Raw genomic sequence first — 58,988 nt, 5'->3', positions numbered from 1 at the left:
TGGAAATCAGCATAAACACAACTGCTAATTAATACATCTTTTGCGGATAATTAGTCAGCAAAAGTCAATTGGTCGGTGAATTGAGCAGCTGAGATTTGTGGCCATTTCCTCAGCATGTGCTATAAGACTATGCTTGGGAAAATAAAGTTATGAAAGAAAATAGATTAATTTGGGTCCCGCTAATCCCAGCACATAGTAGCATCTAAAATTGCCTTGCTCATAATCTGATATTGGAGCTGTGAATAAATATTCTCTGGAAATAAAATGTTTGAATGAATTACACCATTTAGAATAGTATTTGAAGTTAGGGAAGAGCTCATTTGCCAGATGGTATCATTATGCTCTCAAAGAGTTCATTTGCCTCAAATTGATTATTTCTTTAAAACTGGTTATTTCCATTTATTCTGATTAACAATAAAACTAAGACTTCTCTGCTTGGCTGAACTATGTGAAAAATAACCTTTGGTACTTACTTTACATTTTTCCTTTTTTTCCCCTCCCTCCCTCTCTCCCTTCCCCTCTCTCTCTCTCTCTCTCTCTCTCTCTCTCTCTCTCTCTCTCTCTCTCTCTCTCTCTTTCAGGGTTTCACTCTTGTTACCCAGGCTGGATTGCAATGGCATCATCTCAGCTCACTGCAACTTCTGCTTCCCGAGTTCAAGCGATTCTGCTGCCTAAGCCTCCAAAGTAGCTGGGATTACAGGTGCCTGCCACCATGCCTGGCTAATTTTTATATTTTTAGTGGAGACAGAGTTTCACCATGTTTGCCATGGCTAGTCTAGAACTACTGGCCTCAGGTCATCCACCCGCCTGGGCCTCCCAAAGTGCTGGGATTACAGGCGTGAACCACCGTGCCCAGCCCTCTGCAGACATATCTAATTCCTCAAGGACATTCTCCCATTGTGACCCGAGGTTATAATATATGTTCATAAATTGCTGTAGAAAAACATCTGTTTAAGACTGATAAAAATGACTGAACTGTACCTTATAAGTCAGTCTTCTAGTGAAGCTTCAATCAGTGTGTATTCAGCTCTGAAAGTATAGCTGCATTTAGAATAATTTGGCAATCTCAGGATAAATGATAAAATGCCTTTGCATCAAAGCCAAATACTTTCATCTTGATGTTCTTATTCATCATTTTACTGAGTCTTATGTACACTGCAATTCTTAAAATGTCTATAATTATTGGTTTACCTCCAAATAAGACACAATAAAGAATGATAAGAGAACGTGAAACATGCTAAGGAGAAGTACAATAAAAAAAGAAAAAAATATGGCAAGAAAGGATCAAAACAATAAATAGGTATAATAAAAATTATTATTCAGTCAGGAAATTTCCACAAAAATGAAAAATATTAAGAAAAAAATATTCAGCCTGCTTCAGATCTCTGGGTGCACAAAGTCAGGTGTGGAACACCTTCAAAATCCATTTTCTAATTCCAAGCCATCTTTTTTATTCATTCCCTTTACTTTGAAATGAAAATATTGGAAAGTAGAGGTCTGAAAACTTTACAATAGATAGGAACAAAAGTATGGTCAGAAAGATAAAGCCATTAAGATAATCTAAACTGTAAACTCATTTTGTCAGAAATTATGGTCTTACTCATCTCTGTGTTTCATAATCTAGTGCTTAACACACAGACAGTGTTCAGTAAATATCTGTCAATGAATACTGATAAGGAACAGAGAAAATAAAAGTAAGAATAACTGAAGCTTGAAGAATAGGGATGAGATAGCCAAAAGACAGAGAAGGCCAGGGGTAACTGATTGGATATTGATATAGATGCATAGATATAGATGATATAGCTATAGATTTGAAACAGAAGAGAGTAGCAAGTGAGACTATAGATAAATACTGAAATGAAGTTATATTGGTGTATATCGTAGCTAAAGATCCATTAGTATAACTGATGGCTTCCTAACTAATAGGAAAAAAGCCAAATGTGAAGCAAGGCACAATAGAATATCCTAACAGACACTAGAATAATGTATTTGCTTTCATTCATATTTGCTGAAGTCTATTATAAAAAATTTAAATTCCATGTAAGTTTAAGAAATCCAGCATTTAAACAAGTCTAAAGGTAAAATTTAGTCTTAAATACCTACAAAAAAATAAATGAGTTTCCAGGTTTAATGTCGTATTTACCAAACTTGACCAGAATCATCTACTTCCATTTTGTTAAATAGTTTCCTAGGCCCCGCCCCTTATATGTGTGATTACTGAGTAGGTAATTATATAATAATAATTGGTGTATCTAACTGGAACTTCAGGTGATTTGAAAAAAATACGATAAATTTTAACTTCACAGGCATGAAGGGGAAGATGAGTTCGGCTAGCAGGTGGTATTTATTGTAAAGAAACATTCTTCAGAACTGCTTTTGAAAACCATTAGTCACAGCTTGAAGATAATCTACATCAAGACAACTCTCCTTTAATTTTTCACAGTCAATATTATGTGAGTGAATTTCATATCTGTCATTAACTCAAGACAAATACAAAATTCTGAGAACATGCCCTCCTAGGTAATGACTTACTAAAAAAGGCAATACCAAGTATAGTATTCAAAAGGTCTTTGGTTCATGAATTGTAAATAATCTTTGTGTTTTATAAATTTCTCTCTTCATCATGTTGTTGTAGAAGAACCTTGACTCAGACTACATGTATGCATGAACATTATGAACTTTTATTTCAACCAGTTTCAATAGAAACTGTCCAATCTCCCTGGTGGATTCATTCACTTGAAAACACAAACTGGATGACCCAGCCAAATAATATGCTGTTGATTCTGCTGACTATTGGTTATTTTGGTTTAATGATGAAGTTATTTTCACTATAATTATATGCTTTGATATCACTGACTCAAGAACCTTTCAATATTAATAGAAAAATTCATTACCTACGTGAAACTATAAAAGTTTTTAGATTACCTAAAGGAAACTGGAATAGCATTTAATAATTATGTGGAATTTTTAAAAATTATTTGGCTCTACAGGTTAATTACCTATAAGCGGTCCAAAATTTAAATTAGAACCACTTCTACTCATCATGAAACACGTGACACTTTGAGGATTATTCACTGAATAATTACTTCTAATATTTCAAGAGATCATGTACTGTATTTTGATGGCTTGCTCCCTCAGTGTAGTGACCTTAAGTGTACAGTTATCAACTTTTATGTGGTCATGCCTTCAAGTTATATTCTTTATCACCACTGAGTATTTATATTGTGTAATTATGGGGATTATTAATGGTCTTCTTCAGTATGATGGATCCACATTCTTAGACTGTAAAACTTTGAACCTTTAATTTTACATTTTATTTCTATTATTTGACATCAATGAAAGAAAAATGAGGCTTTTGAAAGGAATTCATTATAAATATCTCTTCTTTTTACAGTTATTCCACTTAACTGTTTCTGCTATATCAAAGAACAAGCAAGACTTTTCATTTGTAGGATTTTGAAAGCCATAAAATATATTCTGGGAAACTTGATCATTTTTCAGTAACTGAACTAGAACTACCACAGACATTTAATATGTTCAATAAAAGTTCAGATAAAATGAAAGCACTACCATGGTAATATATAACTAGAAACTAACATTTCAACGACTTCTTGAAGTACTGAATATAACATCAATTGCAGAAAAATGATCTTAACAGCTCATCAGGCAGCTAGAAAAGGGAAATTTCCAAAATAATCTTGTACATCATTCTCAGGTATTAGGTTATTAATAAAATGACAAGCCCTTCTCAGAGTGTAAAAGATTTAGAGAATGACTTATAAAACTAGGGTTATTTAGGTTTCAATGACTTAGAATCACCTTTTACTCTCACTTTTCTGAGAACATTCTACAAATTCACTGCTTTAAAGGCTTGCTAAAACTACACATTTTAGAGTTTTAGAATACTTGTATATAAACTGAATTATATATTCAATTACATTTTAGAGAGATATTTCTTTTTTAAAAAGTAATTAATGATGAGGACTAATTTAACAAAAATTAAGGCATACTCCGGATTATGGTAAAATATATTTTTATAAACTATTAGATTTCAATATATAACTAAAATTTAGATATTATAATGTGTTTTGTAATCTATTATTACAACCTTTTATATTTTATACTAATAAACACACAAATTTTCAATCCATATGGTTTCCCAGTGATGTCTTATACAGAGTTTTGAAAATGCTCTGAATCCTTAAATACTGTACACGCACACACAAACACTTTCTGGAATTTACAGAAGTTGCCAAGGGAACCATTTAAAGCCAAGTACATACTCCTTTACTTGTATTGAGGACACACAAAACAAGTGAGGCTAACAAAAGAAATTTTCACAGTTTGTCACAAAACAATAAGCTCTATTTTTTTCGATGGTCTTTCCATCAAAAAATTCTAAAAAATAGGAGAATTCTCACCTTTAAGGGATTTAAATATTGTAGAGGAAAAAAGAGTTGGGTGTCATCTGTGTTTGTATAATTACTAAAATAATTTGTATTCTCCAAAATAAAATCATAAAATAGTTGTATTACAAAGAAATTACTAAAAAAGACAAAAGCAGTGACATTTTGTACATTCTAAATTTTTAGGAATGGTTACTATACAAAAATTTTCCATTTACCACATCTTGCTGTCAAAAGTTTTTCTAGTAGTCTGTAAAAATTTCTATTTAACTTTATTCCAACTGATACTCATTGGAAAAGCAGGCTTTATAAGTTAGCTTCTCCATCAAATGCTATTCTGACCGTGTCTTGGAATCATGGATGCATAACTTCAAGTTGGCCCATGGTCCCAGAGAACAAAAGTGACCTAGTTATCAGATAAGATAATAGGGCATTTTCATATAATTTTAGTGGGTTTAGAAATAGGTCCCACTTTTTTGAATGGTAACTTGCAACTTCTATCAAAATTAGATATACTCATACTCTTTGAACCAGCAATCCCATACTTAGGAATTCATCCAAGTATTCTCAACATTCGTGTCTGAGAATTTTTTGTTGCATTACATTATAACATCAAAAGGTCAATTAAAACAACTGAAATGTATTGATAGCAAGGGACTGGTTAAATATAATCATCCATACAATAAAATAACATAGATTTTTAAAAAGGAGAAAGTATATGTTGTGATATGGATAATGTTGGGCATAATCTATTAAGTGAAAAAGGAAGTTTTACCAATATGACACTGGTTAGGTTAAAAAATATATATTTACTTATATCATTATATTAAATTTCTGGAAAGATATATAGGGAAGGTTAGTCTGCCTGTCTTTGAGAAGGAGACTTCAGATAATGTGGGCAAGCTGTGAGAAGGGGAAATTTTACTTTTTACCATTTTACATTTTTCAAAGTGTATGTTTTACTTTGAAAATTTTTTATCTGAAAGGTAACTTAAATTCTTCAATCGACCTTTACCTGTTCAGCCCAGATGAGCACTTATCTTTCAAACAACTTACCTCAAAAGACATTAGTAGCTTTATACTTGGTACTGAAGTCTATAATGCTACTTTAATGACAATTTAATATTCTTCAATAGGCCGATTGTTTTCAACAGTATAGTAAAAAATCTTATATTCTGGCTACCACTTTATCTTCGTTTTTCTATTCCAAGTTTTCAGTGCTTCTATTCCTTACTAATTCAGGAAGAGATTTGCATATCCTTTTAAAAATTCTTCTTACGAATAGCCCCCTTAAAAAACAGAAAATGCATGCAAATTTATGACCAAACAGTAGTCTAAATCCCCAAATTCTCACTGCCTTTCTACATTTTTATCCATTCTTACCTTCTAATGAATTTTTTTTGTAAAAATAGATTATGTTCAGTGAATTCCTTGATCTAAGCAGGAATTAAAAATATCATTCACCTGATTTTCATTTTCAAGAAGAAAATTAGATAAAAATTTAGGACTGTGTTGACAATCTTTTGAAATTAGATGACTTGTTTTGGAGATACAGTGCCTAAAAATAATAATTTAAAATTTGCAAATGGCTTTGACACCCTGGAAAATATCTCACTTCTGAATCTTCGTCTTTATATTCTGTGTTAAAAAGACTAAGTTAGTTTTGTTTTGTACTTGTTCATGTTTATTTGTGACTCCTTAAGTATTATGTCATTCAATGTTCACAGCAAGTAGACAAGGTCAGTAATATCATTCCTAAATATCCAAGTAGAGAACTTTGCCTTAGAAAACATAAATGAATCACTCAATGTGTCTAGGTTTATGACCTGACTCACCTTCTATTTCAAAACCACTTTTACCTTTTTTTATTTCTCACATGAATATCGTTTATTTTATTTTTTTCTTATCTGGTTATTCCAGCTAAGACTTGAAGTACTATGTTGAACAGAAGTGGTGAAAGTGGGCACCTTTGTTTTGTTGCTGACCTTAAATGGGATATTTTTGACTTTTCACCATTGATTGTAATGTTAGCTATGGACTTGTTGTATATGGTTTTAACTATATTAAGGTATATCCCTTGTATTCATAATTTATTTTAATATGTTTTTAATCATAAGAGAATGTTGAATTTTGTTGAATCATATTTTTGCATCTATTGAGATAATTATATAATTTTTATTCTTAATTCTGTTACTCTGGTGTATTACGTTTATTGATTTACATATGTGAAATATCCTTGCATCTTAGGGAAGAAAAAATTTCTGTTGGCCATGGTATTTGATTGTTTTAATGTACTGCTGAATTGGGTTTGCTGGTGTTTTGTTGAGAAATTTTGCATCTATGTTCACCAGGAATATTGGCCTGTGTTTTATCGTCTTGTAGTGTCCTTTTCTGGCTTTGGTTTGAGGGTAATCCAGGTCTTATAAAATGGGTTTGGAAGTGTTCCCCTCTTCTTCAATTTCCTGAAAGAGTGTGAGAATTGCTAATTCTTTAAATGCTTGGTAGATGTCACCCATAGAGCCATCTGTTCTTGGGCTTTTCTTTGTTGGCAGCTTTTAGAAGTTAAATTGTCTCTGTTTTCAGAAGACATGCAGATGATGCTATACATAGAAGACACTGCAAAATCTGCAAAATAATGTTACAGCTAACTTTTCAGGAAAGTCGTAGAATACAAAATTAACACACAAAACTCCATTGAGTCTATATACACCAACGAAAGACTATCCAAAAAAGAAATTAAGAAAACCATTCCATTTACAATGGCATCAAAAATAATAAGGTACTTAGAAATAAATTTAGCCAAGGAAATTAAAGGTCAGTATAATGAAAACTATAATATATTAATAAAATAAATTGAGAAAAACATATGTAGAAAAGTATCCTGTGTTCATTAAGTGAAAGAATTAGTATTGTTAAATATCTATATTACCCAAAGTAATTTACAGATTCAGTACAATCCTGCTATGATTTTAATATTTGTCCTCTCCAAAACTCATGTTGAAACTTAGTCCCCACTGTAACAGTGTTTAAAGGATGGGAAATTTGACTATGCTATTTGAGAGGTGGGACCTTTGGGAGGTGACTAAGATTAGATGACAAAATGAGAGTGGAGCATTAGTGTCTTTATATGAGGATAAAGAGACAGCTGCATTAGCAAACTCAGCTCCTCTTGCCCTGTGATGTTTTCTGTCATTTGTGAAACAGCACAAAGCCCTCACCAGAAGCAACCAAATGCAGCCACTTGATCTTGGACATCCTAGCCTCCAGAACTGCAAGAAATAAACCTCTTTTATGTATAAATTTCCAGTCTCAGGTATTCTATTATAAGCACAGAAAATGGACCAAACAAATATCTATAAAAAATAACAATGATGCTTTTCTCAGAAGTAGAAAAAACAATTCTAAAATTTATATGGAACAACAGAAAACTCCAAATAGCCAAAGAAATTATATTAGTCCATTATCACACTGCTATAAAGAACTACCTGTGACTGGGTAATTTATGAAGAAAAGAGGTTTAATTGACTCACAGTTCCACATGAATGGCCGCACCTTAGGAACCTTACAATCATGGCAGAAGGTAAAGAGGAAGCAAGGTGTGTTTTACCATGGAAGAGCAGGAAAGAGACAGACAGAGAGAGAGATAGATATAGGAGAAGTGCAACACTTTAAAACCATCAGATTTCATGAGAACTCAGTATCATGAGAACAGCAAGAGGGAAATCCATCCTCATGATCCAATCACCTCCTACCAGGTCTCTACCCTGACACATGGGGAAGAGACAATTGACATGAGATTTGAGTGGGGACACAGAGACAAACCATATCAGCAATCTTTTTAGGTTTCCTTTTTTTGGTTTTTTTTTTTTTAGACAAGATCTCACTCTGTCATTGAGGCAGGAGTACTATGTTGTGATCACAGCTCACTGCAGCCTCAACCTCCAAGGTTCACATTGTCCTCCCACCTCAGCCACCTGAGTAGCTGGAAATACAGGTGTGTGCCACCATACTTGGGTATTTTTTTTTTTTGTAAATTTTGTAGAGACAAGCTTTCGGCATATTGCTCAGGCTGGTCTTGAACTGCTGGACTCAAACAAGTCTCCTGCCTCAGCATTCCAAAGTGCTGGATTGCAGATGTGAGCTACCAGTATTAGCCCCAAAGTGGCTTGAGAAAAGCAAAGTTGGCAGAACCATACTTCCTGATTTCAAGATACATTACAAAACTATAGTAATCAAAGCAGTACGGTACTAGTTAAAAAACAAAACAAAACATACATATAGACCATAATAGAGAACCCAGACAAAACACCTTGGCATATACAGTCAACCCTTCTTTGATAAGAATGTAAGAATATATAATAGTAGGAAAGATATAGCCTCCTTGAAAAATGATCTCAAGAAAACCACATATCCACATGAAAAATAATGACATTGTACCTTTATTTTACATCATATACAAAAATCAACTCAAAGTGGATTAAAAACTTATATGTAACACCTCAAATGTAAAACTCCTAGAAAAAATAATAGGGAAAAACCTCACTGATATTGGTCTTGGCATATTTTTTCAGATATGACACCAAAAACATTGGCAGCAAAACCAAAAATATATGAGTGGTGCTTCATCAAATTAAAAAATGTCTATTCAGTAAAGAAAACAATCAGTGAAATTAAAGGCAATCTATGGGATGAAAGTAAATATTTGCAAATTATATATATATTATAAGTCATTTATATCCAAAATGTATAAAAATCTTATGCAAAAATTATATAATGATAAATAAGTATCCCAATTTAAAAATAGGCAAAGAATCTGAATAGACATTTTTCTCAAAAAAGGCATACAAATGACTGACAGATACATAAAGACGTCTTCAACATCACTAATCATCAGGGAAATGCAAACCAAAACCTAAATGAGATATCAGCTCACACCTGTTACAATGGCTATTTTCAGAAAAATGAAGGATAACAAGTGTAAGTTAGTACAGCCATTATGAAAAGAGTATGGAGATGCCTCAAAAAGTTATACGTAGAACTGCCATACAATCCAGCAATTAAATCTTATGAGCATATATCCACAGGAAATGAAATCAGTATCTTGAAAAGAAATCTGTACTCCCATGTTGTTTATAACATTATTCACAATAAGAGAAAAACATATACTGTTTGGTTTTAACTAGTCTAAGTTGCAGTCACAATCTATTAGATATTCTACTATGTTAAACTTCATCAATATTACAAATACATGCATCCTTTCTCTTTAACTTAACACCCAAACATAATTTTTGGTGTGACATTGTCCTATTTCTAACCTTCCTAAAGTTTTCATGTATTAATGTGCATCAATCTGTAAATTAAACAATAACAATTGTTATTGCACAAAAGTAGTGTCCCAGCCTCATTGTTCTAAGTGTGTATATTGACCAAATATATTTTCGACCAGGACATGAAATAGGTTCATATTGAATGTCGTGGTGCAACAAACTGAAACCCGTAATTCACAAAGTGTTTTGTCCCTTAACATCTCCTGTGTTTAAGTTATATGACTGAGTTGCTAAAATTAGTTGGAGTATTTCACCTTGCCACCCAACTATTTGCCAATTTATTTTACTCCTTTACTGTATTTACCTTTCTTGGGTCATCTTAAGACATTTTAATATATTCTCAACTGCCACTAAGAGTAAGTTAATGACATTCTATGATATTCTTCTAAAAAGAAAGAAGTCTAATTTTGTCATTGAAGTTAAGCAGCAGCTTGATTGTTTTCTTTTCAAATTGTTTCCAGTCTGGTAGGGCCACAGTTCTTATAGACATAAAAACGAAATATAATTGAAGTGCAAATATTGGTATTTATTTGGTTCTAATATCACAACACTAAACTAATGAGTGACTAAACCATTTGGGATTTACTGACCTCTTTGGAAATATGGTGAAACATTGGATGGTGTCCCCATAACAATGTATATGCAGTTTATACAGTATTTTACATATTGTTTCAGAGATTCTGTGAAACTCTTATACACTTCATTACAGTGGTTCTCAAAGAATGGTGTTGGACCAGCAGCATCAGGACATCTTGTTAGAAATGCTGTCTTGGCACAAGAACAGAAAATCAAACACCACATGTTCTCACTCATAGGTGAGTGTTGAATGATGAGAACACATGGACACAGGGAGAGGAACATCACACACTGGCATCTATTGGGGGATGAGAGGCTAGGGGAGGAGTAGCAGGGGGTGGAGAGATTGGGGAAGGATAACATTGGGAGAAACAGGTAATGTAGGTGACGAGGGAATGGAGGCAGCAAACCACCACGGCATGCATATACCAATGTAACAATCCTGCAAGATCTGCACATGTACCTCAGAACTGAAAGTAGAGTAAAATATATATATATATATATATATATATATATATACACATACACATACACACACACACACACACACACATACACACACAAAAAGAAAGAAAGAAATGCTGTCTTGGGCCCTATTCCAGATCTACTGAAACAGAAACTCTTAGGGTAGAGACCACCAGGTTGTCATATAACAAACATTCGGAGTGCTTCTGACATATGTCAAGGTGTGAGAACTATTGTAGAGGGTCAAAGTCTAAGTCTTTTATCTCTGAATTAGATGCTAAAGTATTTTTATTCTTTTCTCTGTAGAAGATCCAATGATATCTGACAAAGAATGGTAAAGTAATGATTGTGGTTGTTTGATCCATTAAGAAGAGAACAATTACATCTACTATGAATTAAATTTTTGAAATTATTGATACCAAGACTATGTAAAACATTTTTCTGCTTTTATCTCTTCATTCAGATTTCTAAGTCATAATTCAATTACAAGAAAAGGAAAAAAGAAAGAATATCAGTAAAACAAATGGTTGTCTGGCCTGTATTCTATATCCAATAATTTGAGTTGATTTGATAAGTATACTTAGTTGGGAGAAGAGGGTAATTATAGGAGCTGAGGAGATAGGATATGTTACCTATATTACATGGAGGATAACTAAATTTATATTTCCAAAAATGTCTCATGAACTGATGTATGAAAAATAATATGCCACATTATTCATCAGCCTAGTAACCTCAAACAGAAAAGAAAAATTTCCATTTTTGTTTCCTCGTAATTGTCTGAATAGAAAAGTGACTATACAAAATCTGGTAGTTTCAAAAGATATACCTAACCAGAATATGTTGCTGGTTAATAAAGTATGCTGGAAAAGGAGGTGGAGGACAGAGAGGAGCGAAGAACGTCTATGAATTATCTTGAGGAATGACCTTACTTTATTCTCTTCCTTTTCCTAAATTACCTTCCACCCAGTTAAGGCTGGAGAGAGGCAGTTCCTGCATGCCTAACCCTCAAGTCAGGTAACCTGAGAATCAGGAGAATCTGGAATTTATGGTTTTGACTTTAGTTTGATGAGCAGCAGCAATCTCTTAATATTAAGAAGCCAGTGGAATCTGTCGTGACATATCCAAAGGGAAGACTGGAGAGAATATTCATACTATACTGTGTCTCACCCCAAGCACCCTGAGTTCCCTGTATGTCAAAGGATATGCTGCAAAAGTTAGCTGACAGTGCAAGTTGACTTGTGGGCACTGCCTCCAGTTCTATAAAGAGGTCAATTGTTGAAAACAGTGAGCTTCATCATCAGAGACTGGAAAGAACTTTCTATGTGAAGGAGAAGAAACAGTGCGAAGTTGTGAAGTCACTAAGCACGTGACTGTATAGAGCCTTTGGAGCACCTGATGTACCATCCCTAGAGGCAGCAAAGGAAAAACAACAACAACAGCAACAACAAAAAACACTGAGATGAAAGCAAGAGCAAGAATAAGAATAAGAATCTTCTTTCAGGGTACCTAACTACTTAGAATGAGCACCCGGCCAGAATAAGGATATATTCATGCTGGCCACCTTGACAGTGTAGCTGTAAGGATGAACTCAGAAAAAATGTTGAACAGAAACTGGAATAAAAAAAGATGTAAAGAAATCCCTATTTTCTAACTAACTTTTTTCCAACAAATATTAATGGAGCATTTACTACACATATCTTGTATTCATAGCACATAGCATTATATGCTCACTAGCTAACCAAGAAATGGAAATACAAAACCCTGTGAATTACTATTTTTAGAAATCACAGAGGAATTAATAGGCAATTTATCTCAGTGTCAGAGAGATCTCACCAAGTATAGCCGATTAAGAAGTAAAAAAAATGGGAAGGCAACGTTTGCTTCTATGGTTTCAACGCCTGTGCCTTCGAAACTCATGTTGAAGTGTATTTGCCATTGTAATGGTGTTGAAAGGTGGGAACTTTAAGAGGTTATTGAGCTGTGAGGGCTTCACCTTCATGGGTGGGATTACTGCATTCTAGAAGGGCTAGTTCAGTCCCTTTTTGTCTCTTGGTTCTTCTGCTCTTCTGTCTTGTGAGGAGCAGGAGCAGGGTGGCATTCAAGATGTCATCTTGGGAGCAGACACAGGCCCTCACCAGACAGGCATTAAACCTGCGGGCATCTTGATATTGGACTTCCCAGCTGCCAGTACTGTGAGCCAAGAAATTTTTATTCATTATCAACTACCAAGTCTATGATATTCTCTTACAACAGTAGAAGCGAGCTAAGATATTTATCTTTCCTGAGAGATGCTTTATGACTTACAGTGTTTATATGTTAAAAACAACCACCACCACCACCACCACACGTTAGAATATTCTTTTAAAAACTCAGATACTTAATTTTATACCATCCCTCTCATCATATTGAAGTTAAGCAGCGTGAATGTTTTCTTTTCAAATTGTTTCCAGTCTGGTAGGGCCGCACTTCTTACAGACATTGAAATGAAATACAATTGAAGTGTGACTATCCTTTACGGTATTTAATAGATTCTAATAACCCAACACTAAACTGAGTGATTAAACCATTTGGGATTTACTGACCTCTTTGGAAATGTGGTGAAACATTTAACTTAAAATTATAGTAATTTTAAGTTCATTTTGTATAAAATATTTAAAATGTCAAACATATTTATTGCTTATAATAACAGTTCAAGTACATAGAGATAAAAATATTTTGAAAGTTAAAATATACTATACTTGAAAAATTTTTTATTCTAGCTATAGACACAATATACACATACTTACATATATTTACATTTTTACATACTTAGGGAGCCACTTTTCCACTGGCCACTTCTTGAGCAAATGGCTCATCAATTTCTGCTTCCCTTCCATTACAAAAAAATGTCTCTTCCATGGATGTTTCCTTACATGTACCTGGGATATAACCATAAAACCTTTTAACTTTTCCACCCATTTCATGTTCTAGTTTCTCACATAATTAATTGACACAGTTGTCAGAGTAAATAACCTGTCTTTTTCAAAGTTCTACAACCTTAAATAATTGTTTTCCTCCTTAAGCCTTTTGTTGTTTCACCTCAACTGTATACAATTTATATCTTTGCTGTTTATGACAGTCACATTCAAACCAAGTTCCCGCTCTACAGGGTAAATACAGATTATGTATTTCCAGCCCTAGAAATGAAGATTATCTTCATTTAATATGCTTAACGCAGTTCTGGTCTAACTGGGGCTTTTCTTCCAGATGCTGTGGACATTTACTGTGCCCTCAACAACAGTATAGTCTAACCAGATTTGGTCCTCATTAGATTGGCACAATATTTCCCACATCTTTGACTGGATTGTTCAGCTTTCACTTTAAGCACAGTCTTTATTAATGAGTGTAACTTGAGGCTTTGCTTACTTTTGCAATTTGGTGGGCTGAAAAACAAGTTATCTAATAATTCCTCTCTTTCTCCTCTCTCTCTCTCTCTCTCTCTCTCTCTCTCTCTCTCTCTCTCTCATAAATTGCTCTTCCGCAAGACTCTTAGGGTCGACGATTTTATTGGAACAGTAAACTCACTGGGCCTCCAGGGCACCTTTCCCCATGCTTTGGTATTAGAGAGGCCAAGAACTTAGGAGCTCTGGGAGCTGGGTACACTCCCCCAGTTACAGTATTAAGCAGAGAGTGAGTGAGTGAGAGGCAAAGTGTTAAATGTGGACATATAAAGGCGTCAATAAAATAGAAAAGCTGAGTAAGTGGTTGGCATAAGGTAAAGTTACATTTAGATGGGCTCATTAGTCATGAGTATGAAAGAGAACAGAGAATTAGGTAAAATAGATGGATACTATTACAGGTATTGAGAGGAAAGGACAAAATACAGAGGTAGAATGGGGAAGTATAAATCTTAGATGATAAACATACAAGCAGAAGTACACTTAAGGCACATGTATATATGAATTATTTTGATCAAAGGAATCATGCCATCCAATTCTTCAGCTATGTGACACATTCAAAACTGTAATTTATTGAGATATTAGAGAACATTAATGAAAACAAGTGATTGAATTCAGTAAATCAATTTCTGTAAATGTTTTTGAAATGAACTTATAGGTGATGATGATGATAATGCTGATAAGTATTATGATATAAATGTAGTTACAGAGACCTTTAAATTTTACTAACTATTCAATGAGGACAATCACTGACATATAACAAGAGCCATTGTTAGAGAAGTTATTCTTACTAAGTATTATTCACTGTATTGAGTGAAAGTATAGGAACTTCTATTTTATTTTTTATTATATTATTACCTACTAGACTAATAAAGAATGCCTGCTTTTTGTGTATAGGAAGTATTCAAATATTTGATAATGCTATCTTTGACTCATAATGAATAAAGTAATTTCTAGGATAAACTTCTGGTAACTCCATCCATCTTGTTTCAGAACACATAGTATTCTGATTATTATAGTCTGTAATTTTGTTTTTCAAAATTTCCTTGAAAATATGTTAGGCTAAATGTATGCAATATTCCAGAAGTAGTATAATTAAGGAATTATATCCCTTAATTCTGAATATTATATTTTATATTGTTTGTTTGGCAAGAGGTAGCATGAGCAAAGCCCAGAGCTATTTCACATGAACTTTTTTTGTGTCAAATCTTCTATTCATATAGTTATATTGTTAAAATAAAATCAAAATTCTTCATCTCAAAAATTGTCATATTGCTTTTAGTCCAATATGATAGCTGTAATATACAATTCTACTAGCCAATATATTAGATTTTCATTCACTTTTATATTTGTAAATATCACAACAGCTAAGAGTGCTTACCAAAGTATAATAGGTAACTATAGGAAGTGTTCCTCAGTACAGAAATTAGGGGCACAAGAAAGTAGAACAAACACTCCAGGGAACTTTAAATTACTACCCTAGACAAGGACTGTTTGACTCAGGGAACAGCTCCTTGTCCAACAAAAATAAAACTCACAAACATTTCATTTACTTATTCCACTTACCCTTACTGAAAAGAGAGAGTTTATTCTCAGAATCTGTATTCATTGCCAAGGAGAGAAGAAATTTTTAAAAATAACTGAGGAAACATAGCAGATTTACAAATATTGATCAAGTCAGACATTCATTTATAAATATGTATGTACAGTTAATCTTTCCAAAAATTTGCAGAAGATTTCATACAGGGTAAATTTGCAATACACGAATATTCATTTATTTAGCAAATGTTTATTGACTACCTACTCTGCGTGGGCAGTCATTTTTCTAAACAATAGGGATGAAGTGTGAACTAGCTAATAAGACAGTAGTCATCAAGGTGAAAACAAAGAAACGAAATTCATGGAAATAAAAGATAAATTTAGTTACAATTCATACCAGCTGACATATTAAAGAGCATTTTTTACATAATAATAACAGATTGCTTTAGCATGTTAAAAACTGCGGTTGATAACATACATGTTAAAGAATGTGAATGATAACAAAAATGTGTTTAGTAAACAACACCTAAAGGGCTGAATAATTAAACAGATATCGCTCAGAACAAAAATAGAAAACCAAACACTAAGACAAGTAATTCTCACAGAATACCTGATAAAGATAAAAAGACGAATGCTATCATTATGATGTGTTATTTTTAGATGTACTTAATGGTAGCTTCTGTGCATAGGAAAGAAACGAAGAAGTAACTCTGGTTTAAAAAAAATTTGATTGCTACAATCACCAATTAAAAACATTGATTATTTCTAAAGTAAATTTATAAACGCTATTTTATATAAAAATACAACATTTCTAGAAGTGTTTTAGAATTTTATTAATCAAACTTTCACTTTTCCATTTTATGCTGTGTCTAAAATATTCTAGTGAGATGTGGGATACCATCTGTGGAAGTCTGATCTGCAGACTCTGACTCAAGGATGGATGAATGAATGCATTCTCACATTATTACAGTGTTTCCAGTGGGCTAGGGATGGCCGTTGGCTGCTTTCAGAGGGCAAAATGCAACCAGTAGACCCAGACTCTCTGTCTGTCCACACTTTTATTCTATCAAGATTTTACAACAGAGGTTCTAAGTTAACACTCTTGTGGGTGATTAACATGGTTAAGAGAATGGCTTTATGACTGACAAAAGCTTTAAGTTCCGGGGGCCCAGAGTAAATGCTGTTAACAGATAATTCCCCTTTGATATTCCCTGGGGAGAGGCCACCTAGCACAAAATAAACATGAGGAAACAGCTAGAGTGGAGACAAATGGGTATGAGGTAATGCCTTTGATTGTCTCTATCTCTTCCTAACTTAATGGACTGGCCAGCTGCCATTACCATCAGCCTGCCCCAGTAAAACCTTTCAGCCTTCCAAAAGACTTGAGACTAATCTTTCTCTAATATATCTCTAATAGTTTCTGTAATATTTTGCCAACTAATCCTGAGTGAATCTCAACATTGTAGGTTTCATTCCTTCCTTAGTGATTTTATTTTGCAAGTTTAATATTCCTAGTCACCACAATTGCAAATTTGCAAGCTGCACATTCCTAGATACAATTGCAAAATTCCAGACTTGACCTCATGTGATGGGTTACAATCAGAACACAGGCACACAACACAGAGATTATTCAGTGTCCCCAAGGGATAAAAGACCCTCCTGCCCCTCTTCAGCTGCCCCTCTTCAGCTGCATGATTTCATTTCCACACATGCCTAGATTCTCCCACATAAGCACGCTCACAAAGGTTAATAAAAAGGCACATGTGCAGCCCTGATACACCAATGGTTGGTTTCCAATGATACCCTACACGGGCCGCAGATCTACAGGCATTACTCACTGTGGTTTTTTTGCTTATTCTCTTCTCTGAGTTTTAAAGATATTGTTGAAATGTTAAAAGGGCCCTGCAGATAACTCTATGGGTAACAGTGATAAGAAAATCAAGAAGCATTAACATTTACCTACAGCACAGAAAGTCAAGCTGTTGGAGAAACTATATATATAAACATAGTATAGTGATATGTATGAAACATGTTACAGAAGAGCATGGTGTTGGAATAAACCCCATATATGAGTTTCAAGAAGAGAAGAATAAATTGTTGATATTCTATGCTAAAAGTGATGAATAAAAGTAATGGAAAATGGGAAACACATATAAAGATAAAAATAGGGCCGGGCGCGGTAGCTCAAGCCTGTAATCCCAGCACTTTGGGAGGCCGAGGCGGGTGGATCACGAGGTCAAGAGCTCAAGACCATCTTGGTCAACATGATGAGACCCCGTCTCTACTAAAAATACAAAAAATTAGCTGGGCATGGTGGCGCGTGCCTGTGATCCTAGCTACTCAGGAGGCTGAGGCAGGAGAATTGCCTGAACCCAGGAGGCGGAGGTTGCGGTGAGCCGAGATCACGCCATTGCACTCCAGCCTGGGTGACAAGAGCGAAACTCCGTCTCAAAAAAAAAAAGATAAAAATAAAGATCTTGATTATGTATTGAAAGAGTGGATCCATCAGCATCACAGTAAACAAATGTCACTTAATAGTATCTTGATCGTGAAGAAAGCAAAGATCCATCACGACCAACTGAAAAGTGAAGGGAACTGTGAATATTAAAACGTCCATTACAGAAATTTAAGAAAAGATGGGACTTTGATTTTTAAAGATTTGTAGTGATAAAGCACCTGCTGATCAGTGGACACATTTATTGACAAGTTTGCTAAGGTTATCACTGAGGAAAATTTGACACCAGAACAAGTCTATAATGTTGCTGAAACACAGCTGTACCCCAGAAAGACCCTGAATGCATGTACTGAGACAGCATCTAGAGGAATTGAGGATATCAAAGACAAAATATCTATGCTGGTATTTGCTAATGCAGCAGGCAAACATAAGAAGGCACTTGCTATGACAGACAAAAGCTTGAGTACTATCTGTTGTCAAGGAGTGAATTTCTTACCATTCCATTATTATGCTAGCAAAAAGTCTTGGATAACCAGAGATATCTTTTCTGATTGGTATCATAAACATTTTTTACTTTGCTGCAGTGGCTTATGCTCATGGCAGGAAAGCCGGATTGAACAATGACTGTAAGATTTTGTTATTGCTCACATTGTTCTGCTCATCTTCCAGCTGAAATTCTCTCATAAAAATCATGTTTATATTATACATTTTTTCTTGAAATGTGACTTCATTAATGCACTCATGTGGCCAGACTATCTTTAGATCAATGAAGAATAAATGTAAAAACACTCTTGAATCAGCACAGTAGCATCAGTGAACAGAGGAGTAGGTGTGGAAGGTTTACAAAAGGTGTTTAGCATAAAAGATGCTATATATACTGTTTCAAATACTTGAAACACAGTGACCGAAGATACAGGTGTGCATGCCTAAGATAAACTTATCAGTGATCATGATGAACAAGATTGTGGCTTTGAAGGATTCCATATGTCAAGTAAGAGAAAAAGTCTGACCTCCTTACATACGCCAAATACATACTTTTGAAGTCTTTCAGTAAGCTGTAAGAAGTGAATATCAAATAATATTTTAACATCAATAATGAAGCCCTAGTTGCTCATTTATTGATTGATAGTGAAAATAGCTTAAATGGTTCTGAATCAAGATGATCGTGATAATGATGAACTGCAGAGAAGTGCCTATAAAAGACATGGTACAAATATGTGATGAGCTTATTGAGAGACTAGAACAGTGTGCAATTATAACAGAACAAGGAATCACATCAGTTTATAAAATCAAAGGGAGACTTGTGAGACAAAAATCATTGTTAATGAGGCAAATTACTCTGGAGGAAATATTTTAAAAAGATATTCAGCAAAATGCTTCCTCATTCCAGAGACCACTTCATAGTTCCTCAAATGCTTCTGATGTTTTTTCTTACCTAAAAACAATAGGGTCCATAATCAAAACACAGTGTTGTAGCTGGAGACTGAAAGCCTGCTGTTGTTTGTTCTTACTGCTACTGTAACAGCTGGTACAGGTATTCTAGTGATGCTACTGTACTGCTTAGTCACCCTGAACACATTACTTTCTCACTGCATTAATGATATATCATATTTTTTTCTTGCTAAGTATTTATATGTGAATAAGTGTAAAAAATTTATTTCTTGGCCAGGCGCGGTGGCTCAAGCCTGTAATCCCAGCACTTTGGGAGGCCGAGACGGGTGGATCACGAGGTTAAGAGATCGAGACCATTCTGGTCAACATGGTGAAACCCCGTCTCTACTAAAAATACAAAAAATTAGCTGGGCATGGTGGCGCGTGCCTGTAATCCCAGCTACTCGGGAGGCTGAGGCAGGAGAATTGCCTGAACCCAGGAGGCGGAGGTTGCAGTGAGCCGAGATTGTGCCATTGCACTCCAGCCTGGGTAACAAGAGTGAAACTCCGTCTCAAAAAAAAAAAAAAATTATTTCTTATCCATAGTATATAGCTTTACAGTGAGATATTAGAGTGATTCCAGACAATCATAGACTATTCACATGGATCACTGAGGTAGTGACACATTTTCTTTCGGATTGTTCAATGTATACCAACTTTGTTTCATTTATAAAATTGTTTTAAAATATTGTATAATATTACCTATCTTGAAGGTAAGGTTTTTAAATTGTGAAAGTATAAAATGAATATTTGAAACATAAATAAATGTGTTTACACTTGGATCTCATCACCAAGATACCTCATTATGTATATGCAAATATTTCAAAATATTAAAAAATCAACAATTCAAAACACTCTGATCCCCAGCTTTTCAGATAAGGGATACTCAATCTGTATACAAAACCTTGTAAAAATAAGTATTTCTTGTAATTCTAACAAGTAAAGTTAAATATAGTGATTCTTAAGGTTTTTTCTAAAAAAGTCATATGCTATTAATAAGCTACTAACATTTAACATGTATGTGTGCAATATATAAAGTTTATAAATATTGAAAATGACTCTACCTCAGTGTATAAAACTAAAAATCTTAACAAATTGATATTCTTAATATTACAACCAGCTGCAAAAAGCTACTTTACATCAAATGATAGACATCTCTTCTCTTTATGTGTTTCCTTGCATTTATTGCCTAATTTTTTTATATTTAATCCAGATGCTTGCCAGTGTCCTTGGGTGAATATGATCTGTACAAAGACTAGTTTATTGACAGAAATAATTAGCTGTATTAAGGAACATTTGAACCTCCTTAGGACATTAATTTGCTAAATGATGAGCTAAAGTATAATATTTATACAAATCTTTTAACAATTGAAATCCTATCTTGATAAGTGATGCTAACTGTAGCATTACTATTAGCTTGGGATCCAGATGCCTAATAAAGACAGTTCCTGTGTATTTCCAACCATCTTTATAAATAACAGTTATTTACCTAGAGGTCATATGTATGTATAAGTATTGAGTATAAAATTAATAACTGACATGGAATCAAAACCATTTAAAAGACAATAATCTGTCAATAACCTATGTATAGCAGACCTCACTGAATCCATTTATATTTATGTAAGATAAAATCATAACAATTTTTTGCTTTTTGGCCTTTTCGTTAAGATCAAGTGTAAAATCATAACAATTGGCTTGTTAATACAGCAGAATATCATTATCATCTTGGGAAAAATTCTAGAGGAAGGAACTGCTAAAATTTGATTTGATCTATGATGTCTTTTTTTAAATTGTAGTTTAGGTTCTAGGGTACATGTGTATCCCAGAATCATGCAGTATTGTTGCATAGGTACATACATGGCAAGGTGTTTGCTGCTGCCATCCCCCTGTCACCTATACCTGGCATTTCTCCCCACATTATTTCTCCCCATACCATCCCTCCCCTAGCTGCCCTCCCCAACAGACCACAGTGTGATGCTCCCCTTCCTGTGTCCACTTGCTCTCATTGTTCAACACTCGTCTATGAGTGACAACATGTAGTGCTTGATTTTCTGTTCTTGTGTCAGTTTGCTGAGAATGATGGTTTCCAGGTTCATCCATGTCCCTATAGAGGATAGGAACTCATATTCCATGGTGTATATGTGCCACATTTTCCTTGTCCAGTCTATCACTGATGGGCCTTTGGGTTGGCTCCAGACTTTGCTATTATAAACAGTGCCACAATGAACATACTTGTGCATGTGTCTTCATAATGGAATGATTTATAATCTTTTGGGTACATACCCGTAATGGGATTGCTGGGTCAAATGGAATTTCTATTTCTAGATCTGTGAGGAATCATCACACTGTCTTGCACAATGGTTAAACTAATTTACACTCCCACCAACAGCGTAAAAGCATTCCTATTTCTCCACATCCTTTCCAGTATCTGTTGTCTCCAGATTTTTTAATGATTGCCATTCTCACTGGTGTGAGATAGTATCTCAATATGCTTTTGATTTGCATTTTTCTAATGACCAGTGATGATGAGCATTGTTTCATATGTTGTTGGCCTCATATATGTCTTCTTTTGAAAAGTGTCTGTTCATATTCTTCACCCACTTTTGAATGGGTTTGTTTGTTTGTTTCTTGTAAATCTGTTTTAGTTCTTTGTAGATTCTGGATATCAGCTCTTTGTCAGATGGGTAGATTGCAAACATTTTTTTTTTTTTTTTGCCATTCTGTTGGTTGCCAGTTCACTCTAATAATGTTTCTTCTGCTGTAAAGAAGCTCTTAAGTTTAATTAGATCCCATGTGTCTATTTTGGCTATTGTTGCCATTGCTTTTGGTGTTTTAGCCATGAAGTCCTTGCCTATGCCTATGTCCTAATGGTTTTGCCTAGGTTTTCTTCTAGATTTTTATGGTGTTAGGTCTTATGTTTTTCTTTAATCCATCTGAATTTAATTTTAGTGTAAGGAATCAGGAAGGAATCCAGTTTCTACTTTCTGCACATGGCTATCCAGTTATCCCAAAACCATTTATTAAACAGGTAATCCATTCTCCATTGCTTGTTTTTATCAGGTTTGTTAAAGATCAGATGGTTGTTGATGTGTTGTGTTTCTTCTGAGGCCTCTGTTCTGTTCCATTTGTCTATATCTCTGCTTTGGTAACACTACTATGCTGTTTTGATTACTGTAGCCTTGTAATATAGTTTGAAGTCAGGTAGTGTGATGCTCCAGCTTTGTTCTTTTTGTTTAGGATTGTCTTGGCTATGCAGGCTCTCTTTTGTTTTCATATGAAGTTTAAAGTGTTTTTTCCCAGTTCTGTGAAGAAGGTCATTGGTAGCTTATTGGATCTATAAATTACTTTGGACAGTATGGCCATTTTCACAATATTGATTCTTCCTAACCATGCACATGGAATGTTTTTCCATCTGTTTGGGTCCTCTCTTGTTTTGTTGAGCAGTAGTTTGTAGTTCTCCTTGAAGAGGTCCTTTACATCCTCTGTTATTTATATTCATAGGTACTTTATTCTCTTTGTAGCAATTGTGAATGAGAGTTTGCTCTTGATTTGGCTCTCTCTGTTATTGGTATGTAGGAATGCTTGTGATTTCTGCACAATGATTTTGTATCCTGAGAATTTGCTGAAGTTGTTTATCAGTTTAAGGACATTTTGGGCTGAGACAATGGGGTCTTCGAAATATACAATCACATTGTCTGCAAATAGAGGCAATTTGACTTCCTCCTTTCCTAATTGAATATCGTTTATTTCTTTTTCTTGCCTGATTGCTCTGGCTAGAACTTCCAATACTATATTGAATAAGCATGGTGAGAGAGGGCATTCTTGTCTAGTGCCAGATGTCAAAGGGAATGCTTCCAGTTTTTGCCTGTTGAGTATGATATTGGCTGTGGGTTTGTTGTAAATAGCTTTTATTATTTTGTGATACATTCTATCGATACCTAGTTTATTGAGGGTTCTTAGCATAAAGGGCTATTGAATTTTGCCAAAGGCCTTCTCTGCATCCATTGAGATAATCATGAGATAATCATAATCCACCACATAAATATAACTAAAGACAAAAATATGTTTATTGACTAGCATATGTTGAATCAGCCTTGCATCCCCACGATGAAGCCTACTTGATCATGATGGATAAGCTTTTTGATGTCCTGTTGCAATCAATTTGCCAGTATTTTATTGAAGATTTTTGCATCTATGTTCATCATGGATATTGGCCTGAAGTTTTCTTTTTTTATTGAGTCTCTGCCTGGTTTTGATCTATGATGTCTTTTAAAATATTGCCTAAAAATGTTGTCCAACTTACCGTGTCAGTTTTCTAGGAAGAAGATTCTGGCTATGCCTACAAAAGTGCAGGAAAAGGGCTGAGCACAGTGGCTGACATCTGTAATCCTGGCACTTTGGGAGGCCAAGGCGAGTGGATCAAGGTCAGGAGTTTGAAACAAGCCTGGCCAATATGGTGAAACCCGAGCTCTACCAAAAACATCCAGGCATGGTGGTGGATGCCTGTACTCCCAGCTACTCAGGAGGCTGAGGCAGGAGAATCACTCGAACCCAGGAGGCGGAGGTTGTAGTGAGCCAACATAATGCAACTGCACTCTAGCCTGGGTAACAGACTGAGACTTGGTCTCAAAAACAAAACGTTTCATTTATAAAAGTACTGTGCAGGAAAAGAAAGAAAGATAATCTGAGTGCAGTATTAGCATAATTCAAAAAGAGGGATATAAAATGTTAAGAAAATGTGTCTTCCATATTGATTTTAATGAAAATTTACCTGATATTCTGCATTCTTACAAAGCTCTGAGAAAGTAAACACTGACGCTTTTCTCCAAGATCATTTGACTGTGATGGTCTCTCATACTCACAACAAACTGACTATTTATTTTACTGTCTTCAGCACAATTTTTTACTGGTCAGCCACCTGGAAAGCAGGCTTTCTACACCTCAAACTGAAGAACCAGAGTGGAATGAGTATTCATCCTTTAGATTATCTTCCCTGATGCTAGAATATCTCTTATTGTGATTATCTACTATCCTTCTTTGAAGGTGTATGCTATGGTAAAGAACTATCCACTTCCATTTATTCAACCATTATTTGAACACCAATAGCTTTGGAATTTCTTTATGACAGTGCAAGAATAGGAAACAGATATAGCTCTTGGAATTTAAATTTCTGATCATTCTTTTCAAAAGTTTAAATGTTTTTAAAGCATTTACTTTCAAAATTCTGATGAATCTTTTCAAAAGTTTTAATATTTTTAAAGTATTTAATTACAAAATTAAAATCAAAAGAATTTTAGGAAGAAGAAACAGCAATAGAAAAACTCGCTCTCTCTCTCTCTCTCTCTCTCACACACACACACACACACACACACACACGAAAACCACTTTATCATAAAATGCCTGCATACCATATAAAATTTTAAAGTACACCAAATATTTTATAATTTTTCTGCCTAACATCATAAGGTGCTGCATAACTAGGGAGAGTAAATAATGAGGACAGATTAAGATAGAAAATGTAAGGCATGAGGGAGAAAGCTGAAAGAAAGGATGAGAAAATGAACAAATCAAAGAGTAAGATAAAGGAAACACTTCATGAAAAGTAGCCAAGTTTTGATTTATCAAAACTATTCTAATAATAACAATATACAGAAAACTTAGAAGCAATTAAAATTTAATCATCAAATACAATTTCTAAGGAAAATAAAAAACAAAAAGAATTATTTACTGTTTGTGAATTTTGTTTAGTATGATAAGTTTTGAAAGTGAAAAAAAGGCTGTAAAATATCTTCAAAAGGATATTCTAGTTAAATGAAAAAAACATCATTCCCTGTTTTATAAATGACATTGGGAAAACTGGCTAGCCATGTGCAGAAAGCAGAAACTGGACCCCTTCCTGACATCGTACACTAAAATTAACTCCAGATGGATTAAAGACTTATATATAAGAACTCACACCATAAAAACCCTAAAAGAAAATCTAGGCAAATCCATTCAGGACATAGTCATAGGCAAGAGTTTCATGACTGAAACACCAAAAGCATTGGCAACAAAAGCCAAAATAGACAAATGAGACCTAATCAAACTCTAAAGCTTCCACACAGCAAAAGAAACAATTATTAGAGTGAATCAGAAACTAACAGAATGGGAAAAAGTTTTTTGCAATCTACCCATCTGACAAAGGGCTAATATCCAGAATCTACAAAAAAACTAAAACAGATTTACAAGAAAAAAACAAATAAGCTCATTCAAAAGTGGGCAAAGGATATGAACAGACACTTTTCAAAAGAAGATATATATGAGGCAAACAAACATGAAAAAATGCCCATCATCATGGGTCATTAGAGAAATGCAAATTTAAAGCACATTGAGATACCATCTCACACCAGTGAGAATGGCAATCACTAAAAAATCTGTAGACAACAGATGCTGGAGAAGATGTGGAGAAATAGGAACACTTTACACTGTTGGTGGGAGGGTAAATTAGTTCAACTGTTGTGGAAGACAGTGTGGTGATTCCTCAAGGACCTAGAAATAGAAATTGCATTTAGCCCAGCAATCTCATTACTGGGTATATATCAAAAGGATTATAAATCGTTCTATTATAAGGACACTTGCACATGAATGTTCATTGCAGCACTATTTACAATAGCAAAGACCTGAAACCAACCCAAATGCCCATCGATGATAGACTGGACTGGGAAAATGTGGCACATATACACCATGGAATACTACACAGCCTTAAAAAACGATGAGTTCCTGTCCTTCGTAGGGACATGGATGAACCTGGAAACCATCATTCTCAGCAAACTGACACAAGAACAGAAAATCAAACACTGCATGTTGTTCTCACTCATAGGCAGGTGTTGAACAATAAGAAGACATGGACACAGGGAGGGTAGCATCACACACTGGGGTCTGTTGGAGGGAACTAGGGGAGGGTTGGGAGTTGCAGAAGGATAACATGGGGAGAAATGCCAGATATAGGTGATGGGGTGGAAGACAGCAAACCACATAGTCATGTATGTACCTATGCAACAATCTTACATGTTCTTCACATGTACACCAAAACCTAAAATGCAATAAAATACATATTTGAAAAAAACAAAGAAAAACATCACTCTTTAAGTGTAAGCATCAGTAAGAACAGTGTTTTCCCTGGACAATGGTATTAAAATGACATATTTATTTAAAAGGTACAAGAGATTTTTTCACTTTGAACAAAAAGTCAATGACTTTGCAAAGAGGATAAATGATTTTTGCTGAAACATTTGCACACTATAAAATTCAAATGGTAGAATCAGGTTAATGTCAAATAATGACAGACTGATCATCAAATTAATTCTAGTCCTCCTTTCTTGCAAAAACTGGTTATTTTTCTAAATCTTTATTTAATAAGGTTCTAATTAACAATGTAAATTGTATTTTATTTTTTTAATATTGACTTATTCCAAAATGTACAATACAAAAATATATAATATTATAGATGTAAAGAACCAATCAATAAATATGCCAAGACTTTATTCAACTAATTCCCCAAAGAAAAATACTTCTAAATGTATACAATCTCTTATTTTTTGTTAAATTATGATTTTTTTGACTAATTTTGTTTTGAAACCATAAACAGCATTGTGTTTTACCTTATTTAACAGTCAGCAAAAACTAAAATTGAAAATAAATTCAAAAGAACATTAAGAAAAAGTCTCATTAACAATTGAGTAGATTAAAAAATACTCTGTAAAATGTCAAATTTTAATCAGGCAAGAGGGAAAACAATTATCCCAGCTAGTAGAATCATTCAAATTTTGCATTGTTTTCTGCATAATTAGATGCCTGGGTATTCATTACTCTTTATGTGAGGCATTCTCCAGTGTCCCTTGTTAGAGGAGATAAGCCATAGTGGAGGTCTTTCTAGACATATACTGGAACATCCTTTTCTTCTGAAAAAAGAATGTTTCAAAACCTCTCCATGTGGTGGCCATATTGGGGACTCATCATTATTATACATGTAAATATAAATGTAGCTATAAAGATATAAAATAACAATCCCCCACATTATGAGAAATGAACTTAAATTTTCAGTGATTGACTAAATCAGGAAATAGTGGAAATGCTATGAAAATGTTGCATGCTCAAAAACAAATCTTCCCAGCTATTTTATTTTCCAAATTCACAATTTCTCTAGTTTATAGTTATCATATACCAAATAGTAAGCTCACAAAATGTGAGTAGATAGTATGGCCTTTATGTACAATTTTATGCTCCTACATTAAGAAATTAAGATGCTTCTCTGATAAAACTTCTGGTGCTTACTCATCTTAAAATTTAAATGAGTGCCACAAGAATATTAAGCTCTTTGCCGTTGTATATTTTGATTGCTTTTTTCAATTCTCAAGAAAATTTTAAAAATGTAAATTTAAAATATGTTTTTAATTCCAGAATTTCTTGCTTTCAAATGCGTATCCTAAGTGATTCCTCTCTCTCTCCCCCCCCCCCCGCTTTTTTTTTTTAAGTTTTCACCATGTTGGTCAGGCTGATCTTGAACTCCCAACCTCAGGTGATCTGCCCACTTGGCCTCCAAAGTACTTGGATTACAGGTGTGAGCCACCACGTCCGGCCAGTGATTCCTCTCTTAACCAAACATAGCTCTCTTTAAGGATATTCACTTAACTAAACATAATGCCTATTCAAGATCTCTCAATGTGCACTAACCATGGAAATGGTAATTTTTTTATTAAAGATACTTCCAATTATACAGAGAAAACTGTATAAATGAGATTAATTATACAAACAGTTCAGATACATCCATTAAGTTCCTGTAGTTACATCTAATATTACTATGCTTTACTGTTTTGTTTGGTGCATCCATTGTGCTAGTAAATCCAAAACAAGTTGATATTTGCCTTAGTCCATTGGGGCTGCTATAACAAAATGCAATGTATTGGGTAGCTTATAGCAATAAAAGTTTATTTCTTACATTTCTATAAATTGGGAAGTCCAAGATAAAGTTCCTGGAAGATTCCATGTCTGGTAAGGACCTGTTTTCTGGTTCATAAATGGGGCTTTTTTGTTGTGTTTCCATATGGTAGAATGGGGTAGGGCATTAATAGGTCTATTACACTCAAAGCCCTCACACCTAATACTGTAACCTTGGGTGTGAGAATTTCATCATATAAATTTGAGGGGTACACAAATATTCAAACCATAGCTATATTATAAAAAATGATTTAATATTTCTCAGTCTCCCTATCTGGAAATGTAATATATTTCTACCCCTATACTGTTTCTTTACTCCCCCATCTCTACTTGAATTCACTCTACAAACTCCTTTACTATTGTTTTGCCACTTCTCTTTGACTGTAAAAGTTCCAAACAGGAAATATTCTATCTCATTTTAATAATAACTGTCCATTACAGTTGTTAGTAAATTTACTCTAATTGATCAAAACCCTATCAGATACATGGGTTTTGACTTATGAATGGTTATTGCCATAGAGATTTGCAATAAAGGTGGAATAGTAAATAAAGGAGACAATGAATACAGGTTGATAAGCCCAGACCTCTAGTAATTTGTAATTAATTGGCTAGGACCCAGAATTTTAAATATCTTATAAAGATAAATGCCAGTTCAGAATGTCAGCAGTCATATAAATGTGGTCCCTTTAACTGACAAAATTTAAAAACAAAAATATGTAATGTAATATACTTTCATATATTATGCAAAAAGTTAATGGTATAATGCAATAAAACATTTGTTTTGTATTATTTGTATAAACACTGCATGATTATTATTAGCTTCATCATCCTTACCTACTGCCACCATTTACTCAGTTTCAGTTAATAAAGATGGTATTTTCTAAAAGAAAATTCTGAATTGAAATGCAAGATGATTGCCTATTGGAGACTTAAAGAACTATCAGATAATCTGTAAACAATTCTGTCATTTTGTTTTTAAAATGTTGTTAATTTATTGAGCTCTGCCTTCAATCACATTGTCAAATACACAGGCAGTGAATAGATGACATGCAAAAATAAATAAAAATCTGTTTTTCTTCCTGTTTTAATGAAGAGCAGTGACAATTACATATTTCTCATCTATGAAAAATTTATCTACTTAAGCCAAATATGAACCATACATAGGTATACACACACACACACACACACACACACACACACAGAGAGAGAGAGAGAGAGAAAGTCAATTTTTATGATACAGCACTGGTAAGCTTCAAGAATTTACTTACTTCACCAAGGAAAACTTGTGGGTTTTTCTCCTTCAAAATTAACAAAAAGAAATAGTGGTAGGAAAAAAATATGGCATTTATGTTTCCATATATCTTGGGGAACACAGCAGTTTTAGTAACTGGATGCTATCTTCAGTTTATCAGCTTCAAAGCATTTTAACTTTCCTTAAATAGGAGTTTCTATAAAGAATTCTACTTCAAATGTATTCTTAGCTTGATTTATTCTATGTAATTTAGAGTTTTCCAAGCAATGCTTGAATATAAATTCAATCAAATTCCCAGTAGAATGTACAAATGCACAAATGAAATACAGTTCAAATGATATGACTCAAATATCTGGGGCCCAAGATTAACATAATTTTTACTATGTAGTTGCATCTACTGTCCTAATAAAGTACACAAAAACATATTTGATCTGGTCAGGCACAGTGACTTACAACTGTAATCCCAGCTCTTTGGGAAGCAGAGGTGGGCGGATCACTAGGTCAGGAAATTGAGACCATCCAGGCTAACATAGTAAAACCTTGTTCCTACAAAAAAATGCAAAAAATTACCCAGGTGTGGTAGCACGTGCCTGTAGTCTCAGCTACTCGGGAGGGTGAGGCAGGAGAATCACATGAACCTGGAAGGCGGAGGTTGCAGTGAGCCGAGATCATGCCACTGTACTCCAGCCTGGAGACAGAGTGAGACTCCATCTCAAAAAATAAAAATAAACATTTGATCTATAATTCAAATACCCAAATATTTGAAGATGAAATATTAGAAAAAATATCTATGTTTTCCAGAATTGACCCTAATATCAAAAATTGCCAATAGATGTTAGAAATTACTGCTATCTTTATAAGCAGAATGCAAAATACAAGCATTACATGTAGTTCTGTGAATTTAAAGCAAAATAGACAGCATATAGACTGATTCAGTACCTATACTACAGTTTCAATTGAAACATTTCCAACATTTTCCCTAATAACTTGGACTGGGTGATTGACTCATTTTTTTGTTTTTGTTTTCAGTAATAAATGAATGAAATGAAAAGTACATGAAAATTTGCTGAAAAATATTCACAGCAAATTCTAATAATCTTATTAGACAGAAATTTTATGATATAATGGTCTATCTGTGTTATTCCTCTATGTTTCTGCAGCTGATATAGTGCTTTGAACATGAAAAGTGATTTAATATATATTTATGAAGTGAATGAACAAACATGTTTTAGCATCTACTGTGTCAATACTGCAGTAAATGACATGAAGGCTACAGAGACACATGGTCTTTAGAGTGTCCAAATTCTTCTAAACGTTTTGAAAGGAAGCAAATGTAGGGTGGGGAGTTGCTTTTAAGTCCATATTTCTAAATCCACACACACAAAGTAATCTGCTATTTTAAAATGTTAAGAATATTATGTCATAAAGGAACAAACTGAATCTCAGACCTGAAAAAAGAAAAAGCTTGACAGTAACCTAACTAAATGGAAGGAAACACTTAGGGGCTTTAATAATAATGTAGCTGGGATAGGATTTTGGTGAATCATGGCAAACCGGTCACAGAAGGAAATGTTGACAGTGCCCATTCTCTCAGCTTTCTAGTGGGAGGTGGCTCTCCTAAAAACCTCAAATAGCCTGACCCAATTGTTAAGATCAGTTTTTATGTGAAGAAACATAGAGATTATAAACATAGAGGATTTGGTGTCTCATTGGTAACACTATTCATACAGTAAGATGGATGAATCAGGCTATTCTAGCATTTTGTCTTGTCTTATTTTTTTTTTTTTTTCTTTTTGAGATGGAGTCTTGCCCTGTCGCCCAGGCTGGAGTGCAATCACATGATTTCAGCTCACTACAACCTCCGCCTCCTGGGTTCAATCAATTCTCCAGTCTCAGCCTCCCGAGTAGCTGGGATTGCAGGCACCTGCCACCATGACTGGCTAATTATTGTATCTTTTAGTTAGAGACAGGGTTTCACCATATTGGCCAAGCTGGTCTCGAACTTCTGACCTTGTGATCCACCTGCCTCAGCCTCCCAAAGTGCTGAGATTACAGGCAGGAGCCACCATGCCTGGCCTGTTTTGTCTTTTTAAATATCTGATTTTTCTCTCAGTTTTGTAATATTATGCTCAAAATCCCCTGATTATTACACAGCTCCCCATATAGATATTCTATAGGAAAATCATATATTTGTCATCATTTATGTAAACCTAAAGTATGCCTGTTATTTACTAGTTGTTTCTCACTGGAAATTAATAAGCAATTTGATAATTATTGATTCATGGAAAGAAAATGAGCTAACAAGAATATAGGACTATTCCCTATCTTCTATGAAAGTCTATGAAAGATACATATGTCATTATTAATTTTACAAGCAATTTCATAAGCTAGGATATTACATGTTTACCTGTAAGAAATAGATTGGGTTTATATATACTGAGAAATCAAGGATCTGAACCTGTAAGGCTGAAAGACCACTCTTGGACCTTGGCAAATGCACCAGATAGTAAATGCCACTCATTAGACTATTGGGAAATAGGTTTTCCCAGGGGTACTTCACATTCTTGCATAATGTTCCTTTTAAACATCAACTAAGAAATCTGGAACTGAAGCCAAATTATGGTAAAATAAGAATCAGGTGTTCGCAGCAGCCGCCGCGCAGCCTCTCGCTCGCTGAGCTCCAGCCGAAGGAGAAGGGGGGTAAGTAAGGAGGTCTCTATACCATGGCTCGTACAAAGCAGACTGCCCGCAAATCTACCGGTGGTAAAGCACCCAGGAAGCAACTGGCTACAAAAGCCGCTCGCAAGAGTGCGCCCTCTACTGGAGGGGTGAAGAAACCTCATCGTTACAGGCCTGGTACTGTGGCACTCCGTGAAATTAGACGTTATCAGAAGTCCACTGAACTTCTGATTCGCAAACTTCCCTTCCAGCGTCTGGTGCGAGAAATTGCTCAGGACTTTAAAACAGATCTGCGCTTCCAGAGCGCAGCTATTGGTGCTTTGCAGGAGTCAAGTGAGGCCTATCTGGTTGGCCTTTTTGAAGACACCAACCTTTGTGCTATCCATGCCAAACGTGTAACAATTATGCCAAAAGATATCCAGCTAGCACGCCGCATACGTGGAGAGCGTGCTTAACAATCCACTATGATGGGAAACATTTCATTCTAAAAAAAAAAAAAATTCTCTTCTTCCTGTTATTGGTAGTTCTGAACGTTAGATAATTTTTTTTTCCATGGGGTCAAAAGGTACCTAAGTATATGATTGAGAGTGGAAAAATAGGGGACAGAAATCAGGTACTGGCAGTTTTTCCATTTTCATTTGTGTGTGAATTTTTAATATAAATGCGGAGACGTAAAGCATTAATGCAAGTTAAAATGTTTCAGTGAACAAGTTTCAGCGGTTCAACTTTATAATAATTATAAATAAACCTGTTAAATTTTTCTGGACAATGCCAGCATTTGGATTTTTTTATAACAAGTAAATTTCTTATTGACGGCAACTAAATGCTGTTTGTAGCATTTTTATCATACAGTAGATTCCATCCATTCACTATAGTTTTCTAACTGAGTTGTCCTACATGCAAGTACATGTTTTTAATGTTGTCTGTCTTCTGTGCTGTTCCTGTAAATTTGCTATTAAAATACATTAAACTAAAAAAAAAAAAAAAATCAACATTATTTGCCATTAGTAGCCTGTACTACCACTCGTTTCTTGTTGTTTTGTAACGTTTGCTTCTTACATAAATAATTCATCAGCAGCAACTTTTAAATCTGATGATCTAATGAAATAACAAAAGACAATGGCTTATAAAGGGCAAATGGCACCTGGGTGTAATAGAGGGTGCTGCCTTCCTCTCTACAGGCTGCCACTGCTCTAGAATTGGTAGAGGCTAGACATGTTATGATGTCTTCATAGACTGGTTCACAGTAATATTCATCCTCTTCTGTCTCACTTAACCATGCCTTTTTAAACAAGTGTTATTTTTACTTTTCCTCTCAGAAAATCCCCAGTATGTTATTTTTAAATGTGTATTCTATAATTGGCATTAACATCAGACAGATTGGCTGGGTGTGGTGAGTCACGCCTGTAATCTCAGCACTTTGGGAGGCTGAGGAAGGTGGGTTGGTTGAGTCCAGGAATATGAGAACAGCCTGGCCAATAGCAGATCACATCCTCTACAAAAAATAAAAAAATTAGCCAAGTGTATTGGTGCATGCCTATTGTCCCAGCAACTCAGGAGGCTGAGGTACAAGAATTGCTTGAGCCTGGGAGGCAGAAGCTACAGTGAGCTGAGAAGGCCACTTCACTGAACAAGAGACTGAGACCTTGTCTCAGAAAATGTTTAAAAAAATGGATAACTGTTAATTCCAATATCATTTTTGCCATTATTTAGTGTGTAATCAGAGGAAAGCTGAGGATCCTAATAGACTTCACTCTATGGAATGAAAACAGTATTTGCTGTGCCAGTGAGGGATCACCAGGATGTTTTGAAGGTCCTCTTAGTGATTGGCAAGGTCCCTTCTGTGGTTACTATTACACATGGAACAGGAACATCTTTCTAGACAGAGATATTTAGTGAAATTCAAAAGTATACATTATAATATACCTTATATTTTGAGTGGAAAAAGTATTTAAAATAATAAACTATAACCTTTAAAGTTAAGGAAATACTTTCCCTACTCTGGACAATTTCTAGTTCAAAGGAGTTTTTGGTTTATTTTTAAATAATGTAAGTTCTCTTATATTCACGTGCTTAATAAAATATTTGGGTTTCTGTTCTACATAGTGACAAGAAAGTTTTCTAAGCACAGTTAAGGAGGTTACTGTTTTTCATTTTCGTTTTGTTTTTTACAATCTTTTTAAATGAACAGTTTGAAAATTTGTCTCTAGTTTCTTCATATCCATAAAACATAATGGGTCTTTCATAAATTACAGAGCTCATGCAAAAAAAAAAAGATATAACAAATAATTTTATTTGTTGAGTGGAACATGTGAATATAACATTTCAATTTAAAAATAATTCTATAAAATATAGCCCTGGTTTTTAAATTCAACTCTATTTTTCATGAATTACTTTAGTGAAACACTCTTTTCCAAGAGTTGATTTCAAAACATTATTCGTCCACTCTATGTCAGAACCATATTGATGTACTAGTAGCTGGAAGAGGTATTGGGAAAGTCATCAGTGAAATAAATGACTAAAGACAGAGCTCAAGTGTATGACATATACAAACTGAAGGACAGACTGATGTTGTTTTTAGTCCACAAATCAATTCAATGTAATCTGTTGTCTAAGACAATATTTCATTTGACTAAATTTGGAATAATATTTTTAACCCAGGTTTTCTCAAAGACACAACTTATATGGCCTAAAGAATTGCCAGCTCATAAAAAAAATCTCCAAGATAAAATGACAGTCAGAGGAGAAGGTCAATTGGAATGGAATGAAGAGTGTCTGTCCTCTTGACATGGCAGTCTTTTATTGCTATCTGCTGCAGATAGACTTAAAGATTTTACAAGATCAGATTCCTGAAAGTGATCAATCTCCAAGAAGTAGAGTCATTAAAGGGTGTTAAGATAGCAACATCAAAGCCATCACAAGTACATTTCTTACTTTTTAGTACCTTGAACCCTGGATGGAACTGCTTCAACAAAGCAGGTTTTAGAAAACAGATCCACAGTGAAGTAGCTCTCAGTGTTAAATTCTGAATATTGTCTTGACATATTTGGTAAAGATAATAAAATCATAATAATTAGTACAAGTAGCTTATATCTTCAGCTGCTGATATTATTTGGCTATGTCTTCATTTAAATCTCAGCTTGAATTGTGTCTCCCAGAATTCCCATGTGTTGTGGAGGGGCCAAGGGTGAGGTAATTGAATCATGGAGGCCATTGTTTCCAATGCTATTCTCATGATAGTGAGTAAGTATCATGAGATCTGCTAGGTTTATCAGGAGTTTCTGCTTTTGCTTCTTCCTCATTTTCTCTTGCTGCTGCTATATATAAAGTGCCTTTTGCCTCCCACCATGATTCTGAGTTCTCCCTAGCCATATGGAACTGTAAGTCCAATTAAACCTCTTTGTTTCTTCCTAGTCTTGAGTATACCTTTATCAGCACTATGGAAATGGACTAATACAGTAAACTGGTACCAGTAGAGTGGGGTGTTGGTGAAAACATATCCAAAAATGTGGAAGTGACTTTGGAACAGGGTAACTGGCAGAGATTGGAACAGTGTGAAGGGTTCAAAAGAAAACAGGAAAATGTGGGAAAGTTTGAAACTTCCGAAGAGTTTGCTGAATGGCTTTGCCCAAAATGCTGATAATGATATGGACAATAAGGTTCAGGCTGAGGTGGTCAGATGGAGTTGAGAAACTTTAACTCGTTATATTTTAGCAGAGACTTGTGGCACTTTGCTCCTGTCCTAGAGATTTGTGGAACTTTAAACTTGAGAAAGACGATTTAGGGTGTCTGGCAGAAGAAATTTCTAAGCAGCAAATCATTCAAGAGGTGACTTAGGTGCTGTTAAAGGCATTCACAAACATTTGGGAAATTTGTAGCCTGACTGTAGAAAAGAAAAACCCATTTTCTGAGGAGAAATCAAGCCAATTGCAGAAATTTGCAAAAGTAGCAATGAGCCTAATGTTAATCCCCAAGACCATGGGGAATGTCTCCAGGCCAGAGACATTCACTGCAGGACCTCCCATCACCCAGAGGCCCAGGAGGAAAAAATGTTTTTGTGGGCTGTGCCCAGGGTCCTCATGCTGTGTACAGCCCAGGGACTTTGTGCCCTGTGTTCCAACCACAGCAGCCACAGCTGAAAGGGGCCAATGTACAGCTCAGGCTGTGGCTTCAGAAGCCCTAAGCCTTGGAAGCTTCCATGTGGTATTGAGCCTGTGAGTGCACAGAAGTCAAGAATTGAGGTTTGAGAACCTCCACCTAGATTTCAGAAGATATATAGAAATGACTGATGACCAGGCAAAAGATTACTGTAAGGGTGGGGCCCTTATGGAGAACTTCTGCTAGGGCAGTATGGAAGGGAGATGTGGGGTCAGAGCCTCCACACAGAGTCCCTATTGAGGCACTACCTAGTGAAGCTGTGAGAAGAAGAATGCCCTCCTCCAGAACCCAGAATGGAGGATCCACTGCCAGCTTTCCTGTGTGCCCGGAAAAGCCACAGACTCTGCCAACTTATGAAAGCACCCAGGAGGGAGGCTATATCATGCAAAGCCACAGGGGCAGAGGTGCCCAAGACCATGGGAACCCACCTCTTACATCAGCATGACCTGGAGGTGAGACCTGGAGTCAAAGGAGATCATTTTGAAGCTTGAAAATTGGATGGCTCCACTAATTTTGGACTTCGGTGGGCCCTTTAGCCCTTTTGTTTTGGCCAATTTCTCCAATGTGGAATGGCTGTATTTACACAATTCCTGTACCCCCATTGTATCTAGGAAGCAACCAGTTTACTTTTGATTTGCAGGCTCATAGGCAGAAGGAACTTGCCTTGTCTCAGATGAGACTTTGAACTGTGGATTTTTGGGTTAATGCTGAAATTAGTTAAGACTTTGGGGGAACTGTTGGGAAGGCATGATTGGTTTTGAAAATGTGAGGACATGAGATTTGGAGGGGCCGGGGGCAGAATGATGTGGTTTGGCAGTGTCCCCACCTAAATCTGAACTTGAGTTGTATCTCCCAGAATTTCCACATGTTGTGGGAGGAAGGTAATCATGGGGGCTGGTCTTTCCGGCACTATTCTTGTGATAGTGAATAAGTCTCATGAGATCTGATGGGCTTGTCAGGGGTTTCTGCTTTTGCTTCTTCCTCATTTTCTCTTGCCACTGCCAAGTAAGAATTGCCTTTCACCTTCTGTCATGATTCTGAGGCCTCCTCAGCCATGTGGAACTGTAAGTCCAATTAAACCTCTTTTTCTTCCCAGTCTTGGGTATGTCTTTATCGGTAGCACAAAAACTGACTAATACAGATGCATTTAAAAAATCTCAAGGCTTTCTTTGTGGACACAAAAGTTATGCAATTGATGCAGAAAACAATAACTGAGAATGCAGCTTTCTTGGTTTCTTTTACTTCTTGGTTTTTACTGCTGTTCCTGACAGCAAATTTCAAGATAACATGATGTAATAGCAATTCTATAAAACTGAGATTTCCCAAGAGGTTTCAATAGAAAACCTGCCCAGATTAAGTTAAAAAATAAAAAAGCTATGAATAAATTTCTTCACAACTTATTGCAAAGAAAATCCTCAAAATTGACAACATTAACATATTAAGTCTCAGAGTGTCTTATTTTTTTTTAATTTCTCAAATATGTTTTTTTAGAACCACAATTTTCATGAACACATATTGGCATCCATTGGCATTATGATTTCTAGTATTGTCAAAGCTACAATAATGAGCATCCAATACAATAATGAGCATCCAATAGAATAATGCCCCAAAGCCAAGGGAAGAGAACATTCAGGTTTACTTAAGAACTTCAGCTTCAATACCTCTCTCATCTACAAAATAATACATAGCAATGTAATATACTGAATCTGAGGAAATAGGTTATACAGGAGAAACTGAAATGTATCTAATCTAAACTAAATGTAGGCTAATCTAAAAAAAGCCTTACTCAGAAAATTAAAGTTTTTAAAAAATTTAAAATATATGTCCGGTGTATGTTTTATCACTAGATATGATGAAGGAATGCCTAAAATTATAGTATCTCATCTTTTATGTACAATATCAATAGAACACACTGAGAAGATTATCTGTGTTACAAAGGATAATCCTGCTATTTGGACTATTTGCTAAGTTACCACTTCTGATTTTATATTCAGGGAAGGAAACAGATGACAGGCATTGTATTTAATTATTCCCATACTACTGTGCGCTGGAGGAAAAATCAAGTGCATTAGCTTTGTAATATTTCACAAGGACAAAGCGGGGCAATAAATACCTGTTTTTATATGCATATTTCATGGCTCCTAAAATTTGAAACTTATTTTTTGAAATATGTACAAAGATAGGAGTAGGAAATGCATTTTTAAAGGGCACAGTCAGCATTCAATGTCTTAAAACCATTATAAAACCATTGCAGTCTAGAGATTTAACATTGCTCCCCAAATCAGTCCAGATAAGAAGTATCAGTTTTATTTTTATGTAAGGAAGAGATATTTAAATAATACTAGTGAATCAGGATGAATCACAAACATTTTTCTATAATATTTTAAGTAGCAAAGAATAGTGAAGAGTACACAGAACTACAAATTCATTGTATTTTAGAGGTCATTTTTCATCTAAAGAAACTATGAAGGCACTATCAAGATTACACTTGTTGGTACCACCAAAGTGGAATTTAGCAGGAAACAAGAAAATGACATAGTCTATTTCTGCTAGGCTTATTAAAAATCAAAACAATCTTGTCTATACTATATTTCTATAATTTTTATTTTTTATAAAGATTTTATTAAAAGAGTTGTTTCAAAAGATGACCATCAACAATCAATGAGCAAAAGCTCTAGGTAAGGGACTAACCAGGACCTGGATTTCAGCATTCTGTCAAAGACTTGAATTTAAAAATAAAATAAAATATATTTTTTCTACTTGATTGATTCTCCAAGTAAACATTAACAACTTCTAGGAAAAAATAATGAAGTTAGGTAGTTAATTTTAAAATAAATCATTAAAAAATATAGAATGTAAAAGTAACTTAATAGGTGAGCACAGTGGCTCATGCCTATAATCCAAGTACTCTGGGAGGGCAAGGCAGGAAGATTGCTCAAACCCAGGAGTTCAAGACCAGCCTGGAAAACATGGTGAAAAGCCATCTCAACAAAAAAACAACAAAAAAAAAATTAGTCAAGCAGGGTGTTATGTACCTGTAGTCCAAGCTACTAGGGAGGCTGAGGTGGGAGAATCACCTGTATCCAGGAAGTCAAGACTAGAATGAGCTGTGATAGCACCATTGCACTCCAGCTTGAGTGACAGAATGAGACCCTGTCTCAAAAGAAACTTATTAATGGAATAAATTAATAAACTATTAACTTACAGCTATACCAAACATGTTAGTCTTATACCTAGATAAATAGTACTAATAAGTTATAAAGATAAACCTACCATGATCATCTAGTTGTCTGTAATAACTATTAGTATCATACAGCATAGATAAAATAGTAAATTTTTATTTGATTAACAATATCTAATAGATATTCAAAAAGTTTAATTACAGTATAAACTTCTTATAGAAATTTTAAAAAAATGATTACTTGTTTCAGAGCTTAATCACAAAGGTAAGTGACTGAGGTCAAAGCTATTAGCTCTCTGCAGAACAAATAATCAAAAGAGTAATTTAATACATGAGTCCAGTTAATATTGGATATTATCAGTTTGGGGATATTATGAATGGATGATAACTTTTAACTTTACTTAGTTAACTAATTCTCTAGGAAATCCCATTTAAAGAACCAAACTTGATATAATTATATTAGTTCACAGTATTAATAATATATTCTTATTCAAATAACTAAATGTTAGTATATAGTTAGTGACCTTTATATTGCACAGCATTGGCTTTAAAAAAATTCAATACTGTATAAGCTTTATGTATTTGACTTCAAACTAGTATCTCTTTGCCCACTTAGATAATACAATATTTTCATAACATTTTACAGATAAACTTTGACTTGCTAAGAATAATTGCATCAATTATTCTTTTCACCTTTCATGAAGAACCATTGCCTCATCTGCTTTTTCAATTATGTGACAGCTCTTTGTAACTCATGAAAAGCAACTGAAGCTGATCAATGCCAGAACTAATCATATACAATTCCATGAATAGAGAAGATTGTTAAAGAGGAAAAATCTATTGAATCATTTTAGAAAACATAAAAAAGACTCAATTATGTACCTAATTTTATTCCCATGTCTATCTCATTCAAGTGGTTCAATAGATGCACAGAGTACTGCAGATTTTATGTGTTTCTTTCTTTCTTTTTTCTTTTTTTTGAGACAGACTCTCACTCTGTCACCCAGGCTGAAGTGAAGTGGTGCAATCTCGACTCACTGCAACCTCCACCTGCCAGGTTCAAGCAATTCTCCTACCTCAGCCTCCTAAGTAGCTGGGATTATAGGTGCACACTACCATGCCCAACTAATTGCTTTTGTATTTTTAGGAGAGACGATGTTTCACCATGTTGGTCAGGCTGGTCTGGAACTCCTGATCTCGTGATCCACCTGCCTCAGACTTCCAAAGTGCTGGGATTACAGGCATAAGCCACCTCACCTAGCAGATTTCTTTAAATGACCAAAAGCTACTCATCTATTTACATATCTTTTCAAACTTGTACTTTTCATTCAAGAAAGATGATGTGTTAACATCAATGCTTCATAACTAGAGGATTGACATTTCAGTATTTTAAAAGTGATACATTATCTGATACTCTTTTCATTTCAGTTATTCAGTGGGATAGAGAGGTTTCCAAAGAATGGAGGTTGATGAAGTATTCATAATTTTCAGAACTTTCCAGATTTTATCTATGCTTTTGTACATTCCCTTAACAGTTAAAGTAGTGTTAAGCAGTTAGCTAATGCTTCTTGAATTTAAAAAAAAATATTTAATGTCCACGCTCATGTTAATGTATCATAAATACCAACAGTTAGCAGATTCAGAGATATTTTTGCCATTATCTTATAATTACAGTTATTCTACATCAAATTATCTTCTTAATTAATATATTCAGATTATTCTTTAAATATAGAGGAATTTCATTTTTATATTAATTGTAGTCTATGAATTTACCTTCACACCTCCATAATCCTCTGAATGATAACAATTAAAAATTTGCTTTAAAATGATAGCATTAAGAAAATAAAAAGACCAGACACAAACTAGAAAGAACTTAATGATAAATGTCTTACACCCAGAATATATAATAATGTGGTTTGAATATTTGGCCCTTCCAAATCTCATCTTGAAATGTGATCCTCAATGTTGGAGGTGAGGCCTGGTAGAAGGTATTTCATTCATGGTGTAAGATACCTCATGAATTGCTTACTGCCCTCTTCATGGTAATGAGTGATTGCTCACTGAGTTCACACAATATGGGGTTGTTTAAAATGTCTGTCTCCTTCTCCTCCTCCTCCTTCTCCTTCTTCTCCTTCTTTCTCTTTGTCTCTCACTCATTCTCACATGATGTGATATGCCTGTTCTTGCTTCACATTCTGCCATGAGTAAAAGCTCTCTGAGTCCTCAACAGAAGCAGAGCAGTTGCCGGTGCCATGCTTCTTATATAGCCTACGCAACTCTGAGCCCATTAAACCACTTCCTTATACATTACCCAGCCTCAGATAGTACTTTATAGTGTCTAGTGATACAAAAAATTGCCTCACCCAGAAAACTGGTACTGAGGAGTGTGGCACTGCTATAAAAATATCTAAAAATAAGAGTTGGTTGAGAGTTCTGACTAAAATGCTGATAGAAATAGGAAGAGTGAAAACCAGGCTGAAAAGGTTTTGGATGGAAATGAGGAATTTATTGGGAACTGGAGCAAAGGTCACCCTTGTTACATCTTAGCAAAGAGCTTGGCTGCATTCTGTCCATGCCCTGGGAATCTGTAGAAATTTGAGCTTATGCGTGATGACTCAGGGTATCTGCCAGGATAAATTTCCCAAGTAGCAAAAAATTCAAATGTGGCATGACTGCTACTAACAACCTATGATCAAATATGAAAAGAAATAAATGACCCCAGAACTTGAAGTCCAATAATAAAGAAAAGAGTTAAAACTTATATTTAAAAGGAAAGCCAATCAATAAATTTGATCCATCACATAAACAGAATTAAAAACAAAAACCTATATCATCTCAATATATATAGAAAATTTAGTATCCCTTCATGATAAAAATTCTTAAAAGATTAAGCATACAAGAAATATACCTCAAAATAATATAAGTCATATATGACAAACCCATAGCCAACATCATACTGAAGAGGGAAAAATTGGAAACATTTCTCCTAAGAACTAGAGCAAGACAGGATGCCCAATTTTACCAGTCCCACTCAATGTGGCACTGGAAATCCTAGATAGAGCAATAAGGCAAACGAAAGAAATAAAAGGCCTCCTATTTGGAAAAGAAAAAGACAAATTTAAATTGATTAAATCCTAAATGTAAAAGGATTAAATGCCCCAGTCAAAAACACAGACAGGCAAATTGAATAAAAAGTCAAAACCCATCCCTATGCTACATCCAGATCCATCTTATAAGCAAGGACACACAAAGACCCAAAACAAAGGGTTGGTGGAAGACTTACCAATCAAATGGAGAGCAAAAACAAAAACAAACAAACAAAAAAAACAGGAGTTGTAACTTTCGTCTCGGACAAAATAGACTTCAATAGTAACAAAGACTAAAAGAAACAAAGGACATTATATAATGGTAAAAGGATCAATGCAACAACAGGAGTCAATGATCATAAATATATATATGCACCCAATGTAGGAACACCCAGATACATAAGACAAGTTCTTTTTTTTTTTTTTTTTTTTTTTGAGACAGAGTTTTGCTCTTGTTACTTAGGCTGGAGTGCAATGGCGCCATCTCGGCTCACTGCAACCTCCACCTCCTGGGTTCAGGCAATTCTGCCTCAGCTTCCGGAGTAGCTGGGAGTACAGGCAGGTGCCACCATGCCCAGCTAATTTTTTGTATCTTTAGTAGAGACAGGGTTTCACCATGTTGACCAGGATGGTCTTGATCTCTTGACCTCGTGATCCACCCACCTCGGCCTCCCAAAGTGATGGGATTACAGTCTTGAGCCACCGCGCCCAGCCTACAAGTCCTTAATGACTGATAAAGAGACTTGGACTCCCGCACAGTAATAGCGGGAGACTTTGACACCACATTGTTAATATTCAACGGATCAATGAGATAGAAAATTAACAGGAACATCTATGATTTGAACTCAGACCTGGAACAAGTAAACTCAGTGAATATTTATAGAATTCTTCACCCCAGGTCCACAGAACATACATTTTTCTCAGTATAACATTACACTTGTTTTGAAAGTGACTACGTGATTGGAAGTAAATCATTCTTCAGCATTTGCATAGCATTTCACAGACTTAAATGAAATATTGGTTGGCTGTTAGTTAGTTATTTTCTTCCCTTATTCCTTCCTGTCTGTTAAGCACAATTATCGGCATAAAAGAGGTTTTTAATACGTATTTTTAGATTGCATTCCAGCCTGGGCAATAGAACAAGACTCCTGTTCTCTCTCCCCCTTTCTCTCTCTCTTTTTCTTTCTTTCAAAAAAAAAAAAATACCACGGTTAAAGTTTATTCCACTTTTCTTATCCAAAAAAAAAAAAAAGATGACATTCAAATAAATAAAAGAAAAAATGAAAGAAAAGATATTATAGTGGACATCTCAGAAATAAAAAATATCATAAGGGGCTATTATGAACAATTATATGCCAAAAAAGTTTGATAACATAGAAAAAAATGTATAAAATTCTAAAATTGTAAGAAGTATAAAAACGGAATCAGGAAGAAATAGAAAGCCTGAATAGAAAAATAACAAATAAGGAGATTTAATAAGCATTTAAAATTTCCTGAAAACAACAAAAAACTCGGACCTAATGGCCTCACAGTAAATATCCAAAAAATTAATATCAAGTTACCTTAAACTCTTTGAAAAAGTAAAAGAGGTAATACTTCCAGATTCATTTTATGAGGCCAACATCACCCTGATATCAAAATCAGTCAGACACCATAGGAAAAAATACTATAGGCTAATATTTGTGAAAAACATGGTTGCAAAAATTTCATGTAAAATTGGTAACATTTAAAGGATTATACATCATGATCAAGTGGGATGCAAGGATGACTCAACATATGCAACTCAATCAACATGATACAATACATTAATGAAAGAAAAGCCACATGATTATCTTAACTGATGCAGAAAAAGTATTGGACAAATTTTAAGACCCTTTTGTGATTTAAAATCTCAACAAAATAGGTATAAAAGAATCTTATTACAGCACAAAGGCCACAAATGAAAAGCACATAGTTAACATTATAATTATTGGGGAAGAACTGAAAGCTTCCCTGTAAGATTGGTACAAGGCAAGGACGCCCACTCTCACCATTTCCCTTCAACACAGTATTAGAAATCCTAGCCCAAGCAATTATGAAAGCAAAACAAATAAAAAGCATCCAAATCAGAAAGTAAGATGTAAAAATGTCTCTGTTTGATGATAACTTGATCATTTATAAAGAAAACCATAAAGACTCCAAAAATAAAACAAAAGAAAACCTGTTAGAACTAAAATATGAATTTGGTAAAGTTACAAGATACAAAATCAACACACAAAAATTAGTGTTGGTTCTATACACAAACAACAAACTTTCCAAAAATCAAATTAAGAAAATAACCCTGTTTACAGTAGTAACAGAAGTAATGAAATACCTAGGAATAAGCTTAACCTAAAAAGGGAAAGACTCATCCACTGAAAAATATAAAATATTGATATAAAGGAAATTACATAAAACACAAATAAGTTGAAAGACATTCCATGTTCAGGGACTGAAAGAATTAAGATTGTTAAAATGTCTATACTGCCCAAAGTAATCAACAAATTTAGTTCAATCCCTATCTAAATCTATCTGGTGTTCTTTTGAGAAATAACAAAATATTAAAATTCATAACCTAAAAGACTCCAAGTAGCAAAAGTAAACTTGAGTAAGAACAACAAAGCTGGAGGCATCATACTTTCTGAATTCAAACTGTATTACGAATCTATAGCAATAAAAATGTTTTAGCATTTAGACCAATGTTTTGACACTTAGACCAATGTAATAAAATAGAAACCCAGAAATAAATTCAGGCATATATAGCCAGATAGTGTTTTATAAAGGTGCCAAGAACACACAAGTGGAAAGGAGCGTCTACTCAATAAATTGTGTTAGGAAAACAGGGTATCTACATGCAGAAAAATGAAACTGGATTCTTATCTTACAGTATATACAAAAATAAACTCAAAATGGATTAAAAACCTAAACATAAGACTAGAAATGGTAAAACTGTTAGAAGAATACATAGATGTAAAGCTCCGTGACATTGGTCTGACAATGATTTTCTGGATATAACCCCAAAGCACAGGCAAACAAAGCAAAAACTGACAAATAAGAATATATTGAACTACAAAGTTTCTGCACAGCAAATATCCAACAAAGCAAAGAGAAATGGGAGAATATATGGGCAAATGATACATCTAGTAAAAGGTTACTATCCAAAATATTTAAAGAACTCAACTCCTTTGCAAGAAAACTTACCCCAATTTAAACGACAAAGAACCTTAACATATGTTTCTCAAAAGAAGACATAAAGTGGCCAAAAATTATATGAAAAAATGCTCAATCTCATAAATCATTAGGGAAATGAAAATTAAAATAACATGAAATACTTCCTCATACCTGTTACAATGTCTACCAAAAAGCTGATAGATAACATGCTGTCAAGGATGTGGAGAAAAAAGAAACCTCTTACACTGTTTAGATGGAAATGTAAAATTATTGCAGTCATTATGAAAATTAGTATGGAGGTTTTTCAGAAAACAAAAAATAGAATTACCATATGAACCAGCCATCCCACCACTAGGTATGTATTCAAGGCAATTGAAATCAATATGTCAAAAAGCTATCTGCACTCACATGTTCGCAGCAACATTATCATGATAACCAAGATATGGAATCGACCTGTGTTAATCAACAGATGAATGGATAAAGAAAATGTGGCACATATACATAATGAAATACTATTCAGCCTTAAAACAGAAATAAATTATCTTATTTGCAACAACATGGATAAACATGTAGGACCCTGCAGGACCCTGCATTATCTGAAATAAGCCAGGAACAGAAGTATAAATACACATGATCTTATATATGTGGAATCCAAAAAATTTGAACTCAAAAAAGTAGAGAGTAGAATGGTAGTATACACATTTCAATACATAATGTTGTAAATAATAAATATATACTTTTTTTGTTAATTAAAATATTTTAAAAAGTAAAATTATATTTTGTTATACACACATATGCATATAAACATACAATAGCATAAATTGGCAATATCATTATGGTTATCTCTAGTGCCAATTTTTTCCCTTACATTTAAAAAATATTTTTCCACAAATATGATGGACCTGCTTAAATATAAATCAAATTAAAACTGGCAATATTACTATTTTAAATATATTACACCAAACACTGAAAATATAACAAACATTCATCCTGATCTTTTGTTTTGCTTTTCCTGAAAGCCTTAGGCCATAGCAATAGTCTAACAATGTGACTTATAGTGGAAATTTGGTCCATGTTGTATCTGCTCTACATCCGGAGGGTGGGGAGGCTAAAGTCAGCCACAGAATCCGTCAACTATATCTATGTGATTGCGCCTCAATAGAGCTCTGTGTAACAAGGCTTGGGTAAGCTTCTCTGGCTGCAAATATTTCATGCATATTGTCACCTTTACTATCAAGAAAGTTAGGATTGTCCCTGACCCCACTGGAAAAAGACAACTAGAAGCAAAACTTTCATGGACACTGTTCCATGCATCTCTTACCCTGGTTGATTTTAATCTGTATTTTTCCACTATGATAAACTGTAATCATGATAAAATCAGCTTTCACTCAGTTCTATTATTCCTTCTTGTGAATTATTGCAACTCAGGGTGGTCTCAGGAATCATCAAACTTGCGGGTAGTATCAGAAGTGAGGTTGATCTTCTGGACTGCTCACTAACTTTATAGTGTGATAAGATGAAGATTGTGTACATATCATCCAATGATATACTAATATGATTTATTTTAATCTACAAAGAACAAACTAGTTTATCCATTCTGGAAATTTTTATCTCTGAGGTTTTGTTTTATATTCTAAACAGACAAACTTAAAATTATATGATATAATACATACCTTCTGAATACATATGATCCATCCTGTTGAGGAATGAATAGTAAATGGTTTTCTGAAAATCATTTTTTAGAATGCTTAGACAATGAATTAGGTATGTGGGTAATAAATATAAAATATCAGAGAAAAAAGAAAAACAAAATGACACAAATCTATCGATATCAATACCTCTATTGATGCATAATAAAACTTATAATGAATTAAGGCAAAGGCAAAATTATATGTTTAATTGACTTAAGAACTCTCAGCTTCCATGGAAAGAGTTAATTTTGGGGTTGAAAAACTAAAAGTGAGTTAAAGAAGCTGCTGTATTTATTAATCCAGCTTAAGAGAGAAAAGACTATTTAGGCTTTGATTACTCACAAATTTATTTTGACATATGTTATTATTTTAATCTATATACCCTCTTATAATCTATTGTGATTAGAAAAGATTCCTATTTTTCTTTCAAATTTTAGAGTCTAAGAAATCTAAAAGAGGTCTACATATCAAATTATTTCACTCTTTTTATTAAGTCTTACCAAATCTTCCGCCACAATAATAAGATTAAGTGTCCAAACTTAAATTCTGGTTAGTAGTGCCTTCATGTTCCTCTCTAAATTTTGAAAAATCTCATGGTTCCTCTGGTTTATTCCAATGTCAGAATCTTCTAGAAAATGTGTTACTAGGTAGATCCACATTGCTAATATATATTTTTCTTTTGATATCTTATTTTATTATAAGTATCTTTCTTAAAATTTTATTTTGAAACTTATCCAGAAATCTTTAATTCTTTTTTCTTTGCTACCCACTTACCCATCCATTTTAAAAACTTATCTGAGCACATTCTCTTCTCAAATTTTACTAAAGGTCTCCCTCATATAACCAACATACCTTTTTCCAAAAATGTGCTTTATCATCTTCATAAAATAAATGCCATATCATAGGTAATTTTTTTAAATAAAGGCTTATTTATTTATTTTGAGAGGGAATCTCACTCTGTTACCCAGGCTGGAGAGCAATGGCATGATCTTGGCTCACTGCATCCTCCTCCTCCCAGGTTCAAGTGATTCTCCTGCCTCAGTCTCCCGAGTAGCTGGGATTACAGGCACCTGCCACTGCATCTGGCTAATTTTTATATTTTTAGTAGAGATGGGTTTTTACCATGTTGGCCAGGAATGTCCTGAACTTTTGACCTCAAGTGATCCACCAGCCTCGACCTACCAACGTGCTGGGATTACAGGTGTGAGCCATTGTGCCTAGTTTTTAAATACTTTTAATTTACAACTCATTTATTTCTCATGTCATCAATTTATAAAATAGCATTACTATTCATTATTTGAAGGCTATGAGCTAAACAGTAGAAATTAGAAAAGTATTACTGTAGAGTGGTTTTAAATTAGAAAATTTCTTTATAACACAAATATATATGTAGTGTAGATGTCAATGATGTATATGCAATAGCAACATAAAGATAAACCAAACTATAGTAAATTATGAGGTTCTAACTGGTGGTAAATTCAGAGAAATTCAGAAAAGAGCAAGGCTGCTTTTAGCTAAAATAATAGTGGGAAGGTAGGTATTTCTGGCAAAAATATCATTTTAATTTTTAAGGTAATTTGAATACTTACTTGGAGCATTGGACTTTTACTCCAAAAATCTTCAGTTCCTGTGAAGAAAAAAATGTGCCCTTGCACATCAAAATAACACACATAAAACTTTTCCCAATCCTAAATCCATTCAACCAAGTTAATGAATTTATCCTTACACAGTGACTCTAAGCATCTTGCTATTTGTGCCTTTAGCACTCTTCTTTAATCACAACCTGTTTACTTCTCAGTGAATAATTAATTCCTTGTGTCCCAAAGAAGAGTGTATACATGCCTGTTATAAAAACAAAAAAAGCAAAGAAAAAAGGCAGTGATGATTGCACTGTGCATGAAACAGCTCCCAATCAAGCTACATTTTGCATTGTTCCTGCAAAAAATAACTTTGGTAGGTTTTTTGTTAACTCAAATATGTCCACAGCTGTTTCCTTCTTCTTGTCCTTACTTGTGACTTAACAATTATTTCACGAGTTCTGGCGTGTGGTAGCCCCATGCAAGTTTCCTAGCTTTCCCCATTCAGCCCAGCTTTTGTGCCTTCCCTCCGAAGACGTGTTAGGAGCACGCCAGTGGTCTTGGTCCTTCATTGGGAGTTGTTCCACCTGGCTGCATCTAGTCTGTAATGTTTTAATTGAAACCACTAACTCTTTATGATATGGCTGATGTGGGAGTTAGAAAAATTTTTCCATCTCTATCAAAGTTGAAGCTTAGAGGTATGAAGTAATCAAGAATTATATTTCAGAAACAATAGCCTTTTTACTTGCCATTTGTCATTGCATACATTAAAAAAAATCATTGTAAATGCTAGATAATGGCTCATATTTATTTATGTTAAAACTTGCCACTACTATATGAGTATACCTGTTCTCTCTACTGCTACAATGTAAGAAACTTTAGATATGCCCTTGGCATTTGGCAGAGAGAATGTAATTTACTATTGAGAGCTATCTAAGTCTCCTTTATTTTGAAGTCCTTCATTTCTCGCATTATCAAAATTTCCTCTGAAGAAACAGCTGAAGTTTTAAAAAATTATATCTTGTTCTATTACTGTGTATCCCTTATTTTAGTTATTTGCCTTAAATGTAAATTGCATAATGAGAATTTCATATGTCTTGGTCCTTCAGCATATGCTTCTACAGAAACTTGTATTCATAATAGTATGTCCGATGAAATTAATTAAATTTGTAAGATGTCTACTTTTGCTGTTAAGAGTTGAAGTTGCATAAGAACCAAGACTGTGATTATTTTTTCTACTCTTTCCTTCCCAGAAACTAGAGCAACGCTTGGCACATCATTCATGCTTTCTCTCTCTCTCGTTTTGAAAATAAATGACAAAACAGAAAGATGCAAGGAGAAGCAAAGATAGGTACCATTGCTTCAGACTTCCTAGTCCTACAAAAAGTACTGCCTTGGCCTCCCAAAGTGCTAGGATTACAGGCATGAGCCACGACGAATGGCCAAGCTTGTTTTTTATAAGCTACCAAACCTATGGGACTTTGTTAGATCAACCCAAGTGACTAGGAAAGTCAGTTAAAGGAATCATACAGTATATATATTTTTAGAGTGGCTTTTTTTCAGTTACCAATATGATCTATCACTTATCCATGTCTTAACATGACTTGATGGTTTATTATTTATTATTTAATAGTATCCAATTGTATAAATGTCCTACAGTTTGTTTATCTACCCTGTGAAAGGCCATCTTAATTACTTCCAATTTATTATGATTATAAGTGAATGTGTATCCTGGTTTTTGTATGGACACAAACATTTAAATCAGTGAACAAATAAAAAATTAGTTTGCTGTTCAGTGATTATTTAAGCCTAGGACCCAATAGTCCTGTTCATATGATGAGTATGAAAAAATGTGAAAATTTGGTTTACACAAATATTATCCAAGCTGTAAAGTAAAATAAGATGTGGAATCAGATTTTATTTTCTCCAACATGTATCAAGAGTTTTCATATGCCTTTGAAAGTTATTATATTACAACCTTTAAAATGCATTTCTTAGTTTCTTTTCATGCCTCACTTATTTATTCATCAATTAGTTTATTTTTATTATCATTCCTTAGAGCGAAGCTTTCACTAATCCTTCTTCAGAAGTAACATTAACTCAGGAAAAACAAGCACTCAGGTACTGGAAATTAAGGAGATAAAAAAATGTTGAAATGATAATTACCACCTACTTCCAAAAATGAAGGAACAAAATGTAGCCCAGTTATCCAATAAGAAAATGCATGTTCCTCCTTAAGAATGAACCTACATCACACAGGGGTTCTATCACTTTATTGATAGAAGCCTTCAAGTTGTCAATCCCAGTGGATCACAGTGATATAGAAAGCAGCAAAATGCAGACTCCTTCTTTGGCTCTCTCAACCAGACTGCAAACTGTGAGAACAGAGTCCACTGATCCAACATGAGGAAGGGTGTATGAATCAGCTATGCATTTGCCCTACAGGTAGAAAAGTATAAACCTCTAACAGAACTGTATTTGTGCTTCTCTCATTTTTTCTTTTTTTTAAATCTTATTTTACTTCCATACTCCAATAATCAATGACTTATGAAGACAGTTCATTATTCAGTTGAAAGAGAAAAGACGACTTCACTTTATGTAATTAGGGTAAAAACACAAAAGAAACAAAAGACTAAAACTCTATGAAGTGAAAATAGCAAGGCATCATGACATACCTACCAATAATTACCACATACCTACTAGAATAGCCAAAATCCAGAACACTGACAACATCAAATGCTTATGAGGATGTGGAGCAATAGGAACTCTCATTTATTTCTAGTTGCAATGCAAAATTACACAGCCCCTTGAACGTAGTTTGGCAGTTTTCTACAAAACTAAACCTCCTTTTATTTATTTATTTATTTATTTATTTATTTATTTATTTATTTATTTATTTTTGAGACAGAGTCTCACTCTGTAGCCCAGGCTCAGAGCAGTGGCGCAATCCTGGCTCGCTGCAACCTCAAGTGTTCAAGTGATGCTCCTGCTCAGCCTCCAGAATTGTTGCCACCACACTAGGCTAATTTTTGTATTTTAAGTAGTGATGGGGCTTCGCCATGTTAGCCAGGCTGGTCTGGAACTCCTGACCATAAAGTGATCCACCCACCTCGGCCTCCTAAAGTGCTGGAATTACAGGCAGGAGCCAACACGCCAGGCCAAAACTAAACCTACTCTTACCTTACAATCTGGCAATCATGCTCCTTGGTATTTACCCAAAGGAATTTAAAACTTATGTCCACACAAACATCTACACATGGGTGTTTACAGCAGCTTCATTCATAATTGCCAAAATTTGGAAGCAACCAGGTGAATGAATAAATAAGCTGTGGTCCATCTAGACAGTGGAATATTATTCAGGGTTAAAAAGAAATGAGCTACCAAGCCATGAGGAGATACGGAGGAATCTTAAATGAATATTACTATGCAAAAGAAGCCAACTAAAAAGGGTATACACTGCATGATTCCAATATATGTCATTCTCTAAAAGGCCCTTCTATGGATACGGTAAAAAGATCCAAGGTTGTCAGGAAATGGCCAAGGAAAGGATGAAGAGGCGGAACACAGAGGATTCTTAGAGCAGTGAAACTACCCTATATGATACTGTAGCAGTAGATACAGGCCATCATATATTTGTCTAAACCCATAGAATACACAACACCAAGAGTGAACTCTAATGTAAACTATGGACTCTGAATGTTAATGTGTAGATTCATCAGTTGTAATAAATGCATCTCTCTGGTGGGAACGTTGATAATGAGGGAGGTTATGCATGTGTCAGAACAGAGTAAACAGGAAATTTCTGTAAGTTCTGATCAATTTTGCTGTAAACCTAAACTGCCCTAAAAGATAAAATCTACTTTTTTTTTTTTTTTTTTTTGAGACAGAGTTTCGCTCTTGTTACCCAGGCTGGAGTGCAATGGCACCATCTCGGCTCCCGGCAACCTCCGCCTCCTGGGTTCAGGCAGTTCTCCTGCCTCAGCCTCCCGAGTAGCTGGGATTACAGGCACGTGCCACCATGCTCAACTAATTTTTTATTTTTAGTAGAGACGGGGCTTCACCATGTTGACCAGGATGGTCTCGATCTCTTGATCTCGTGATCCGCCCGCCTCAGCCTCCCAAAGTGCTGGGATTACAGGGTTGAGCCACCACACCCAGCCCAAAATCTATTTTAAAAACTATGAATTAAACTTACCTTCTGATCCCAAAGCAGGATCTCACAATAACTGTTTCAATATAAGACGTATATTTGGAAACTGTTACAAACTTCTAAAAATTGTCACATTTTATATTTTAAATTAATCACATATATTGAGTAAAATTACATGAAGAGCTCTCAAAAATCATGGGCTTTTGTTTATTTCTTCTGTACTTATTTTTGAAATTTATTTTATAATGGCCCATCTCCAGGATAAAATTGAAAAAGCTAATTCATGTCCTTTGGGGTCAAGAATTTCAAATAATTCCTCATGAGTGACATTATCTTCCCAACTCTGTTACCCTTTTCATTCAATCTGAAGAGACATTGAATATTATTAAAATGATTATTTCAAAAGGACTTTAAGATAATTATTACATCTCCATCTTTCCAAAGACAAGGTCCATTTCATTCTCCATTAGAAGGACACCAGCTCTTCATAAAATGATTCTCCGTATCCTGAAAATTGAATGAGGTGCTTTTCTCTTCTGCCTTCTTCACATATCTATCCAGTGAAAAACAGAGTGCCATCATGAACTTTGCAAAGAAGGCCAATGATTATATAGACGAAGGCTGAAACTTTAACTCACAATATTATAACTTTCATCACATAATTTTTTTCAGTCATCTTCCTTTCTAAAAATAAAATATGAGTGTCTACTTCAAGGGACTCTGGATCAAGTCCAATTAGCTTTCTATTATTTAAAAACACTATTGACCTTTAAAATCCTCTCTTTGCAATATTCAAACCAAGTAGTATAGCACTTGTTAGACAGCCTTTTCCAGTTTATTTCAATTATTTTTGTTCTGCTAGATATTTAACTCCTTGAGAATAGAGAACGTAAGGCTGGTATACACCCATGCACACCTGCTTTCCTGATGCCAACATACATCCTGGTACCTTGTGACTAATCATTTATGTTTAATTGCATTGATTCTATACTAAATTCAGACGGCCAGATGTAGATCAGCTTGTTAAAACAGATATATGATAATGCTCTATCTGAATTTATAGAGCTTTAATCATGCCAACATTGAGCCTGTTCAAGTATTTTCTTTAAAAATGTTTATGTGTTTAGTCATTTCTGATATTCCTGTTAATTTAGCACCTCCCTTTTGAATCAGAAAATACTTTGGTTCAACTTTCTCTGATCTGTTTATGCTGGTAGGCAATCTGTGGGTAATTCTACAACTACTTAGCCTGTATTCTGCTTTTCCCTATATAGAATTTTTCTCTTCCTCTCCACTTTCTGATTAAATTTTCCATTCTTAAACTGTCCTTGCTTCTTTTCTTTGCTGTATCCAAAATTAGGTATAGAACACAACTAGACGGAAAAAAAATAGCTCATTTATTCCCCAAACTTTTTTTTCTTTCCTTTTTTTTCAATTGTACGTTTGTTTCTGGGGTACATGTGCAGATCATGCAGGATTGTTGCATAGGTGCATACCTGGCAACGTTGTTTGTTGCCCCCATCCCCCCATCACCTATATTTGACATTTCTCCCCATGTTATCTCTCCCCATCCTCCCCAACCCACACTGTCCCTCTCCTAACTCCCCTCCAACAGACCCCAGTGTGTGATACTTCCCTCCCTGTGTCCATGCGTTCTCATTGTTCAATACCCGCCTGTGAGTGCAAACATGCTGTACTTGATTTTCCACTCTTGTGTCAATTTGCTGAGAATGATGGTCTCCAGATTCATCCATGTCCTACAAAGGACATAAACTCATCATTTTTTATGGGTGCATAGTATTCCATGATGTATATGTGCCATATTTTCCTTGTCCAGTCTATCAACAATGGGCATTTGGGTTGGTTCCAGGTCTAAATGAACATATGTGAGCATGTGTCTTAATAATAGAATGATTTATGATCTTTTGGGTATACACACAGTAGTGGGATTGCTGGGTCAAATGGAATTTCTATTTCTAGATCCTTGAGAAATTGCCACACTGTCTTCCACAATGGAAACTTTTATAAAATATTTTAGTATCTATGTAAGGTCAGCAGGTGAATTCATTTAACAAACATTTATCTTCTGTTCTGTACCAAAGTTGTGTGCTAGGTGATGTGAATTAAGAAATAAAGTTTTGCTCTTTAAAAGGAGTCCTAATGTAATCAACTCTATTGCACATATCTAATTATTCTTTTTCACAGAAGAAAACTTTCTGATTATTTTCCTCTCTGTATTGTTTTCTGTGCTTTTACGGTTATCTGAAAATTTCAAATTTAATTTAATTAATTAATGATTAGACTTATTAGGCTTGTTATATTCCTTTCTAGTCTAGGTATTGGCACATTCTACCATTACATAATAATAATAGTAATAATAATATTTACTGAGTGTGTATTATGCCACAATATTAAACACTTCATACACAATATTTTATTTAGAGTTGTTAATAAGAACTCTAATCCCAAATTCTAGAAAAGCTAGGTGACTCGGGAAAATATACACAGCTAGTAACACAGATATGAGCAGAATTCCAAACTCAGCTATTTCTGACTCTGGACACATTATCCTAGCACAATAAACAGACATCTTACTAAATTAAAACAACATACAACTTGGCACATTTTCTTCTCATTCATTAACAAAAACCTTTTTAATAGCTATTTTTGAAAATGACTTTTACTTATCTTCTCTGCTTTCCACTCTCTTATGGATAAGTCCATTTAAAGAATAACAAATCAACCAGAACCAAGCAAACCAAAAAGGCCAGAAATGGGAGGGAGAAAGAATCTCAAGTACCAACTGTTTTTGTTGTTATTTTTGTTTTTAAGTGAGTAATTCAGTAGGATTTTTACTTATACATTTTAAAACCCCACTTACCCTTGTGAGAGTAAAACCAGTGCCCTCTATCCAAGACCTTGTCAAAAATGTCTTTGATAGGCATGAGACTATGCCAGAATGCTTTAGTTTCTCTTTAAGATAGATGCAATTGGTATGTGCCTTACAAGAAAAATTAACAATTCATCATTTTCTGTTGAATGCCTAAAGAAATTTGGGTGAAAAGTGGTAAGTAAATGAATATTAATAGAAAAATGAGGCAGTGCTGTGTATTATTGGATAGTTTATTCAATCAAACACTTTATGAAATATGTAATTTCTCACTATCAAAAGCCTGGATTAATTGGATAGTCTTACTCATTGTGTAAGTCTCTATTGAGTATGTATAAATATATATTGAGTATAGCATCCTTTATTCAATTATGGTATGTGGTTATATTTATACACACAGACATATATGTGTGTGCCTACATATGTGTACACTGATATATACACATATAGTTTTAGAATGCTCTCTAGTTTCACATGTTCCATAAGTTAAAATTTTATTAACAATTTTCTCCCTATATAAACAGTGCTTTATCAAAATAAAAAAAAAAACAATGTCAACATTTTCTAAAAAATTTTAGGTATAAAATATAATTATAAAAGTTTTGACCAAAATAAAAATAAGCCAGTAGGTAATGCATTGGATGATAATTATCACTGTATTAGATAAGGCAAAACTATTCAGCACAAAGAAACATAATAGACTCAGAATGCTTTGAATATTAACAAACTTTCTTGAACATGATATCTACTGAGATCATATTAAGAAAAAGAGAAAATATCCCCACATTTGAAAAGTATCAATAATGGATTAATATAGAGCATAAATGCAAAGGAAATCACCTGTGCAAACATCAGCTTATCATTTTCTTCATATATCAAACAATACACATTCTGTAGAATAAATACTGGGTTGGTACATACAGGTTAAACATGTGCATAACTGCACAGTCAAGAAAATCTAATCACTTCTGTCAATGTACTCTATGCGATGTGGCAATAAGATCACACATAACCATCTCCAAAAGAAAATGAGAGAGAATGAAACACCAAAAGCAATAAGTGAGGAGAGAAGCAGAGTTGTGAGTAGGAGAGAAGGGTATTATGGGTATCAGTAAGTATAACAAAACACAGCTGAAATCTATAAGCAGCTCAAAACAGACATTTGGAATCATAGAAATAAAACTAATTATTTCCCTAGCATTTCAAATACCAGAAAGTATTCTCAAAGCTCCATTTCTTCCCTTTGCTTTGGTACAAAATGTCTTTTCTACCAAGTCTTCTTGAAGGTTTCAAGTTTGATTTTTTATGTGTATATAAATGGAAGCCTTAAAAATTAACTTTGGACTTCAATTATGACTAAATCATAATCAGAATTTAATGGAATAAGCTTTAGGAAAAAATAAGGTTTATTCTGCAGAGAACTAAGCATGGTAAAGGGAAGCATGGTGTCACCAAATTTGTATGTTGTAAAAATACACAGTCATCTAAGACAAACAATCAGAGGAAATCAAATAGAGTTTTAGAGTTAATAGGGAAGAATCAACAGGAAATGGTGGTAAGATAGGAATTGCAATTGACACTTCTAAACCAGTTGGAGAAAGTGGATATTTTGTTCAGTCAATATACCAGCATGGCTTGTCAGAATCACATGTTGGTTAGATATTTTAATGACTCAAATACTAATTGAGCTAAAGACCAGTCATCAGCCTGGCATAATATTTAAGGTCCTAACAGTATGTTATGACATTGGTAATATTTATATAACAGTAGTCTAAGCTGCTAAAAAAGAGTCAAAAGACATATTTTACTATTGATATGAAAAAAATTATACAATTTAAAGAAATAAATTTCAGTCATAAGAAGTGTATCAAATTAAAACATTATGCAATTATAATCAACTCTGTTGATTATGTGATTATCCATTTTGCAGATACTAGAATCAAGACCTTCTAGTATCTTCTTTTCTAGTAAGAAGAGAAGACATGCTCTTCTTCCTAGCTGGACTAAGCAATTGATTAAACTCCCTACCTGCTGCTTTCTGCTCTTGCCCCGCTCATACCCAAAGAAGAAAGGAAACCAACCTTGTGTACTATCCACAGGGTAATACAAGTAGGTAGTGCTCAACCACTGGTTCAAAAATAATTAACCTACATGAGTCTTGCATAATTTAAAAATCTCTATGAATGCAAATCAGTTTTGCTAGATGATATGCATTCTGAGAGGTTGAGCATCTGCAATTAGCAGCTTTTATCTTTAAATGAATTTATTAAAGTGAAATTCACATAACATAAAACAATCCATTTTAAAGTGAACAGTTCTGTCATGTAATATATTCACAGTGATGTACAATCATCATCTCTATCTCATTCCAGAATATTTCCATCACTCCAAAGTAAAGACTCATTATGCAACCTCTCCCTATTCCCCCCTCTCAAACTACTGGAAATAACCAATCCATATTCTGTCTCTTTGAATTTACCTATTTCAGATATTTCCTATAAATAGAATCATACCACATGTGAC

At 34.4% G+C, this 58,988-nt stretch overlaps 1 protein-coding gene and 1 long non-coding RNA gene across 2 annotated transcripts; one reads left to right on the top strand and one right to left on the bottom strand.

Moving 5' to 3' along the window:
* Positions 1 to 10,317: 10,317 nt before the first annotated feature.
* Positions 10,318 to 55,098, bottom strand: LOC128931357 (uncharacterized). Its single transcript, XR_008479666.2, has 7 exons — positions 54,002 to 55,098; positions 49,575 to 49,690; positions 49,438 to 49,475; positions 47,831 to 47,853; positions 13,583 to 13,692; positions 12,768 to 12,964; positions 10,318 to 10,497 (listed from the first exon to the last, which is right to left on the bottom strand). It is a non-coding gene; the product is annotated as an uncharacterized LOC128931357 (long non-coding RNA).
* Positions 32,563 to 33,252, top strand: LOC100385050 (histone H3.3A-like). The gene has a single exon (XM_002744780.6). It carries the CDS (start codon positions 32,588 to 32,590, stop codon positions 32,996 to 32,998), a length of 411 nt encoding a protein of 136 aa, XP_002744826.4. The 5' UTR covers positions 32,563 to 32,587; the 3' UTR covers positions 32,999 to 33,252.
* Positions 55,099 to 58,988: the final 3,890 nt, after the last annotated feature.

The sequence above is a fragment of the Callithrix jacchus genome, chromosome 2 (genome assembly GCF_049354715.1).
Source record: "Callithrix jacchus isolate 240 chromosome 2, calJac240_pri, whole genome shotgun sequence".
Classification (NCBI taxonomy): Eukaryota; Metazoa; Chordata; class Mammalia; order Primates; family Cebidae; genus Callithrix; species Callithrix jacchus.
Note: the sequence above shows the minus strand (reverse complement) of the source record. Positions and strands in the feature narration are given on the sequence as shown.

What these genes read in the sequence shown, in the direction of transcription:
- LOC100385050 (XM_002744780.6), top strand. Translation starts at nt 32,588, where the DNA reads ATGGCTCGTACAAAGCAGACTGCCCGCAAATCTACCGGTGGTAAAGCA.